The sequence below is a fragment of the Herpailurus yagouaroundi genome, unplaced genomic scaffold (genome assembly GCF_014898765.1).
Source record: "Herpailurus yagouaroundi ecotype Mexico unplaced genomic scaffold, PumYag 192, whole genome shotgun sequence".
NCBI classification, from domain to species: Eukaryota; Metazoa; Chordata; class Mammalia; order Carnivora; family Felidae; genus Herpailurus; species Herpailurus yagouaroundi.
In genome coordinates this window covers 4,226,148-4,298,236 of record NW_024412423.1, presented here as the reverse complement: position 1 = coordinate 4,298,236, position 72,089 = coordinate 4,226,148, and the positions used below count along the sequence as shown (strand labels likewise).

At 43.6% G+C, this 72,089-nt stretch overlaps 1 protein-coding gene across 1 annotated transcript; it reads left to right on the top strand.

Moving 5' to 3' along the window:
* Positions 1-13,910: 13,910 nt before the first annotated feature.
* LOC121010838 (uncharacterized) lies at positions 13,911-57,571 on the top strand. Its single transcript, XM_040444721.1, has 7 exons — positions 13,911-14,409; positions 19,531-19,776; positions 23,685-23,918; positions 34,342-34,412; positions 50,607-50,671; positions 51,642-51,748; positions 56,319-57,571. Exons 1-7 carry the CDS (start codon positions 14,218-14,220, stop codon positions 57,030-57,032), a joined length of 1,629 nt encoding a protein of 542 aa, XP_040300655.1. The 5' UTR covers positions 13,911-14,217; the 3' UTR covers positions 57,033-57,571.
* Positions 57,572-72,089: the final 14,518 nt, after the last annotated feature.

The following is a 72,089-nucleotide window of genomic DNA, read 5'->3' as shown; positions in this document are numbered from 1 at the left end:
TAAATAAATAAACATTAAAAAATAAAATCTCAAAAAAAAAAAACCTCACTATGGCTTAGCATTAGGGAAGCTCAGTAAATTCACCCACTCTCAAGATTAACATCATCACATGTAACCAGTGAGTGAGGAATGAGGATTGAGTTAATTTTCATCACAGATAATATTCAAAATAAAACTTTACCCTATTCTCCACCTGGATTAAGTATATAAAATATGAAACATGAACTCAATATTATGTGTAATATTTGTGAAACTACTGCTGTATATTTTTCTTCTTCTTGCTTAGTCAACTGTCAGGTGAAGAATTTCTGTATTGGACACGTAGCCATTGTTTGCCATCCGGGCATGACCAAAAAACGAATTGTTTTGTTTTGTTTCGTTTTGTTTTATCTCTGTAGAAAGGTCAGCGTGCAATTTGTTTAATCATATTTACTTTCTGAACGTGATTATGTGACATACGTTACATAACCCTTCTGTGCCTTTTCATGATGGGGATCAGACTCTACATCACACAAGTCACAGAAATTGAATAAGCTATCCAGTGTAAAGCTAAAAGTAACCAAAGTATGAGTCATGAGTTATCAGAGTTCTTTTTAACTCATGAGAGTCATACTCTAAGGTGAAATGAATATCCACTTCCCAGTACATGTTATCACATGGCCTAATGAGCAATATTCTCAGAGGGGTGGCCTGTTATCGTTTCTCGTTAAGACCTTTGGAGACAAGTTCAAGAGCTCACATATAATCAGCATGAACATCAAAATGGCCAATAACATGTTATTTTATTCATCTGTGTGTGTATTTTTTTAAGAATGCTTCATACCCAGCCCAACATGGGGCTTGAGCTCACAACCCTGGGCTCAAGAGCTGAGCTGAGATTAAGAGTCGGGTGTTTAACCAGCGGAGCCACCCCGGTGCTCTCTGTTCACTTGTTTTCAATCATAAGCTACAGCCAACCCAAATGATTACTAAAGTATATTTTATACATATTTCCTAAAAAGTCCCACTGAATAAATGACAAAAGTTCAGATTCCAGGGTATGGGGCCAATCGCCCACGGAATGCAGTGGTGACATGACTAATCTTTGGGGCAGATCTTTGGGGTACCAGGAAGTAGAATTAATTGTTCCTGAAAGCACCAGATAACAAAGCTGGGAGTGGCATTCACATCTCGAAATGTTTTCCTCAAAGCACCACATGAAACTCTAAATTACCCTTCCAGTGACTGATGAAACCTGAAATCTCTGAAAACCAAACCCAGAGATTAATTCTTGGGCTGCCTCATTATGATGTTAGTGGAAACTAGAAAACCAATTATCAGGATGCGCTTAGGACCTGGAGAATCCAGAACCCCCAAAATCTTCTGAAATATTCAGCCCTGCTTGCTTTTGCTGGGGAAGCTCATCTTGGTTGCTAGAGAAACCTTCCGACATCCTGCTGGAAGTCTCACTGTGGCCTGGCTGGCGGCCAGAATGCAAACTCAAATGTAGTGAAATATAGAACCAGACTAGGGAAAACGAGAATGACGTTACAAAGAATGGCGGGAATTTGCTAACTCACGTCATCAAAAGTTTGGAGAATATTAGTGGAAATGGCTTTTGAAGGTGATCAGTTGAGGAGGTAATGTTTTCTGATACCATATATATATATATATATATATATATATATATATATATATTTGTTTTAATTTTTTAATGTTTATTTCTTTTTGAGAGAGAGAGTGTGAGTGGGGGAGGGGGAGAGAGAGAGGGAGACACAGAATCCGAAGCAGGCTCCAGGCTCTGAGCTGTCCGCATAGAACCCCATGTGCGGCTTGAACTCACGAACCGTGAGATCATGACCTGAGCTGCAGTCGGATGCTTAACCGACTGAGCCACCCAGGTGCCCCTCCGCTCCTCCCCCATAGTTTATATTTTGATGTAGGTGTTACCCTTCTTTGAACTGGCTCAGGAAATCAAATGTGACTCTGAAAATGTGCTGGCTGGACCAGCAGCTTCCAGCCTGCAACAAATGAATGTGTTAAGCTCCATCAAAGGCAACATATTCTTTTACACGCGGCTGTGGAATGAATTCAGAGATTTCAGAGGACCTCCATGTTGGATTCGATATGAAAGCATCCCTCCAAAGTACCCTGTTACCACTGCAGACTTGAAGATTTTCACCTCTGTGTGATGGATTGGGGAGATCCATCATGATGGTCGGGGAGAAGAGTGTCAGCCCCATTAAAGCATGTTTTAGTGGCTATCCTTAGTCAGCTGGGAAGGCTGGTAGGAAAAGCTGAGTGAAAATGAGCCCCCTAAGCTCAGTGAGGTCAGGAGGGTCCCTAAAGACAGTGCCCTACGGAAAATGGTTCTGCTTATTGTAATAGCCACCACATGGCTCAGTCGGTTGAGCTTATGACTCGATGTCGGTTCAGGTCATGATCTCATGGTTCGTGGGTTTGAGGCTTACATCGGGTTCTGTGCTGCGAGCGCAGAGCCTGCTTCAGATTCTCTCTCTCTCTCTCTCTCTCTCTCTCTCTGTGCTCCTGCTCTGCTTGTGCGCGTGCTCTCTCAAAATAATTAAATTGGAAACAAAATTTACAAAAAAAAAAAGTAAAAGAAAAAAAAATAGCCACCACTTTGTTGATCACACCTAAAATAGTGTGTAATATGCACAGATTTCTGGTGTGGTTAATTCATGGGGTCCACAGGGGACCTGAGTCTCTTCCTACCCCTAGAATGTTTTGAGTAAGATGTTGGATGGCCTTAACAAGGTTCCTTTCCATGATCATATTCCTGGGACCTTGGCCATTAACCTTGGAAAAACATACACTTGGAGAAATCATTTTAATTTTGAGGATTATTAAATGCTAGCGAGCTAACATTAATTCTGGGGACTCCAGACATCACTATGATTCATCACTCAGAGCAGGGGGTTATGGGACCAGGTAATATAGGATTTTGATTCAAGGGTGCCTCGCCCTAAGCCCATTTGGGTCCAAGATACATTCCACAGTCATTTTCTCAGGTCCCGATTATAGGGTTGGTGAAGCAGTAACAGTTGATAACATTTCCAGGCTGGCTCATCCTCAGAGTACGGAGTATTGGTGACATGGCAAGAAGCATCAGATGGAAGTTATCAGAGCTCCTTTTCAATGTCAAAACACTAAATCAAAGCAATACCGTGGAAAACAGGAAACTCATTCCTAGAGTTGTACATAAATAGACATGACAACAATAGGATGAGACTATTGCTCAGGGACAGACCAGCATTTTTTTTTTCTGTTTAATGTATTTTATATGGCAGTATAATCCAGAATAATTTGTAGTTTATAGGCTCATAGAGGGTGACCTTATCAAAAGATATTCTGACAAGGCTTTTCTCATTTAATACTGTGTTGTCTGCCTCATTCAGCAAGGCCTTGGCCAATGCTGCTTTCCAAGTGCCAACGTTAAGCTAAATGACATTGTTTTATTTTTAGTTCTTTATATAGAACTAATTATATAATATGATATAAAGGACATTGCATGTTGTAAGCCTCACCAGTTAAGCACAATGCAAATGAACAAAGATTCTCTCCAATTGCTTCCTACCCTAACCACCCATCTGGAACAGTTCCTTTGCATTTGTCAATGTAACTTTGTTTCCAACCATGATATTCCCCTGAATGAAAAAGATGCTCATATCTGATGAATGATAACCCAGTGAATGTAGTTGTTTGAAAATGTCATGCTCTAGAATCCTAGTACTTTCCAGTAGTTAAAACAAGATTGCCATAAGTAACAATACAAAAGGAAAGAACTGGGCTCTGAATGGTGGGTGCTGTACATCCAAACACTTACCATTCTTATTCTCCATCCATCCATCCATCCATCCTTTACCTAAGATTTATTTAACACCTGTTACATACCTAATAACCGCAGCAAAGACAAGACAGTTCTCTGTATCGTGATGTGCTTTTTTAAAGAAGGAAATTATAATAACAATAAGGATGCTTGACTTCTTGGTTATTTCAAACCAGTATTTCCCTACTCTGTGGGTCAGGAGCCAACCTGGAAATGTTATCAGTTGTTGCTCTAGCAACCCTATAATCAGGCACCTAGCACAGTGTCTAGAAAACAGAGGTTCTCATTCACAGGACACCACCTTGCAGATTTCTCAGAAATGTTTGCTGTCTGCCCTCTACTGCCAGGCTGCTTTTAGCATCATCAGGATGTCTCTGAATACCTGAGTAAGTTGGCTTCAGTGAGGGGAACATTTCCTCAACTTCAGGAAAAGTCAATCAATCAAATCTCTCTCTTTCTCAGTCAATCTCCCTCCCTCTCTCCTTCCCTCTCCTCTCCCCTTCCATTTTTGTCCCACGATATCTTCTTTATATTTTGTTTATTTATTCTGAAAGAGAGAGAGAGCAGGGGAAGGGCAGAGAGAGAGACTCCCAAGCAGGCTCTGCACTATCAGAGCAGAGCCCAATGCAGGGCTCGAACCCACGAACCGGGAGATGGTACCCTGAGCTAAAATCAAGAGTCAGACGCTCAACCGACTGAGCCGCCCAGACACCCTTGTCCCCATAGTATCTTCTATATTCTACTCAGTCATTACTGACCAGTATCTTTTCACCTCCTACCGTATTGGCTCATATCCTCTCCCATCCTAAACCCCTCCCAACGGGTGCTAGTGAGCCATCAGAGGACATACTATTTTATTTCTGGTCGTCACCATCTTTTTTTCCGGGATACTGTAACTGTCTTTCAGTTGGTGATATTTTCATCTCCCTAATCCAGTCTTCATATGGCAACCAGATGTTCTTTTACAATACAACCCTCATGGCATTCTCTCATGCTTAAAACTTTTTCAACCATTCTGTGCTGCCCTCGGAAAAGGTCCAAATCTATTTTTTTTTTAATTTTAATGTTTATTTTTGAGCGAGAGACAGAGACACAGCACGAGTGGGGGAGGGGCGGAGAGAGAGGGAGACCCAGAATCTGAAGCAGGGTCCAGGCTCTGAGCTGTCAGCACAGAGCCCGAGGCGGGCTCGAACCCACCAACCGCCAGATCAGGACCTGAGCTGAAGCCAGCCGCTTAACCGACTGAGCCACCCAGGTGCTGTTGTCCAAACCTATTAACATGACTTTCCAGAAGCGTTGTGATCCATTCACTAAGCACTTTTCATCCTAATCTCCATTTTGTTATCCTGGTCCTTTACCAAAGTTTAGCTTAAATATGTCAGCTGTGCTGCTGCTGCAAATCCCCCATGAAAAAGGAACAATTTTGGTGGTTTGTGCCCGGGCAGAAATATTAGAAAGCCAGCAGCACCCCCTAGTGGCCAGGATGGTGTTGGTGGGGCCGAATAAAAAGAGAGAAAGGGAAGACCCGAAACCGAAAGCCTAGTGTGTTCACAGCGCCACCTGCCCACTTAACAGGTAGGGCCTCTTCCTCTGCTGCTTCCTGCATTTTGGAGAAGGCAAAATTGACGTTCTCAGGGAAGGTGGTGTGTTTGTTACCGTCTCCAACTTCATTTTTTAAAAACACGGTAACATTTTTCATGTGTACGTAAAATAATGGGGCGCCTGGGGGCTCAGTCGCTTCACTGTCCAACTTCGGCTCAGGTCATGATGAGTACATGATCAGTCAGTACATGAATTCGAGCCCGGCTTCGAGCTCTTTGCTGACAGCTCCGAGTCCCGAGCCTGCTTCGGATTCTGTGTCTCCCTCTCTCTCTGCCTCTCTCCAACACACACACGCACTCTCTCTCTCTCTCTCTCAAAAATAAATAAAACACAGAGAGAGACCGAGACAGAGCATGCGCAGGGGAGGGACAGAGAGAGACGGAAACAGAGAACCTGAAGTGGGCTCCAGGCTCTGAGCTGTCAACACAGAGCCTGGCTGGGGGGCTCGAACTCATGAACCATGAGATCATGACCTGAGCCAAAGTCGGATGCTTAACCAACTGAGCCACCCAGGCTCCCCAAAACATAAATAAATAAAATATTGCACCTTAATATTATGCTCAAAACCTCAAATAGTAAGTCCACCATGTGTAGAAATTTATTTGGAGAGGGGAAAACAGTGCCTTCTGAACAGTGACAGTGGGGTGGAGTGGATCCCTGGCTTCCACAGAGTTCGTGTTTCCATTTCCACTGATGAGTGGCTTCTGAATATCTGTCCTTTCCTTGAGACACACATGTGATTGCATGAACTTGCATGATTGATTGGTCAACGTCAGGGTTGTTTCCCTGTGGTTTTGTCCTTTGCTCACTATCAAGGAGGCAGTCACACCCAGCAACTTTCTGAAGAGGTCACATCAATTTTTGAACTTCAAATTTAGCACCACTTTGGACAAAGGATATGCCGCCATGAGTCCTGACAGACTCGGATACTCCCAAGGGTCTGAATATGTGTCCTTTGTGCATACCTGCGGCTATCTCTTCAAATAGATTAGGAACTGTGAAGAATAACGAGTCAGTGTGCCCATTTGACTTTTTCTTAAATAACAGAGATAGCAGATAAGCCTTTACCAGGGAGCCCTCTGTGGGGGCTGGGCAAAAAATGCGGGTATCCCTCACCTCCCGAATTCTCACTATCTGAAGACTGCGAACCATTTTACTCCAAATTCACTCTAAATCAAAACTCACCTAACAGATCTGTAGGTATCTGTCGCCCGAAATATGTATGTTAGCTTACACATCTGGAGGAGAGGATGCACGGTGGTCTGCAGACCTGGCTCAGAACCCTTCCGGATATACGGTGTTTATGTTACATTTATGTGGGCTATACATTATAGACATCATCTTCACATTATTCAGTGCTATAATCTGAATGTTTCTGTCTCCCTCTTTCAAAAAAAATTCTTACCTTGGGGCCCCTGGGTGGCTCAGTCGGTTAAGCGTCAGACTTTGGCTCAGGTCATGATCTTACGGTTTGCGAGTTTGAGCCCCACGTCGGGCTCTGTGCTGACAGCTCAGAGCCTGGAGCATGCTTGAGATTCTCTCTCTCTCTCTCTCTCTCTCTCTGCCCCCCCCCACTCGTGCTCTCTCTTTCTCTCAAAAATAAATAAATGTAAAAAAACATTTTTTAAAACTCTTATGTTGAAATCCTAAGCTCCAAAAGTGATGGTATTAATGGAAATTGAAATCCTAACCTCTAAAAGTGGTGGTATTAGGAAGTCGGGGCTTTGGGAAATGATTAGGTCATGAGGGGTGGAGTCAGCATGAATGACATTAGTACTCTCATAAAACAGACCCCACAGAGCTCCCTCCCTCACCCCTTCCACCTCGTTGAGGACAAAGTGAGAAAGCACGGGCTATAAACAGGAAAAGGGCCTCCACCAGAAGGCAACTGTGCTGTATACTTGATCTTGGACTTCCCACCCTCCAGAACTGTGAGAAATAAATTTCTTGTATTTTGTGGTAGCAACCCAACGACTAAGACATTAAATAAGAAATGTCTTCTAGGAAACTGATCCTGCCATTTAGTTGGGGGAAGGGATCATCTCAAAGCAAAAAGTCACAGATGGGGGCACCTGGGCGGCTCAGTCGGTTAAACGTCTGACTTCAACTCAAGTCATGGTCTTACAGCTACTGGGTTCGAGCCCCATGTCAGGCTCTGTGCTGACAGCTCAGAGCCTGGAGCCTGCTCCAGATTCTGTGTCTCCCTCTCTCTCTGCCTCTCCCCCACTCATGTTCTGTCTCTTTCTCTCTCAAAAATAAATAAACATTAAAAAAAAATTTTTTTTAAGTCACAGATGTTGCTAAGGTTATAGTCCTGTGAATTCAAACATAAATGTAAATATAGACATGGCTATAATTACATAGGGAAAATGCTGAAGAACCTAAAGAGAAACCTGTTCATAGTGACGGTGACTGTTGCTCAGAAGAAGAGGAAGAAGAGTACATCTGAATACTCAATGCCAAGTGTTTAAAAGGTATTTTCGGTCATGCACAGGAAGTGATCGTTGGTATAAACAACAGCGATTATGACATGAACACAAGTATCACATTCAAAACTGCATTTCCAGGTGCCATTTTATTACTGGGCGCTATAGAGCAGCAAGGTAAGGGAATGCTCTTCATTTTGAGGAGCTGTTACTTTATTTTTTATTTTTTTTTTAATTTTTAATGTTTATTTATTATCGAGAGACAGAGACAGAGTGCAAACGTGGGAGGGGCAGAAAGAGAGAGGGAGACACAGAATCCAAGGCAGGCTCCAGGCTCTGAGCCGTCAGCATGGAGCCCAACACTGGGCTGGAACTCATGAACCATGAGATTATAACCTGAGCGGAAGTCGGACACTGAGCCCCCTGGGGAGCTGTTTCATTGGCTGTTTTGGGTTTTGTCCTCTTGTTTCAAGTAGGGCTTCTCAATCACTGACTGAGCCTTGATTGCCAAATTGAGAAGAATGTCTATCCATTCCTTGATTTTAGGCCTGGACAAATCTCCGGCACGTCCTGCATCAACTGACATTTCACTAGTTCATTCTCCCTCAAACCCCACCAGTTGCCAAACATCTACCAAGCCCACGGTCCTCCTCCCCTCCCACCCCACTCATCCTGGGGGCAATTAGAAAGTAACCATTTTTTAACTGCCTCTCTTTACCAAATTTTAGTTTCCTAAGTGTTATTATGTATCCTCAGCAGGGTATGGCCTTTATTTACCCTGCACAGCGTGTTCATTGCAGTGGAAAAAGAAACCATAATTCATATCTCATGGTGTATAGTCAGTCTCCTTGAGGCTGTGCAGAAACATACTGTTGGTGAGCTCGGGAAGCTGTCAAATAACTGAATGATAAGTATTTTAAATGCTTAAATCGTGCACTAAAAAATTGTTACAGGAGTCAAAGAGCAACGTTCATGACATTTGGGAAAATTGGCTGGATTTTTTGTAGGGATATAGAATGCATGATTATTTTTCCCATTTAAAATACTAGCATGTAGACCACCTCTAAAAATACTAAAAAAGGGTCTAACTCTAGCGCCTAAATTGTTACCCGTCGTTTTCGGGAATGGCTTAGACTTAGATAAAGAGGCATTGCAGAAAAGGTGTTGACCATTTCTGGTCCCCACCGCCTTGTGTCAGGGGCTGCCCAAACCATCTTGAGCTCTGCATGGGCAAATGCTTCATTTCAGAGCTTCCCTGATCCGCATGTGATGCTGACACCATGCGGTCACAGCAGTGTCTCCCCACCCCCATTCCTGAGCCCCTCAGTATGAAACTGCTTTGATTCTATATTTACACTAATTTTAATCTGATTACTTAATCTGAATCTCCTACTGTAACATAAGGAAGTGAAGAGGCGACCCCATATCAATAAGGACTCATAAGGGGGTCCTGGGCGGTTCAGTCAACTAAGTTTCTACCTCTTGATCTCAGCTCAGGTCTTGATCTCAGGGTCTTGAGTTCAAGTTCTGCGTTGGGGTCTGTGCTGGGCATGAATCCTGATTTAAAAAAAAAAAAAAGACTCATAAGAAATATAACTTTAAACAAAATAGTGGTCTTTGGGGTTTTTTCAATATTTATTTCTTCATTTTGAGAGAGGGGAGAGAGAGAGAGAGAGAATGAGTGTGTGTGTGTGTGTGTGTGTGTGTGTGTGTGTGTGTGTGTGCTGAAGAGGGGCAGAGAGAGAAGGAGACAGAGAATCCCAAGTAAGCTCTGAGCTGTCAGCACAGAACCTGATGCGGGGCTTGATCCCACAAATTGTGAGATCATGACCTGAGCTGAAACCAAGTCTGAGGCTTAACCAACTGAGCCACCCAGACACCATACCCCCCCAAAATAGTAGTCTTTTGAAGGAGAATTACAGAGTTTCTACTGCATTCTGAGCAGTTTCAAGTGTGCTATTTGGATCTTATGTATTTCAATCCTCTCAGCCACCTTCAAAACAGGTATTATTATTTCCCTCTTAGAGCTGAAGAAACTGGGCTTCAGAAAGGTTAAGTAACTTGTCCCACATTACACCATACTTCCTCCATTAGGAAGGAATTTAAGACTACTGAGGCTCAAAGACGGTTCAGGTCAAAATTTCCATTGCTGTGTTCACTACAAGCTGAGCAGATCACAGTTTATTTTTTCCTTGTTATATTTTGTAGTCTCTAGGAAGAGTGTGTACCTGACAGAGATCATATCAAGTTGTGTATTTTATAAAGATATTTCACATATGCCTTCACTGATTCTTATAATAATTCTGAGAAATGAGGGGAAAACTCAAAATATGGAACAAAATTAAATGGATATTTTCTAGATTATGAACACTCCAAGGGCAAGAATCTGGTTTTATTCATTTTCTGCTTTTATTTAGAGGGGTAGATTGATTGGCAAAAATAAACACAATTATTCCCCATATACCCACTTCCCACTTTTGCTATTAATCTTTTCTTCTTTGATTGTGAAATATAATATACAGAAAAGTATATAAAATATATAAGTTTAACAAGGAATTATAAAATGCAAATACTAAAATAAAATGAAAATACAGGTCAGGGCTGCCTGGGTGACTCAGGTTAAGTGGCTGACTTTTTTTTTTTTAACGTTTATTTATTTTTGAGACAGAGAGAGACAGAGCATGAACGGGGGAGGGTCAGAGAGAGGGAGACACAGAATCTGAAACAGGCTCCAGGCTCTGAGCTGTCAGCACAGCGCCCGACACGGGGCTTGAACTCACGGACCGCGAAATCATGACCTGAGTCAAAGTCAGCCGCTTAACCGACTGAGCCACCCAGGTGCCCCAGCGTCCGACTTTTGATTTCGGCTCAGATCATGATCTCAAGGTTGGTGAGATCAAGCCCGGAGTCGTGCTCTGAGCTGACAGCACAGAGTCTGCTTGGGATTCTCTGTCTCCCTCTCTCTCTGCCTCTCCCTTGCTCACTCTCTTTCTCTCAAAATAAATAAATAAACATTAGAAAAAGCCACCCCCTACATCAAGGAAAAGAGTATTGCCAGCACAGAGGAAGCCCCCCACCTTCCCCATCTAATGTTGCTTCCCACTTACCACCCCCTGACTATCTATCCTGACATTTGAGATAATCATTCCCTTGATACTTTGGATAACTTCACCATATATCAGGGAAAGCCATATCCTTCAGTCTTGACTATTGTCAGCCTTTATATTGCGTATGATTTTCTTTTAGCCTAGCTTATTTTGCATTATGTTTATAAGATCCCCCCCCATATCCCCATATTGTCCTAGGTAACTAGAATCTGTTCACTTTTATTGTTACATAATGTCTCATCTTATGAATATACCCCAGATTAAGGATATTTGGAGTATTTCCAGTTTAGAACTATGACTAGGCTTTGATTTCATTCTTATATAAGTATCCTAGTATACTTGTGCGGGAATTTCTCTAAAGCAACTCTGGATCCAGAAATCTTACAATTTAAAAAGTAAATAAATTACATTTAATTAATTAATTAATTTTTTAAATTTTAAAATTTAAATTAATGAGATCCAAGACACTTACAAATTCATATTGAATAATTCATTTAAAATAACAATGAAAGGGGCACCTGGGTGACTCTGTCGGTTAAGCATCAGGCTTCAGCTCAGGTGGTGATCTCACAGTTTGTGAGTTCGAGCCCCATGTCCAGCTCTGTGCTGACAGCTCAGAGCCTGGGGCCTGCTTCTGATTCTGTGTCTCCCTCTCTCTCTGGCCCTCCCCCCACTCTGAAAAGTAAATAAACATTTTAAAAAGTAAGTAAAATAACAATAACAATAATAAGCCCGTTACGTGTTCTGTTTGTTTCTTGAGACCACCATGACAAGTTGCCACAAATGTGGTGGACTAAAACAATAGAAATTTGTTCTCTCAGAGCTGTGGAGGCCAGAAGTTCCTTCTGGAGGCTCTGAGGGAGAATGTTTCAGGCTTTTCTCCTAGCTGCTGGTGGCTGTGGGCGATCCTTGGCATCCTTAGCTTGTAGACATATCACTCCAATCTCTGCTTTTGACTTCACGTGACATCTTCCCTATCTGTCTGTGTTTGTGTGTTTCTATGTACCTCTCTTTTCTAAGGATACCAGTCACTGGATTTAGGGACCAGCCTAGATCCAGGGTGATCTCAAGTCAAGATCCTTAACTTAATTACTTCTGCAAAAAACCCTATTTCCGAGTAAGGTCTCATTCACTGGGATGTGGAGTGAGGACTTGGACAAGTTTTTTGGGGGGACACAATTCAATCCACTATACATGTCAACATAACATTCTAAATGAAAAAGAGCTTTGTATTTATTTATATTATATATTTTATTTATATATATTAAATATGTAGTTATTTACATATAACTATATTTACATATTAGAAAATTTATATTTTCCAAATAAAAATTTAGTGATGAGTGATGTTGCTATACGTTTTTGTAAATCTCTTTAATATCTCGATTCATACAAGAAGCTGGGTGCTCATCTGCTTTTACATTTAATCAATTATTTGTTGTTTTGGTTGAAAAATATGATGAATAAAAGCCTCTTGCAGGTAATCTCAGACCCCCTGGGAGGGGTTGGGGGGTGGTTCTTTGGAGAAAACTCTGAGAAGCACTGCTCTAAAGTATACATTGTAAAGTAGAAGCAAAGTGGAATTTCTAGGCATATGTATGTATCTTCTGCTTTATTAGATAATGCCACACTGTTTTTTAGTGGTTTGTATCACGTCACATGGTGTGTACTTGTGCGAACTCACCAGTCAGAAAATAGAACCCACCTTTCCTACTTTGAAATTCATTCCTCCTTGCACTCACAGACACAAATAAGCTTTCTGTTTGGCCCAGTTCTCAGGAAAGTGCAGTCTCCCCCAGATCTTATCTCCTTAGAGCTCCTTTCCCGCATGCGGAGGGTTTGGGCCCCCAAAGGCCACGGGAGTTACTGCGTCCTCCCCTCACCCCTTAACAATATCCCTCACCCCTGACCTCCGCACCCACCTCCCTCACTTCCCCGCCTGGCTCCTACCACCGAATCTGTATTTACTTCTCACCAAGCCCTCTACCACCCTCTGCTGATCATCTTAAAGGGCACGAGCCTCACCATGGTCATTTATTAAAAAATGGAATGATACCTAATTTGTGTTTTTATGCACAAGAAAATGTATAATTTAAGAAATCAACACCTGTTAGTTACCTACTATTTTTTTAAGCACTCCAACACAAACCAGTGTGTGATCATAGGTAAGTTACTCAACTTTTTAGATCTTCGATTTCCTTATCGGTAAAACAGCAGTCATAATACCTTCCTTTACGGGAGAAGGATCAAAAGACCTGGGTAATAGGCTTAGCATAGTGCCTACTGATAATGAAGCCTCAGCTGATGTTTATTTTTATTTAACAAAAGCTTACTGAGTGCCTACTATATGATGATCATTCTCCTGGGTACTCTTTGCAAATATTAAGGTCTTGTAATAATCGTCTGGGTTAGGTAGTATTATCCTCATTTTACAGTTGCGAAGACTGAATTAGAGAGGTTAAGCAACTGGCCCAAGGTCACACAGCCAGTAAGTAGCAGAACAGGGATTAAAAGTCCTGTAAGGTAGTGGTCCCAGTATTCAAGCTCCTGGCTAAACTGCTTCCCCCAAATACTTGTTGTTATTTATGAGAAAACTCTCAGCAAATTGCAAAGTGCTCTACTACCAGTTATTAGCCCCGTAGGGTAAAATGAGCTCCTCATAACTCCTTCGGAGACCCCCCCCCCCCCCAGCGATCAGTTCTCACAGGAACAAGAAACACTGTAGTTTATGCTCGCTGAGCTGTACCAGCCGGCCCCAAGCCCTATCTAGACACCGGCTGGACACACCCTTTTTTCTGGGCCCGCCCTGCCACGCTCATTACGCTGGCTCCGCCCTTCGCCTCTGGCGCCGATGGAGACCACGCAGACGTCTCGCGAGCTTCCACGTACACACTCCAAGGCCTCTCCCCACTGCCCGAGCCGAGCACATCCGGGTTGCTGGAGCAGGTGCCTCAAGCCCCGCCCCCTTTTGCCAGGCGCTAGCCCCACTTCCGGCCATCTCAGGCCTTTTCCGCCAGTGCTGTGCCGGCTTTATCTCTGCCCTGTAGGTCGTTCCCGGCCCCAGGCCCCGGTCTCTCGCGCCCTTCCCTCGCTCCCAGCGGCTCGTCGCTCATCGCGAATCTCTCCGTGGCCCGGAGCGACTCCCGTGCGTCTTCGCGGGCGGCCCGGACCGAGGCCTGCCGCTCGTGGTGAGTCCGCGCAGACGTGACCCCGAGTCTCCCCGCAGCTCGGTTGAGGCCGCCTCCGTCGCCTCGGGATGCCGGGGCCGGGGTCCGCGCAGCGCTGGGCGGCCGCCGCGGGCCGTTGGAGCTGCAGGCTGCTCGCGCTGCTGCTGCTGGTGCCGGGGCCCGGCGGCGCCTCCGAGATCACCTTCGAGCTGCCGGACAATGCCAAGCAGTGTTTCTACGAGGACATCACGCAGGGCACCAAGTGCACCCTCGAGTTCCAGGTACGACGAGCTCTGAAAGTCCAAGGGCCCCAGCTCACGGTTCCAGGGTCGGGGCTGCATCCTGCTTGGTGACTCGTTCCTGTCTGGGTTTCTCCACTCTTGGGCTGAGTCAAGAATCACCTCTAGGTAGCTGATGCAGGGCATTTGCCTTTCCTGTTATACATCTTGGGCGAGAGCCATTTTAGACGAAATACGAAGATACAGGAGTTCCAGAAATGGTTCCTGTGACTTTTCCTTCTATGCTCCAAAATGTTCTTCGTTTTAAGGCCTATTGAACTTTTCCCCTTTAAGCACTTCTTTTAAAAAGAACTTCTTCCTGTTGTATAGTGCTCAGTGACCGGTCCCCTGCTCTCTGATTGACACCTCCACTTGAATCAGTTTTGAAGTCCTGCCAATATCTAATTCCGTTGTTTTTCAGTTTTTCCATTGATGTTAGGACTTTTGTTTAATGCTGTCCCTGTCACAGGAAGAGCTCCTTTCGAGGCTAGAAGACCATCTGCCAAAGGCATTGAACGAATAGCTGCGATAAATGAGAGGACCCTTTTCATCTTTGGGATTTTAATAGGAAAGAAACTTTATTTAACAGAATGTACTTTCTTAAGTTTGCTACAACAATCATTCTTTCTTTTTTTTTTTTTTTTTTACTTTATTTTGACAGAGAGAGGGGGAGAAAGCAGATGTGTGGGGGGAGGGGCAGAGAGACTCCCAAGCAGGCTCCATGTGGTCAGCACAGAGCCCGTCGTGGGGCTCAGTCCCACCAGCCATGAAATCATGACCTGAGCAGAAATCAAGGGTCGGACCTTAATCAACTGAGCTACCCAGGCACCCCAACAGTCTTTATTTCTGTTTTGTTGGTAGACTCATTTAGCTTATTTGAGCAGCTATTGAGTGCTAGGTGCTGGTGATAGGAAGTGGTACAAATAGATTGTTTCGCTGCCATCATTCTCGATTCCTTCTGCATCCAACCCTTTTCTTAATTAGTACCTGCTCATTCATCAAAACTACCTTAAGAGCAGAAAATCTGGGTGTCTCAGTCGGTTGAGTGTCTGTCTGACTCTTGATCCCGGCTCCGGTCGTGATCTTACGGTTCGTAGTTCAAGCCCCCTTATCAGGCTCCTCGCTGACAGTGCAGGGCCTGCTGTGGATTCTGTGTCTCACTCTTTCTGCTTCTCTCCTGCTTCCACTCTCAAAATAAAGAAATAATTTTTTTAAAAAGGCAGAAAATAGAGGATAAACGGTCTAATCTTTGGGATCTACGAGAGCTTCCTTTAGGAAGTGATTTTAGGCTGAACTGTAAAGGATTAGTTGTACATACTTTGGTAAGGGGAGTGGCGAGGGAATAGAATAGCCTTTGCAAAAGTGTTAAGAGTGGCTGGGAATTTGAGGTCTATCATGAGATCCAATATACTTGGGAATACGTATATTGCCAGAGGAAGGGAGGTCAGGGGTGAGACCATGTGCCTTGCTGGCCTGGTTAAGGATTTTAGTTTTTCCTCAGAGTATGGGAAAGCCATCAGAGCGTTGTGAGCGGTGCAGTGATATGATTCACGCAGTTTTGGTAACTGTATGTTCACTTGTGCAGGTAGAGAAAGTATTAGGGTGTTGGAGAGATGGCTGTAGGAGACTATTACAGTGGTCCAGGCTTCAAGGGTGGTAGCTGTAGAGGAGGAGACAAGTGAAAGGATTGGAGAGAATCCAGTAGGTGAAATCAACAGGACTTGATGTTTTGGCTACCGCGAGTAAGGGAAGGGAGGCTAAGGATCACCCTTTGGTTTGTTTAACTTCATGGGTTAGAACGAGGGGACTGAAAAGAAGATAGCAGGAATCGTAATATAAAAATGTCTGTGTATTTCAGGTACCAGCGTCAGACACCGTGCTTGGTGCCGAGAATACCACCACTACTGTTATGGGCTGTTACGTCTGTTAGGTAGCAGACAGCACGCCAAGCATTTCAGGCGTGTTACTTAATTCTCAGGACACCTCCATAGGAAATGGGTAGAGTTCTTACTTCTTCCTTACTTAAGAAGCTAAGGCTTTGAAAGCTTTAAGCCCAAGGTTGCAAAACGTAGCACGTGGCAGAATGAGTATGCAGTTCCAGGTTAAGTTCTTAACTCCTATACACTACCTCCCAAAGGTCAGTGAGACTGACCTTGACCTCAGGGAGCTTACATGGATACATGCAGTCATACAGTGTTAAATGCAACAGTGAAGGTACACAGTAGGTACAGTGCTGGGCAGAAGGAGAGGGCTCATCCTGGGAAATGTCACCGAGGGGCTGATGTTTGAATTGTGTCTAGGAGAAAGAGGAGCTACTCTACAAGATGGCATAGGGGAACGGACATCCTAGGCAGGTAGATTGTGTTTGTGAGACTCAGTTCCTGAAATTAGCTTGAGCCCACACTGAAGTACAGTGAGTAATAGTGTTGCTTTGTAACTGTGGGTCCAAGGGCTTCAGGGGTGATTTGTCCCAGTTTGTCAGCATTGTTTGTTGGTAATAGTGAGATTGATGATTTGTACCTGGTCTTGGTGAGATATCCCCCAGCCCCCCAAAAGGCTGTGCTGTTGAGACTGGTAATATAGCAGGGATGTGCCTGTGTGACCAGCGACAGGCCTCTTTTTGGGACTCACTGGTTGCAAGGTGTTCCTTGCACACTTGTGTGGTTCCTAGTCGAGAGTCTTTGTTTGGCTACAGTCCTAACAGAGGGAGGACAAAGGAGCCCATGCCTCACCTCCCCGACCCCCTTCTGGTGGACACTTTGACTGTGATGTTTTATATTATGTTCTTTCCCTGTAATAAGCCGTAGATCTGTAAGTATCGTCGTTCTGGGTCCTGTGATTGTTGAGCAAACAGGACCTGTTTAACTCACCACTGTTTGAGCAGATGTAAAACAAAGATCTGTTCAGAGAACTTCTGGCAGTCTGCTATTTTTGGAACACAGAAAAAGGATTGTTGAGGCCACCTTGAGGAGACACAGAGGAGTGGTATGGCACTGTTAACAGGTTGGGATTTTTCTGAATTTATCACAAGGTTTTAAGCGAACGGGTGATGGGGAGGCCAGGAGACGTGGGAGGGGCGACTCTACTGGCGTCTGGTGAACGGAAACCAGAGATGGTTGTAAACATGCCACGGTGCCCCGGGCAACGCATCCCCCTGCCACAAACAATTATCCATCCATCCCTAAACCAACTGAGACTGAGAACCCCTGGGTTTCGAGGGAAGAGAGATTGGGTTACGGGAAGACCTTTTAGGAAGTTGTGGCTTCAGTCCTGTCTAGACTCTGGATTAGGAGTGGAAGAGGCCGGATGAATTTGAGGGAGGCAGCAACGTCAAGAAATTTGTGTGACTAACCGGACAAGTAGGGAGACTTCGTTTGGGATGATTCCCAGTTTCTACATTATGTGACCGGACAGATTCTAAAGGGGTATTTTTTATCTGAAATAAGATGATTTGTTTGGAAGTTTGCTGGAGGAAGAGTGGCATGGTGATCTGTTCTGGTCCTGTTCAGTTTTGTTGTATTTGACCATTCACAGCACAACGGCCAAGTACGAATAATCAGGTACATAAAAATGAAGTCATGACTTTCACCTGGAGGAAAAGTTGTTGACGTTGGAGAGGCAGTAAATGCCCAGTTGATAAGACACTTTTTAAGTCGAAACATCGTACCTGTATGTTAATATTTACATATTAACAGTTTCCTTAGCAGTTTCCTCAGTACATAGTTATATTTCATTTATTTGTCAAAGTGATCTTGTAACATAGTTCGTTATTCATCGTATTTCCTAAGTGACAAAAGGTCACATTAGCAGCTGATCCTTCTTTGAAGTGCGAGGTTTGATCTCTGTTTTGCAGATCTAGAATGGCAACGTCGTGCTCACCCTCACCAGGAGCGTTCACACTTGAAAGTACAGGCTTGTGCCACCTGCTCTCATGGGGGTTGGGAACCCTCAAACCCGCATCTCTTCTTCCTCACTTCTTTCCCGTTCTTTCAGCCTGCACCCTTTGTTTCTTACATCTCCCCTCCCTCTTTCTTCCTACTTAATTCTTTGTCCTCTAAGGAGGCCTTTCTCCTCTTTAATCCTTTTCTCCTTTTCCTCTCTCATTATGCTTGTCTACTTACCTCAGGAAGAATCTCCCTCCCCTTCATTTGTATGACCCAAATGGGCCTTTAAATTGTAACTGATGAAGCACAAGCCCTTGAAAATAACTCCAAAGTCCTCTTCAGAACTTTTCATTTACCCCCCTGGCTTTCCTTTCAAATATGCTTGCCCTTTAATACAGGCTTCCAGATAAGCAAAAGATTTGTTTGCTTTTGTTTTGTTTTTGCTTTAATCACAAGTTTATAAACAGGATAGTTTAATCATTGATATTTCTCTGGGAAACAAATTTGCAAAATGAAGCTATACTGTTAGAATCGGTAGCCCACGGGTCTGTTCAGTCCATAATGCTGTTCAAAACAAAAGGTGTATCAAATTCCATATAACTGACGTTGAGAAGCACTTAAGAAACAAACCTAAATTTGGCATTAAAGTGAATTTAAGTTCTATAATAGTTACATGCTTGGGGTGTTACGCTAAGGACTGGTCTCCTTTCCTCCTGCACTACACTATCCGTGCGTGTGCTTGGATGGTGCACATAGGAAATGAGGGGACAAAATTTAGGGAAGGAAAATACTACATGGCAGTGAGCTTAAGGGTCAAGAGTGTGACTTTGGGGTTCAGATTCTGTCTCTGCCTTTTACTAGATGAGCAATCTTGGGTAGGTTGCTTATCTTAACTCAGTTTCTCAGTTTGTCAAATGGAGGGCAGAAACCCTCTCTTGTAGGTTTGTTGGGAGAGTCAAGTGATTTAAGAGACCTGCGTTAATTAGAATGGTTATTTGGCTGGTTAGGTAGTTTCTCTCTCCCATCATGGGGAAACTTGTTCAGTGTCTGTAAAGCTTTGGTTGAACTGAAATCTGCCTCCCAAATTCCATCCACTGCTGGGAATTAAAAAATGTGAAATTGCCCTTGATAGTAAAAGTCCACTGCCAGGAGTCTTATCCTTTTAACAGGAAGTCTGGTTGCTTTGTCAGACTTGTGAGTTGCAGTGATATCTTTCTTCCCTTTTTCTCTGTCTTCATAGGTGATTACTGGTGGACACTATGATGTAGACTGTCGATTAGAAGATCCTGATGGTAACGTGTTATACAAAGAGATGAAGAAACAGTATGATAGTTTTACCTTCACCGCCTCCAGAAACGGGACATACAAGTTTTGTTTCAGCAATGAATTTTCCACGTTCACACACAAAACCGTGTATTTTGATTTTCAAGTTGGAGAAGACCCGCCTTTGTTTCCTAGTGAGAACCGAGTCAGTGCTCTTACCCAGGTAAATGAAAAGCAGCAGAATGGTGTGTTGAGACGGAGGGAAAGCATAATTTCACACGCATTCACCCACTGATGAACACGGAGTTTGAGACTTTCACACGGTCTTTCAGATCCATCTTAATTCTTATAGTAGATTAGACATTTCAGGGAACTTCAGACATTTTTGGTGGAGACCACTGTGAAAGGATTTGATGAACTTTGAAGTGTAAGCAGGAGGATCCCTTCAGTGGGAAAGGAAATTTAGGAAGACTGGACAGTGCTCCAGCATTCGGAAGCATTTTTTGTGGTTCATGAGGAATATGGCTTCCATAACCCGGCAGGTTGGTATAACTGGAAACAAAATGATGCCTTCGTTAATCTGTAATCAATATGCCACCTGGTAGTGTTCTCCCAGTGTTTAGTGTTCATTCAGGCTGCTCTTAGAATGTTTGCTAGAACTTAGGGCAAAATATTAAAGATCAGTCGTAAGCCATCTAACAAAAATAGTTAAGGAAGGCAGGTTGGACTTTATGTTGAAGAAGAGCTTAACGAGAGAAAGAGAAGGAAAGAGATTTAAAGTCTGTGAACAGATGCGGCTCAGGTGGTGAGAAGGGCCATTTTCGTTCCAGCTTGAACAGAATGTGAGCTTAGATCTTACCTAAAAGGTACTCAATTAGGTATCCGAAGGAATTATTTGTTACTTCTACTTGTTAAGCCCTTAAAGTGGTATTTCATTGTTCCCAGGTTCTAGTTAGGTTGTTGGCCCAAGTCATGTGGTGACAGAAGCCATTTTTATTTGTTACTTATTATTTTTTAAATTTTTTAAAATGTTTATTTATTTTTAATGTATATTTATCTTTATTTTTTTAGTATAATTTATTGTGAAATTGGCTAACCTACAGTGTGTAAAGAGTGCTCTTGGTTTTTGGGGTAGATTCCCATGATTCCTCACTTACATCCAACACCCAGTGCTCATGCCAACAAGTGCCCTCCTCAATAATAACGTACAGGAGCCTTAACTCATAATCCTACTGTGAGCATTAACAGGATGTATTCATACACTCTTACTTTTAGAAATGTTCTCTTACTTTACCATGCCGTGTGAATGGCGCTTTGCTTTGTAAAAAGGTTTTACTCTGGGGCCCTTGTTTGTAACATAAGCTTCATGAATTCTAATTTGTATAAGGTAGCTTGCTCTACAAGCCAGATAGATAAATATAACACGTGAGTGGTAATAAAGCAGTTAATAGCTGTTAATCTCCTTTATTTGTATCACATTTTTTATCTTAATCTTATTTTTCTACTTTTGAAAAGCTAATGAGTCCCTCATACCTCCTACGGTTGGTGACACTCACAACACAGTTGTTCACATCTTAGAATAGAAAAATGTACCAGCTGGTAAATGCAGAATAAGTTACCGAGTTGTAGTAAATCACCATTTTTCATCTATTAGTAAAATGATGGATCTGGAGTAGACAGTGTTACCAGTCACTGCTAAAGCCACTAGGTGGAAAGCTGTGGGGGAATTGTACCATGGCTAGATCACACTGATAGCACCAAATCTAATGGCCATTTCCAGATAGAGAGGTAACTGGGCATTGTGTGTCTTCTGATAATATGCGTTAATGAAGTGCACAACATGGGAAGTTAGAAGGAAGTTGGAAATGCTGCAGGACAGAGGACCCAGTTTCTTCAAGTGGGAAGGGAAGACAGGAAGAGAACCAAAAGATTCAAGAACCCTTGAAGGACACATCAGCCAGACGATTGGGGTCGAAGCTGTTTGGATTCTGATTTGGAAACAACTTTTGAGATGTTTAGGGAAATTTGAGTACCGAGTTTATATTGAAAACTCTAAGGAACCATTTTTCAATTGTTTTACGTGTGCTAATGCTACCAGCGTTGTAGCTTTTAGTGTAGTGTTGCCTTGCAGAAATGAATATAAAGTATAAAAGTACAGTTAAAATGATAACAGCTAAGGGATTTGCCTCAAATTAATTGGAGTGGGGAAAAAAATAGGTGAGGAATATGTACATATTGGTGAAGTAAGATTAGCCACGTGTTAATGATTGACCTGGGGGCTCACTGTACCACGTTCTTTGGAATATGAACTTTTTGAACATGGACTTAAATCTGAACACTTCTCCTTATTAGAAGAGGTAGGGAAAAAAGGGAAACCTCTCAAAAATTATACGAATCCGTGCAGTTAGTCCCTTTATTTCTGTGATGTTCTTTCATCCAGCGCTTCTTAACCCTTACTCCGTGTCAGACTTCCAGGAATCCTTAAACATTCTGAATTTGTATCAGATCCTCGCTTTTGTGCACGCTTCCCAGGATTAGCCTCCGTCCCGCTTTGAGAATGCCTGAGAAGGAGAGAGAGTCTAGAAGCGCCTCCGGAGCCTCCTACCACAGATCAGAACATGTGATTATTCATTTTAGCACCGTTTTGCTAATCTTTGATTCTTAGGGCCCTCGACAAAACAGGAACAGGAAAAACGTTTGAGTGTCCATCTAACAGGTACATGCAATTTGTGGACCACGTAATTTCTCGTACTTCGTGGACCACGTAATTTCTCGTACTTTGTAGAAGCACCTTTAATGGAATATTTTTATAAGTGATTTCTTTCATCTTACTTTGGCAAAAACTTTATTAAATGTTTGAATTCTTTTCTAGTTCTCTATTCCTTCACAAAAAGTAAGACCAGAAAAAAGAAATCCCAGAATCTTTTGAGAGATTCTGTGGGTTTATTAGTGAAAGGAGGAAAGAAGTTATACAAGTCGTTAACACTGGGGTAGAGAGGAGCCCAAATAACTTTGTGACATGGGGGTATTCTAGTGACTGAGTTAGCTTGACAGTTTTGGGGTCTAAAGGAGAGAGAGGAGCAGAAAGGAAAATGGGAAGGTTGCTAAGATAAACTTCATTTATTGGAGAATTTTCCAGAATACAGGAAAGTAGTAATGTTCGCCATCTTCCTCCCTCTGCTTCCCATACTCCGTGGCCCTCATCGCTGTCCTGTTATCATAAAGATATTTTTCCTTTGTGTGGCTGTGCACAGTATATATCAACAGTTCCTTCCTTAGCGATAAGGGCGAGAAAACCCTCAGATTGTTTGTAACATTCTTAATACATGGTTTGTGATGTAGAATAAGTATAATAATAACGCAGGTATTTCATCACTAGGATTAAGTTTTCAGCAGTAGAAAAATATTACACTCTGCTGTACAAACAAAAAATTTAGACACTTACCCTTTCTCAAAGCAGATAGTGTGATGAATGTATAGAAAGGTAAGGTGTCATCAGATGAAGGCTGGCAAATGGATTACACAGTGAAACTGAAACTTCCTCCCACTGAGAATGTATGTGTTGGTTGACTGGCAGGAGGGAGGACACATGTTTAGCAAATTGATAAATTAAAGAAAGACACTGACGCCCTGACCTATCACTTTCAGACTCAACTGCTTTTAAGATGGTTAACTTTGTCTGGTGCTTGGTTTATTTTTGCATCTATTTGGACTTTGTACTCACTATTGATCACATTTTCTGCCCTGCCATTCTCTTCCTCCTAATTCATCCTCCTGGGGGAGCCTGAACTTGAAATTCTGTAACCACCCACTGTCACTGATAAGTATTTGTGCTTCTGTCAGCTTAGCATTCTGTCTAGCACATGGCAGGTACCACCGCTGTGACTTTCCAATTCGGGGCAAGCTGCTGCCTCACCGAATCTCCGGCCTCACCAGTTGCCCTAGTGGGGATGAAGGGAAGGGCCGGTTGCATTGCCGGAACCAGTGGCGTAAATGAGCGGGTGAATGAGTGAGTGCCAGTTCAGTGGTGTGTTAATCAGATGTGGAATTGAGATCTAACTGGAAGATGAATATATTAGATGGATAGGGCAGAAAGTGTCCCACCTACTAACTGCACCTATCTCTCTTTAGATGGAATCTGCCTGTGTTTCAATTCACGAAGCTCTAAAGTCTGTCATCGACTATCAGACTCATTTCCGCTTGAGAGAAGCCCAAGGCCGAAGCCGAGCAGAAGATCTAAATACGAGAGTGGCCTATTGGTCAGTAGGAGAAGCCCTCATTCTTCTGGTGGTTAGCATAGGGCAGGTATTTCTTCTGAAAAGCTTTTTCTCAGATAAAAGAACCACCACAACTCGTGTTGGATCGTAACTACGTTTTGAGAATTGCTGCACCATTGCCACCATTAATATTGCTGTCCTCTGGTTAATTTTAGGTACCGAAGAACTTACTATTGGCAACATTTTTAAACCTTACTCATACACTTGTTGGGGGGGATTTACAGCACATATCCCCAAACTGTGGAAAGGACACCTTTTTTAATTTGTAAAGGTAGACAAAACTTCGGAACTTATTTTGGGCTATTCATGTTCAATATTCAGCACCAATGATCTTTTCTTGGTTGTTTATATCTTCGCATACTAAACTTTGGTATTTTGATTCCTTTTAGCCATTTAAAAGTACTTTTCTTATAGGTAGTGGATATTTTAAAAACCTTCCATTTAATGTCTGTGTGTTGTGGAGGAAGAGAATTGCCTTTTAATTGTTTATAGTAAAGTTTTGTTTTCCAGAAAACCAAATGTGATTCACTGTACCAGGCCCTAGTCTGCACTGTTTAATTTGAGCATGGGGGAGCCACCCTGGAAATGTTAGTTAATATTGATATAATTTTAAATCGATGGATCATGGTATAATTCATTTCTTACTAGCTTGGAAACTGTCAGTCTTTTGTTTTTTGTCTCCATTCTGTGATTTTTAAGCCGATACGTTCTTTTTTCCATGAAGACGTTCTCACCACAGAGAAAAAAGTAGGTTTCAGCAACGTAACAGCATTTATACAGGCCTTAAAAATCAGTCTGTTAAAACAAGTAGAATAATTACAGAATAACTTAAGATCCTACATCGGGAGACAAATGAAATGAGAAAAGTTTTAGTGAGTTGTCTGCGCATATTACATTTTCAGTGCTTTTACAGAGAAAAAAGTTCATCTGTTTTACTTTAACATTTTGATGGGCTGGTTCTTGCCCTAATGTGGCTTCACTGTCTGAGTCATTCCCGGCTTAAATTGACCGCTGTAATACTCACATTGTAAAAGTGCCATATCCTGAGGGGGGTGCTGCACTGAGAAGTTGGTTTCTTTGGATTTTATCCTTTCTTCTTTGTGTGTGTTTTGGTTTTGGTTTGTTTTTTGTCTTGCACATGTAATTTGTACACATCTGGTCAGTGACCCGAAGATGATCTAAACTTCAGAATGCCCTGTGTTTCTTATTTGATAATCTTCATCAGTTGTACTGCATTTAATGAATATTAAACAGCACATATCCTGTACGCTATAGGGTTTAAACTGTGTTTGTATTTTATAACTTGTATAGATCGAGCTGATTGAAATAAGATTTTGTTCAGGTGTTCCAGAATAGAATACAAGACACATGCAAAACTCTGTAGGTGTTTCAAGCTTTTCTGCTGTTAAAAAAAAAAAAAGAATTGCAGCTGCTTTTTGCCATGCCTCCCACCCCCACCCCAGAGTGAGGAGTGCTGAACAAGACTGTCCCGTAGAATGCTAATGGGATGGCAGTTCTAGTCACTTAACCACTGTGGACTAGAAGTTAACTCAGTGCAAAGCTATCTTTAAGTGTCTTCAAAAAGTAAAACCGGTTCTGCACCTAAGAGCAAAACAAATTCAAAGGTGTTGTGCTTGCTCATTTCAGATGCTACAGTGCAGTGAGGGATGAACACGTTTCCACCCCTTTCATTCTCAAATGCTCGAAGACCAAATAGCTACTCTTTAAGCTATTCAGCAGCAGACTAGGAACTGCAGTTGACCATTTTGCAGGTTTATCTCTGGATTTTTGTATCGGGATTGTCCTGCAGCTTTTATAAGTGTCCCTGTATATTTAGATTTGAAACACTAGCGTTAACGTGATTGATCCGCACGGGTGTACGTTATCTGTCCTTCTCCGCTTGCCTGTCTGCTCTGTTGTGTTCCGATACCTTCCACCATAATTAATCCCCGTCAGGCAGCATCAGTGCACCTGGTTTGGCTTAGGTAATGCGGTCATTCAGTCTGCGCCTCCCAGAACTACACGATACTAGACAATTACTACAAATAACTTCTGATGAAACTATCGAGCTGTCTTGAAATTTTTGAAGTCACCGTTGTTTCCTGTTGTAGAAAATAGTACAGGCTTAGTCGACACTCTCTGTAACTGGTTCAAGTTTGACAGCTGTCTATTCTCAACTGGGTATGTATATTGAAATCAGAAAATACCTATCTATCCAGACCTAAATGTTGAAGAACTTTTTTTCTTCCTCCTGCTGTATAATTTGTAGCTCCTCTTGTTTCTTTAATCCTTTCGTAACTTGTTGGAAGAGTTTGAATTTCCCAAATATTTATGTTTAGACATATGGCTCAGAATATATATTTAACATCCTTAGCTGTATATATTTTTAAAGTAAAATAAATAATGGAAAGGGCCTTGATATACAGGTTTATTACTAAAATATCAACTGTGTGAAGATCCATTTTAAGATACTACTTTGCTAATTAATCTAAACATGGTTTTTTCTATTAAAGACACAAACGGTTTGTGGTTCACAGCTCTCATCCTGGTTTGATGATAATCAACTTTGAAAATACAGTGGACCGAGGAGCGGTTTTGTTCTTTGGAAGGTTTCATTTAAATCTCTGTACATCCATTTTTGCTTCAGTTTGTGTAACATTTATAGTTCTATAGGACAAAGCAGACCCTATGACTATTGTTTTCAGAAGTTAATATATAAATAATTCAAAGGGGGTTTTCATTTACTTTTGAAAAGAAAAATTTCTCTAAACACATGTGGGTCCTGCAGGATTGCACCAATCAATTCTTGTAGAATAAAAAAAAAATCTTTCAACAAACTGACTTCACTTGTTTCTGTCAGGATTTGTCTTTTTACAGCTTCTTAAAAACTTGCAGCTTGGAGTACAGTTTGTAGCGAGAGAGTGGTTTTTATTGGGTGTTTCATCTAGACATCTCAGGGACTAGCCAAGAAAGAATGATAAAGAAGAAGAATACCGCCTCTAAACTACCTCATTTTAAACCTTTTTGCATTTTCTCACTGGAAGTTTTGGGTGAAAGGGAGTAAAGTCCTCAGTTCCCTAAAAAGCTCTTTGTTTTTAAGTAAATTAGCCTTAGGTTGTATAATGCCTAGTTTCCTCAATTGTTTTCTTACCCTTCATGATGTACTCACAGGGGACATTTGGGTTCCAGGGCAAAATTCTACAAAAGTAGCAGAGACCCAGCAGTAAATACAGGTTGATATGTGCAGTCAGGTGCCGCGCAAAGTATTTTACTTGCATGGACACATTTCATCTTGGCGATAATCCTGTGCACTGAGGATATTCTTCCCATTTCACAGACAAGGAGATGAAGAAGGCATTGAGAGGTTAAGAAACCCCCCTGTATCTCAGTATCATTAGCACAGTCTGTGAAGCACGGCGCTCTAGCTCCCGAGGCCTCTCCCGCGACCACGGTGCCGTCAGTACTGCCTTACAGACACCAACCAAGGAGAGATCTCAGAAGGCTTAGCTCTCTTGGTTTCCCTGTAGCTCAGCAGCAGTTCAGGGCTTTAGCTTTGGAGTCACCGCCAAGTGCAAATTATAGTTGTGTGCCCTCACACAAGTGATTGTGTTAACTTTATTTGTGTCTTCGCCTGTCGCTAAGGTAATAGCTGCTATAAAGAGAATAAAATGAGATGTTCACGAAACACTTAGGATCAGTAGCCACCCTATACAAGCCCTTAATAAATGCTGTATTTTCCTCATTGGTCCAGTTCTAGTCTCTTGATCTGTCTGGAGTTTCTGAAGTTTTTACCGCAGCCTGTATTCTTAACGGCTCTTAAGTAAATACATAACACGAATATGAAAGTATTTATCATGTGCATGAATGATCTAGAATTCTGGTTTCAGAAATGAGTACAGTACTCTGACCACCAGGAACGTAACTTAGTTGGGGAGACAGGATAGGTCTCTGAGCAGCTAATGTTACGTAAATAGTGAAGTGGAATGGACTCAGAGAGGCTTAAGACCTTTCAGGGTGCTAGAAGTAAAACAATATGTAGGTCAAAAGATTTACTCCCCGAGGAGTTTTAACTTTGTCTCCCCACAGGGGAAACTCATGGTTGTCTAGGTAGGCCAGTGGTTAAGTGGATTAATCTCTAATTCAGAGATAGGTGGACTATTGGCCATACCCCATTGCTGCATATTGAAAAAAACACATTCTTTTACTTTGTTAACAATAGAAGGGATGTTTGGTCTGACTTCTCTGTCATGGTTGTTTCCAAGTCCAGGAAGAAAATACGAGGATGTTATCCCTAACCACCAAATGTGCTGTCTTTCATTCTACATTTCTCCATTTTATCCATAAGATATTATTAGAAATGATCCTATTACTCGCTGAAATCAAGATCTACTAGAAGTAACGCTGGTCTGGCACAATCTTTTTAATTAAAGAGAAAAGGCAGCACAAGAATTTGAGAAATAATAATTAGAAGAATAAAGTCCACTCATCCCACCGTCCACTTAGATGTATTTCAGGTGTGTGTGTGTGTGTGTGTGTGTGTGTGTGTGTGTGTGTGTGTGTATGTTTAAATATTTATTTTTGAGAGAGGCACAGAGGGGGACAGAGGATCCAAAGGCGGCTTTGCACTGACAGCAAACTGCAAGGTTAGGACCTGAGCCAAAGTTGGACGCTCAACCAACTGAACCACCCAGGTGTCCCTATATTTTAAGAACTGGTATTCTATCGTCTGTAACAAAATTTTAAACTTAAAATGGTAAATAAAAGTGGACATAATAGAAGTTATTAAGGGCGCCTGGGTAGCACAGTAGGTTAAGTGTCTGACTCTTGATTTTGGCTCAGGTCATGATCTTGTAAATCATGGGGTCGAGCCCTGCATTGGGCTCAGTGCTGACAGTTCAGAGCCTGCTGGGAATTCTCTCTGCCTCTCTCTCCCCTCTCAAAATAAACAAACTTAAAAAAAATAAGCCTGAAAAAAAGTTATTAGATGTATATATAAAGAGGAGTAATGTAACACATATTCATATCACCAATGCTCAGGTTAAATGCCACCTTGCCAGCACCCTGGAAGGCTTTTGGGTATCCTTTCCTGATCACATCCCTGAATTTCCCCACTAGAGATCAGCAATGTTCCGGTAATGAAAATAATTTCCGAAGCTCTTGGGTGGCTCAGTTGGTTGAGTGTCCCGACTCGATTGTGGCTCAGGTCATGATCCCAAGGTCATGGGATCAAGCCCCACATTGGGCTCCATGCTGAGCCTGGAGCCTGCTGAAGCTTCTGCCCTTCTCCCCGACTCGTATTCTCTCTCTCTCTCTCTCATAAAAAGAAAAAATTCTTGATGTTAGGTAAAGCATCTTTATAACCTTTTTCTCCAAGATTTGGGCTGTCATCTTTGTCATCTATGCTTTGCATTTAAAAAAAAATTTTTTTAATGTTTATTTTTGAGAGAGAGAAAGAGCACGAGTGGGGAGGGGCAGAGAGAGAGGGAGACAGAATCTGAAGCAGGGCCCAGGCTCCAAACTGTCAGCACAGAGCCCGACGTGGGTCTCAAACCCACAGACCATGAGATCATGACCTGAGCCGAAGTCAGACCCTCAACCACCTGAGCCACACAGGCGCCCCTATCCTTTGCATTTTTGTACGAAGTTTGGAATTTGCCCAAGTTTCAACAAAACAAGTCTTAGGATTCTTGTTGGAATTATAATTAATTAATCCTCTCTGTAATAGTGCATTTTCCATTGAATGAACATCCCTCCATTGATAAGGACTTCCTTAGATCTTTTGATAACAGTTTTGTGATTTTCTTCATAAAGCATTCCATAAATTTTGTTACATTAATAATTGTTTTCTTTATATTTTAGATGTTATTGTAAATGATGTCTTTAAATTTTGTTTGTTGCTGGTGCACAGAAATTGAAAAAATTTCAATATATATTTATTTTGAAAGAGAGAGTGAGCAGGGAAGGGGCAGGAGAGAATCCCAAGCAGGCTCCGCACCGTCAGTGCGGAGCCCGATGTGGGGCTCGAACCAACGAACCTTGAGATCATGACCTGAGCTGAAACCAAGAGTTGGACGCTTAACTGACTGAGCCGCTCAGATGCCCCAGAAATAAAATTTTTAAACAGATTTTTCTGTTTGGTAACCTTGCTGCAATTTGCTTATCAATTCTAGTAATTTCTCTATAGATTCATTTGAACTTTCTAAATATGCAAATACATCACCTACAAGACTTAACAGATTTGCTTTTCTTTCCGTTCCTCATAACTTGTGGTTTTCTTTCTTTTTCTTGTCTAATTACATTGGCAGACCCCCAGTACGCTGTTGAAGAGACGTGGTCATAATAGGCATGCTTGTTTTGGGAATGCACTCCAGGTGTTCTGTAAGCAGTTTATGGTATTTTTATTAAATTGAGAAATATCTATTCTTAGTTTGTGAAGAGCTTTTCATAATCACAGATGTTGCTGAATTATCAAAAGCTCTTTCTGGAGGCACCTGGGTGACTCAGGTCATGATCTCACAGTTCGTGAGTTCTAGCCCCACATCGGGCTCACCGCTGTCAGTGCAGAGACTGCTTCAGGTCCTCTGTCCCTGTCTCTGCTCCTCCCCTGCTTGTGCTCTCTCTGTTTCAAAAATAAATAAGAAAAAAAAATTTTTTTTAAAAAAGCTCTTTCTGTATTGCAAAAAATTGTTGTTTTTCCACCTTTAATCATTAACATGATTCGTTACATGGATTGGTTTCATATTGTTAAACCAACCTTCCTTTCCTGAAGTAAAACCAACCTGGCCATGATTTGATTGGTTTGTTTTTGATTTGGCTTATTTTAAGATTTTTGCTTAATATCACAATGATACAGTCTTGTAAAATGAGTTGGAGAGTGGCTTTCTTTCCCTGTTTCCTGGAGGAGTGTCTCTAAGATGTGCATTACTCCTGTCATAAATGTTTATTAGAAATCTTAGGTGAAGTATGTGTGGGGCCTGGCATCTTTGTGGGATACCAATTCAAATTTCGTTCTGTTTTTTTAAAATAGCTTTTTTTTTTTTTAAGTTTATTTATTTGTCTTGAGAGGAGTGAGAGCACATGAACAGGGGAGGAGCAGAGGGAGAGAGGGAAAGAGAGAAACCCAAGCAGGTTCCACGCTGTCAGCCCAGAGCCCGATGTGGGCCTGCATCCCACAAACCACGAGATCATGACCTGAGCCAGGTCATGGAGATCAGGAGTCAGATGCTTAACCGAGTGAGTCACCCAGGCACTGAAATTTTCTTTCTATTAATAAGAGTATTTCTTCATGTAGAATACTGGCAAATTGAATGTTCCCGAGAATTTGTCCACTTCATCTACATTTTCAAATTTATTAGCACAGTGTTATTCCTGCCCTCTTTTTAACATAGGCCAGATCTGTAATGATGTCCCCCCCTTGTCATTCCTGATACTATTATTTGTGGCATACAAATTTATACTATTTCTTTCATCATCTTTCATTTTTACTTGCCCAGCCTTTTTTCAGAGGGGTGTCATCTGTATTATTTTTTTTCAAAGAACCAATATTTTGGTTTATTGTTGTTGTCATTGTTTCATTGATTCCAGCTTTTTATGATTTCCTTTTTTCTAGGTTGAGTTTGTCACTTTTCTGTAGTACTGTAATGGATATTTAGCTCAAATGTTCACCTTTCTAGTCAACTATATATTTAAAACTGTAGATCTCCTTCTAAATGCTACTTCAGCTGTATGTTCATTTTCTATGCTCTGTGTCAAGTGACCACAAATTTTCCCATCTAAAACAGCATACCTTTGGGGCACCTGCATGGCTCAGTCGATTCAGCCTCTGACTCTTGATTTTGGCTCAGGTCTTGAACTCAAAGTCGTGGGATCAAGCCCCACATCAGGCTCCATGCTGGGCGCAGATCCTGCTTGGGATTCTCTCCCTCTCCCTCCGCCCCTCCCCTGCTCATGCACAAGCACGGATACGCACGCACTCTCAAAAAAATAAAAATAAAACAGCATACTTTTATTATCTCGCAGTATCTATGGGCCAAGAGTCTACGCACAGCTTAGATGGGTCCTCTGTTCAGGGGTTCGCAAGGCTGCATCAGTTACTACCCTGGACTGTGTTCTCAGCTGGAGCTTGCGGTCCTCTTCCAAACTCATCAGATTGTTGACCACATTCAGTTCCTTGCAGCCCTCTGCCACGAGGCTGCCTTTCCAGACCATGTCTCCACTGTATGCTTCGTCAGGGCCAGTAAGAGAGACTCTGTTACTTTGAGTCTCTTTCAGAAAAGGCCAGATGGGATTCACCAGATTAGGTCAAAACTATCCAGAATAAGCTCCCTTTTGACTAACTCTGAGCCAACAGTATAAGAACATTAATTGCATCTCCAAAATCCTTTCACCTGTGCCCTATTCTGTTGGTAAGAAGCAAGTTATATGTTCTGCCCTCACAAGGGTATGGATCTGGGGATGGGGAAGGAATGTAGAGGCTGTTCTGGAGCTCTGCAAACCACAACCTCCATTCTCCAAGCGGAGATATCTAGTTTAGTTACCCAATTTCAAAGAATACTATGCTCTCATTATTACTTATAATTTGACCCACAGATATTATTTGGAGCTATAGTTCTTCATGTTCAAACATAGCTATTTAAGTTATAATTGAACTGTTATTAGAGAATATGTTCTCTGTGTGATTTAAATTATTTGACATTGGATAACAATTGCCTCATGACTCCATTTACCTCCCTCTCAACTTATATGTTGTCATGTATTTTGTATCTCTTTAAAGACAAGTCTTTATTGTCTTGTATAGTCACCATTCATTTAGATTTACCTATATTTGCCATCATTTTTGCTCTCTGTTCCTTGCTGTGTCTTTGAACTACCATCTGGGATAATTTAGTGCAGTTCAGCTGGAGGCAGATTCACTTTTTTTTTTTTTCCGAAATGTCTTTATGGGGCGCCTGGGTGGCTCAGTTGCTTAAGCGTTTGACTTTGGCTCAGGTCACGATCTTGTGTTCATGAGTTTGAGCTTTGTGTCGAGCTCTGTGCTGATAGCTCAGAGCCTGGAGCCTGCTTTGGATTCTGTGTCTCCCTCTGTCTCTCTCTGTCTCAAAAATAGATTACCCTTGAAAAAAAATTGTTTTAGATATGTATTTATTTGGCCTTCATTTTTAAAGGCAATCAATTTTTTCTGTACATAGAATTCTCTTCGGGTGATGATCTTGAAGATAACCTTCCCATTGTCTTCTGGCTTCCCTATCATTGCCATGAAGAAATCAACTGTTAGTTTCTTACTCCATTGAAACTAGTGGAGTCTTTTTCCTCCGGCTGTTTTCAGGGTTTTTTCTTTGTATTTGCTTTTCCGCAGTTTTATTATGCTGTATCTAAGTGAGGATTTCATTTTATTTTTCCACTTGGGTTTTGTTTGGCATCTTAGATATGTGGATTGATACATCAGTTCTGGAAAACTCTCAATTATATTCTTTAGGTATTTCCTCTGCCCAGTATTCTTTGTCCTTGACTTCTGGGATTCTAAGTAAACACATGTTAGACCTTCTTGGTATGTTTCTTCTGTCTTCATTTTTCTGTGTGTATTGTGTTTATTTTTTCTGTGTCATCCTAGATAGTTTCTTCTTATATAGCCTGTAAATCATGAAGTCACTTTTCAGCTATTTTTAGTTTGCCAGGAGACTCATTCACTGAGTTCATAATTTCTGTTTATATATATATATATTTTTTATTTTTTTTAATGTTTATTTTTGAGAGAGAGCAAGCAGGGGAGGAGCAGAGAGAGAGGGAGACACAGAATCCAAAGCAGGCTGCAGGCTCTGAGCTATCAGCAGAGAGCCCGATGTGGGGCTCAAACTCACGAACAGTGAGATCATGACCTGAGCTGAAGTCAGACGCTTAACTGACTGAGCCACCCAGCTACCCCTCTGTTTTTATATTTTTTAATTCTGTTTTTTTGGCAAGGTTCTTTTCCTTAATCTGCACTGGTATGCTATCTGGTTCCTTGCTGCATTTTTTAAATGAGGATTTTATTTCCATGGATTATCCTTTGTGTCTGTTAATTCCACTATCTATAGCCTGCTCCAGTTCTGTTCCTGTCATCTCTAGTTCATGTTGCTTGTAGTTCATGTTGTCTGGCATTATCTTTGATGGTTTGCTTGAAAAACCTGGAAAAGAATACAGAAATAATTTAAGATCTGAGATGATTTCATCTTCCTTAAGAGGTTTTTGTTTCTTGCTGCCAAGTGCCTGAGGTCACTAGCAGTCTGGAACTTAGGGTTTAGATGTTCTGTTCTCCTCCACATGATCCACTGCACCATGTATCCCCACTCCAGGTGACAGCCCTTGGGCTCCAGTGTTTGGGTGGATACCAAACGCAACCTTTGTCTCTCCAACTCTAATTGTTGATGAAAATACAACTCTTCCTCTCCACTGACTCCTCTAGATTGGCAATTCAGCACAAGGGCAAACGCAGCGCTGGCACTATTTCCTGAACTCTAATCCTCCTTCCTTAGTTTGACCTGGTAGATTCCATCTTTTACATCTTCGAGAGGATGCTTATTGTGTTTCCTCAGTTTTATCTTCGGTGAGAACATAGATCCAAGTGACCTCTTTTCTGGGGCACCTGGGTGGCTCAGTCAGTTAAGTGTCTGACTTCGGCTCAGGTCACGATCTCATGGCTCGTGAGTTCAAGCCCCGCATCGGGTTCTCTGCTGTCAGTGCAGAGTCCTCTTCGGATCCTCTGTCTCCCTTTCTCTCTGCCCCTCCCCCATCTCCCTCTCTCAAAAACATACAAAAAGCCCTTTTTTTTTTTAAAAAAAAAAAATGACCTCTTTTCTCATCACCACCTCCAGAAATCCAAGGTTACATCTTGGTCATGAATAAAATGTGCAACACCTGTACTTTGGTTCTCCACCTCACCCCTGGGTCACTCAGGGAGTTTCAGATGACCCTAGATGATATCTTTTTATCCATGAACGACTCATTTATTCATTCAACCAGTATTTATTCAGTGCCAACTATGTTCTATGCTTTTTTTCTTAGAACTAGAGACTCAGTGGTAAACAAGAACTTACTGTTCTGTTCTAGGAGATAGACAAGTCAGTTTTCACATGAGAGGATTTTAACTTGGGGTAACCCCCTTAAAATTATTTGGAAGATTTTACATGTATCTTCAGTCTTCGGGAGGGTTTGTAGTTTTCTTCACATCCTCGAAAGAGTCTGTGACTCAAAGGGTTTTAAAGAATCAGTGCTCTGTATGATATTACAGTAAGTTTAGCTTTCTCATATTAATAAAAAGATTTAAATTCTATGTCCGATTTGTTATTTGTTCTACCTTGTAGGACTTGGAGGGTTGGAGGTTGATTAGCTTTAAATAAAATTCTACCACTCAATAGATGTTTGACTACATGTCTACTGTGTGCTAGGCAATGGAGGTACTGATATAAATATGAGAGTTTCAATCCTCAAGGCATCTTGACACAGACACTATACGGAAAATTATAACCTCTTACCCGAAAGTAGTAGTTCTCAAACATTGGTGGTATGTAAGAATCAACTAATCTATTGTAAAGTATTCCTCTTTCTCAGGTTCCTTCCCCTGACCCTGAGATTTTTATTCCATAGATCTGGAGTGAATCCTGGAAATCTGCCTAAGGATTCTGGCCAAGTGTTATACCCCATTTCAAGAAATAATAATGTAAACTCTTTTGTAATACTATACGCTTGCTCTTCTATGTTCTATATTTATGCTACCGAATCTACTTACTCCTCTTAATACTTTTTTGTCCCATCATATAGATGAAGAAACCAAAGCACAGAGCAGTTAAGTTGACTTGCCCACAGTCACATGGTGCTAGAACCAGGGTTCAAACGCAACATATCTACAGGGGCAGGCTGTGTCTCCCCTGTGTATACATATATGTAGCCTCCTAGTCATGCAGAGATATGTGAAGAGCTTATCTTGAGCCACTGAAGGTCTCCCTGTTAACTTTCTGGCTAGTCCAATGGTCTGCTGCTTACCTCATATGAGAGCACAAACTTCAGGCTCACAGAGCTATGGGCTTTCCCCATTTATTTCCTCCTAGGTTTGCAATTTTTACTGCCAGCACTGTTAGGTATGGCCTTTATGTCATCCACTCCAACTCAAGTTAGCTCCCTCTAGCAGTGGAGCTCCTGGCTTTGAATGTTGACCTCACCCCGGTGGCAACGTTGCACCAACCCATTTGGGGAGTCTGCTTCTGGCAAGAATGCCACAGACTCCCACTACTCTGGCCCGAAATTCGCAGGGTTTGAAAAAATGAATAAATGATTCGCAATTTGTTTGCCTTCGGTCAATTTCCAGAGCCCTCAAATGATTATTTTGACAATTTTTTCCCAATGACTTTTTTGTGGCAGGGATAGAGTGTGGATTTGATATCTTTACCATCACTAGAATCCTACCTAAGTGCCATCTACACATTTTTTTCAGGTCTTGGATTTGATTTTACCCCACTTACAATCTAATCAATTAACCTGTTACTGTTTCATGGATGCTGGCAGAAAACACAAAACTCCTGGAACAGAGACAAAGGACTTTGTTACCCAATGGCACAGCAACAAGCGCTACTGTCAGCATATTTGCAGGGGTTCTTCTTGCTCACAAGTCCCACGGGGGGTGACACGAAGAGGCTTAGGTAGATGGTACACATGCAGTGGGTTTATGTCATGTCTGAGGAACACTGAACTTGACGAATCCACCATTTTTATAGCAAGCAGTAAGCAAGCCTGTTCTTTTTCCTGGAGGGAGGCATCACCTCATATCTCAAGGTTACTCACTTGAGGTAAACAGGTTAAACGCCAGCCTGGGAAATGGCTCAGGGAAAGAGTAGGCACTGTCTTGCATTTTTGGCATACCCATCAAGTACTGGAGGAACACAAGAGACACATGACCAATGTGTCTTTCCAGCTCATTTTACCTAGTTTGCTGGAATGAAGTTACCAATAATAACTTCATCTTTTAGATTTCTTATGACCTGTAGCAATGTTTCCTTTTTACTTCTAGTATTATTTGTGGCTTCTATCCTATTTTTCCAGAGTAGTTTTACCAGTTTATTAATTTTATTAGTCTTTTTGAAGAACCATCGTTTGCTCTTGTTCATCCTCACTTTTTTCTATTTTTCTGGCTTTGTTTTGTGATGTATACTTTTTTTTTTTTTTTTGAAAGACAGACAGACAGAGCCTGAGTGGGGGAGGGGCAGGGAGAGAGGGAAACACAGAATCCAAAGCAGGTTTCAGGCTCTGAGCTGTCAGGACAGAGCCCAACGCAGGGCTTGAACTTGTGAACCATGAGATCATGACCTGAGCCAAAGGTGGACGCTTAACCGACTGAGCCACCCAGGTACCCCTCTAATATGTACTTTTAAGACTAGAAATTCCCCTCTAGTTATGTTTTTAGTTATGTCCCACAAGTTTTGATATGTAGTATTTTTAGTAACAGATCAAAATATTTTATGATTTCTGTTTGTTTTTTGACCCATGGGTTATTTTTTTTTTTATTTTTATTAAAAAAAATTTTTTTTTTCAACGTTTATTTATTTTTGGGACAGAGAGAGACAGAGCATGAACGGGGGAGGGGCAGAGAGAGAGGGAGACACAGAATCGGAAACAGGCTCCAGGCTCTGAGCCATCAGCCCAGAGCCTGACGCGGGGCTCGAACTCACGGACCACGAGATCGTGACCTGGCTGAAGTCGGACGCTTAACCGACTGCGCCACCCAGGCGCCCCGACCCATGGGTTATTTTGAAATGTTTTTTAATTTCCAAATATAGGGGTTTTTCTAGTTATCTTTTTATTTTGTTTTTCACACTAATACCTAGGTTAGAGAACATAGTCTGTATTTCACTCTTGATTTTTTTCAATTTTTCTTTGTTGAAATGTGCTCTATGGCCAAAAATATGGTCAATTTTGCTAATGTTCCATGTGTACTTGATGTCTATGTATGTCGATCAGGTCAGGTTCATTAATCATGTTCATCATTTATATCCTTACTGAGTTATGTGAGTGTGTCTGGGCATATGTTAGTTATCCAGGAAAGTTGTAGAGCAAACTAAAAAGGTCAGAGGCCCAAGACCTTGAACATACCAGTATTTAATGCCAAGCGTTTCAGGGGTGTTAAGCCACAGGAAAATATTTTACATGTTGGAAAAGCCATCTCTTCTCTGACTTAATTAGCACTCCTCCCCACTTTGCTTATTTCATTCATTCATCACCAATGAATATTCTTTAAAAAATTTTTTTTAATGTTTATCTTTGATAGAGAGAGCAAGCAAGTGGGGGAGGGACAGAGAGAAAGGAAGACACAGAACCTGAAGCAGGCTCCAGGCTCTGAGCTGTCAGCACAGAGCCCAACGCAGGGCTGGAACCCAGGAACAGTGAGTGAGCTCATGACCTGAGCAGAAGTCAGAGGCTTAACTCACTGAGCCACCCAGGAGCCCCAACAATGAATATTCCTAGTTGTCTTGCTTGTTTACATATCTATTGTGTGTCTTTTGGACTAGACTACAAAATCTCAATGAGGACAGGGACCATATGTCTTCTTGACAGTATATCCCTCGTGCCTGTACATACATGATACTAAATATTTGTAGCATAAATGGTGCACTTTCTTGAAATGTAACTTTAGATAATTTGGAGAGAAATTTCAAATTATTAAACTCGTGACCAATTAAAAATGTTTTCTTACTACACCACGTGAATATTCGTGAAGAAGAATGCAAAATTTGGAGCAATTTAAAATATAAAATGGGAACAATTCAAGTAAGTTTGCCTTTGACATTGGTGACTCTGGGCTGATTTATGCATGCCACGTGGATGGTGAATGGGGGAAATCAATGTTTATCTCACTTGTCATCGGTGTTTTTTCGATGAAAACATTAAAAAGCAGGGATTGGAAGGGTTGTCAGACGAAGTACAGGCAGGAAACTTTGGGCAGGGAATAGGAATTGACTGAGAATTAAAAGAAATGGAGGTGGAGAGAATTTCTGAACTGGGTTGATAGGGTTATGACTAGGATTGGGAGCTCGAGGAGGACAGAGTGGGATTAGGCATTTGGCTGTATAAGGCTTTTTATGCTTCTTCTTCTTTGCTTTTTTTCTTTTCTCTTCATATTCAGCGTTGTTTCAGTCTGTTTCCGTTGTGGCCAAGGGACCGTAGAGAGGAAACTTTGCGAGGGTGGCTTCTTCGAGGAGGGGGTGATGCGCCGCGCACGGATATAGCTGACCACGGCACTAGTCAGTGAAAGGGCCCTAAAGGCAAAGGAGAAGCCAGGGGGACCGCGGGAACGGCTGGATATCGGCAAGGTCTAGGGTTGGGGTAAGCCCAGGGTTTCCTTCCTTCTGAGTTTAGGGGCTCCTCCTGTCTGGGAGGCGTGGAGGCATAGGCTGCGCCCCTCATCCCAGCACCCAGGTCTGTACGGAGCAAACACAACAGCGTCACCCGCACCTAAGCCTCCAAGCCCGGGCGTCCGGGGACATTACAAAGCAGCGTAGAGAACGTGCCCGTTCGCCTCGGTGACATTCCCCCCGCGCCACTGCCGGTCCTCTGCCCGGCTCTTCCTTCTGCGCAGAGACCCAGGAAGGTTCCCGGGACTTGTTCCCGCGGGGCTGACCTCTAGGGACTAGCATCCCAGCGCCTCTGGGGAGAGAAGCTGGCGCGCCGGACACGGACACCTCCCCTTCCCGGAGGCAAGCGGGAACGGTGGGCGTGGGCTCGCGAGGGGCGGAGCCTGCGCGCCTGGCCGGGCACCCTCCCTCCGCGGCGCGTGGGGCCGGTGGGCGTGGACACGCGGGGGGCGGGGCCTGCGCGCCTGGCCGCACACCCTCCTCCCTGCAGCGCGTGGGGAAGTCGCCGCCGGCGGGGTCTCCCTAGAGGGGGAGGAAGACTAGGGAGTCGCGGGGCCCCGCGCTGGTCGCCGCCCCCCCCCCATCCAGGCGAGTAGCGGGCGTCCTGGCGGGAGCGGCATCGGGGCTCGGGGCGAGCTTGGGGCTGGCCGGCGCGGCGCCGTCCCTTCGGTGGGTGCTTGCCTCCCCTTGCGGGGAGAATCCGCACAGCCTTCTGCCTTGCTTATAGGTTTCCCTTTGACCAGAAAACCTGTTTCTGCGGAAAACCTCAGAATATAACCAAGTGGCCGAGAGGTTCTCCGTGAGCCTCAACTGACACACACGGAACCAATGCTGAAGCTTTCGGTTTTGGTTTTCGTATTTGGCTAAAAGCTAATTTGGATAAAAGCAATTTGGGCTGGCAACTGTGATCTAGTTTTTAGGCAGTAAACTAAAAAATATATATATATTTTTTACATATATTTTTAAAGAGATATATTTATTTATATATGTAAATATATATTTAAAGATCTGATACATTTTAACGCTTGAAGTAGTGTTGATTCTAAAGCTCTCCAACTCCATATATCTCATTTAAATCGGAAAGTAGATGAGCAGGTATAGAAAACCACCTTATCTCCTTTTGAAACACAGTAAATGTCACTCATGTGTCCAGCTATATGGAACTTGAAGTATAAACTGCGTTTAGACTGTTGAATCATTGGCACCTCCTGTCTTGTCATTTGTTCCTCGTGGTGTTATTTACTTATTTAACAAACATCTGCAGATAAACCTCGTCCTTAACACCCCCTAGACAGAACATCCCCATTCTAGGTCCTACCCATTTCTCTGCTCCCTTTTTTTAAAGAACAAAACAAAAACCAGCTTTTTGAATGAAAGACTTGCTTCCCAAGTTTCTAGGTCCACTCCTGTTTTCCTCCAACCCCCTCTCATCTCAGTCAGGCTGTCTCCCCACCCCTTCTCGGGAAATCTAGGGTCTGTGCCAGTTTTCACCTTAAAGGGCACAGTTGATTGCTCCCTTCTCCACGTTTTTCCTTCCATTGACTTCCAGGTCACCACATTTTCCTGCATTTCCTCCCATCTCACTGGCCACTCCTTCTGTGTCTCTAGGTTTCTTTTTCCCAACCACTGAGTGTTCAGAGTGCCACAGCACTCAGTACTGGCCATATTCTCTTTCTAGGCATACTTTCTCCCAAGGCAGTTTCTTTCTTTTTATTTAAAAAAAATTTTTTTTAATCTTTATTTATTTTTTGAGAGAGAGAGACAGAGCACGAACCAGGGAGGGGCAGAGAGAGACGGAGACACAGAATCTGAAGCAGGCTCCAGGCTCTGAGCTGTTATGACAGTACAGAGCCCGATGCAGGGTTCAAACCCACCGACCGTGAGATCATGACCTGAGCTGCAGCCCCAGGCTTAACCCACTGAACCACCCAGGCACCCCTCCCAAGGGGCAGTCCATGGCTATAAATAACATCTCTAAGCTGACAACTTCCAAATGTTTAACTTTTCTGTCCTGAGTTCCAGATGCTTATCTCCAACTGTTTACTCAGCATCTCCACTTGGAAGTCTGATGGGCATTTAAATGTGGTGTGTCCAGGGGTGTCTGAGTGGCTGAATCGGTTAAGGGTCTGACTTCAGCTCAGGTCATGATCTTCCGGTTCATGAGTTTGAGCCCTGTGTCCGGATCTGTGCTGACAATTCAGAGCCTGGAGCCCGCTTCGGTGTTTCCCTCTCTCTCTGCCCGTCTCCTGCTTGTTCTCTCTCTCTCTCTTTAAATAAAACGTTAAAAAAAATAAATGTAGTGTGTCCAAACAGAATTCGTAATACCGCACCCACCCAGCCCTCCCTTTAGTTTTTCCCTCATTTACCTTCCTCGTCACGGTAAATGTTACTGTCTTTCATCTAGGCTAAAACTCTAGGAATCGTCCTGGACTCATCCTTTTAGTTCTGACCCAACATCCAAGCATCCAGCACATTCTGTCAACTCTACCTTGAAAAGATATCTCAAGTCTGACCACGTATCCCGCCCTCTCTAACAAAAACTACAGTGCCTTCTTGCTTAGATGACTCTAAGTCTCTGATTTGGTCTTCCTGGTTCTGCCCTGGCTCCCCTACAGCCTTTCTCCCAACAGCAGTGATTACAGAAAACCAAAAAACATGTAATCAGAACTTTCACTTCCCTTCAAAACCTGGTAGCTTCTCATCAAAAGCGGAAAAACCGAACTCTTATGATGGCTTCAGCGCCCTATGTGATCTAACCTCTCTCTCTCACCGTTTCCCTCTCACCTTTTCCCTTGCTTACTCCGCTAGTGACACTGATCACGCTGCTGTTTTTGCCTGTGGTCGGCCTTGGCTTGACCCTCACAAGCTGTTGCACCTTCACCTTCTCTCGCCTCCCTGTTGAAATACTGTCCCAGGGGTTACTGCCTTTTTTTTGCTTTTTGAACAGCCCTTTGCTCCTGACCTTTTGTGTGGGTTGCTGTTGGATACTGAATGTTATTCTCCACAATTCCACAAAGCCTGTGGTGGCTCTTAAATCATTGCTGGTTTCGAGGCTCTCTAATATTTTTAAATACAATTTTTTTTTTTAATTTATTTTTGGGACAGAGAGAGACAGAGCATGAACAGGGGAGGGGCAGAGAGAGAGGGAGACACAGAATCGGAAACAGGCTCCAGGCTCTGAGCCATCAGCCCAGAGCCTGACGCGGGGCTCGAACTCACGGACCGCGAGATCGTGACCTGGCTGAAGTCGGACGCTTAACCGACTGCGCCACCCAGGCGCCCCTAGGCTCTCTAATATTAAAAACGCACCCCCGTGCTTGCCTTGAGCCTCATTTTGATACGATGTGCAGTCTGCTGTTTTTACATTCAGCAGTTTTAGAAAACGTTCTTCCTGGTTTGGAGAAGATTTGCCCGTTAAGGCCAGTTCTCATTTTTAAATATAGAAAATGAAAGAAAAATAGTCCACGTATCAAAAAGAATGTGCAGTAATTTTTTTTTTTTTTTTTGGAACGTCCCTGGTTATCATTAGGAAACAACAGTCCCTCACTTGGAGAGTTTTTGAATGGTACCAGGAATAGGTAGTTTTAATGGGAAGAAGAAACGTGTGGGAGCAGGTTCAGAGAATATTACACAAGTTTTTAAGTTGTGTGGTGAGTAAACCACTATCAGAATGTCAAGATTTTATAGCAACATTCTGTTCTCTTTTTACAATAGGTGGGGATGGGAGTGAAAAATAATATTTTTATCTTTATGAAAAGCTGTTGGGGGATAAAAGACTGTTTATAATGTTTATTTCTCCTCATTTTTATCCCAAGGAACTAGTTCTGTGATGTTATCAGTAACACGTGTACTTATTACCTTCCCCTCTTTCAAAAGAGAAGGAAAAAAATGTTCCATTTCAGCATTGGGATTTCAGATGCGTGAATAAATACGTACAGTAGACGATGAAATAACATTTTAAAATGAGGGCGTTTGGAATAAGGAGCAGAGAGAAGATGAGAGTAGGTGAGTTAAGGAGAAGCCAAGAGTGAAGAGGTTAAAACCAGAACACCTGGGGCACCTGGGTGGCTCAGTCGGTTAAGCATCCAGGACATGGTCAAGGGGTTCACGAGTTCGAGCCCTGCGTCGGGCTCTGTGCTGACAGCTCGGAGCCTGGAGCCTGCTTTGGATTCTATGTGTCTCTCTCTGCCCCTCCCCCGCTCCCATTCTGTCTCTCTCTCTCTCTCTCTCTCTCTGTCAGTCTGTGTCTCCCATAAATAGACACTAAAAAAAAAGATTCCCAATGTAAAGAAGTCAAAGGAAAGTACACATGTTCCTCACCTGGCTGGCATAGGTCTGTTCTTTTGTATGACGGAGCCTGATGGAGCTTGGCACCCCCGTGGTGTAGTTCAGGGAATTGCTGTAGTTCGGCCAGTTTTTTTCCGGAAAGGGCCAGACAGTAAATATCATAGGCTCTACGGGCCGTACGGTTTCTGTTGGGACTACTCAACTCTGCCTCTCTAGCATGCAGTTAGCCAGAGACATCACATCAGTGAATGTGCATGGCTTTCTTTCAATAAAACTTTATTTACAAAAACAGGCGGCCGGTTGTGTTTTGCTGCTTACCTCTGCAGTAGCGCTTGGTCGTGAATGTGGATGTCGTGTCCCTCACAGTTTAGTTGCCCAGAACACAACTCACTCCGGCTGTTTGAAGCAGAAAGGCGTGCATTGGAGGCCGTTACAGGATTTACAGTATTGTTGGGAAAGTTGAAGAACTAGACTGTAGGTTGAGTTTCTAAGAACCCCTCATAGCACCGCTGAGCAGAGCTGGTCTGGTGGAACTGGGCTCTTGCCAAATCAGCTGGCTGCCAGCTCCCGAATCACAGCCGCTCTGCCGGAGCCTTAAGCAGCAAAACAGCCGCCTTGTGCTCCGCCCCTGCCTAGTTCCCTCCGACGCGTAAGTGCATCTGATCGGCAGAACTTAAGTTACGCCTGGAATCTTACCTTGAAGGGAGTCTAGGAAATACAGCTTTTAGCCCTTGTGGTACAGGAAGTACGGAAGGTCCACTAAAAGGAGGTGGGAGGAAATGTTGGATGCGTGCATCTGCAGAGTCTGCTACGGAACACCCCTCTGGCTGCTTATCATCCACACTCTCTGCTGTGTTTCCACACTTGAGCTTCCAGACAGCACTCGCGAAAGCGGCCCGCTGCCTCCAGTGCAATGCAGCTACCCCCTCATGGAAACAAAAGGGCACTTGCTTTGTCCTCACAGGTTCTGTAAGTCGCGACATCTTCTGCAGTGTTCATCACGGACGTTGTGCTGGGACCTAGCAGACTCAGGCGTTGGGTGGCCTCTCTCCTTTCCTAGAGCAGGAGGGGGTAGGTAGACGAGGTCAAGCTGCCCAGTGACCAAGAGGCTAACAGGAAGCTCACACCCCTGTTTTTCATCTTTTGTCTCTCTACTAGCACATTCCCTCTATTTGTAACCGTTCCAAGTTTTCTTTATTAAGAGATCTCATTAGAAATCCCCTCTGGACCCTGCGTTCCCTTGTAACTCCTGGCCCCTCCTCTCCTTCTTGGCCAGGCTTGCCCTCACGTCCCGTATACTCTTGTCTCCTTTGGTGATGCCACCGTGCGTCTGTAATTGCCCCAGTGGACCTCGAGGTGCTAGATGCTGTGGACACTGACCGGATGGTCCCACTCCTGGTACCATCACGTGTCTGATTTTCCCGTTCCTCCATTGCCATTTTCCCCCCTCCTTTTTTTTTTTTAAGTTTATTTATTTTGAAGGAGCGTGACCGTGCGAATGGGGGAGGGGCAGAGCAAGAATCCCGAGCAGGCTCCGTGCTGTCAGCATAGAGCCCGGTGCGAGGCTCAGTCCCATGAAGCGTGAGATCATGACCTGAGCCAGAATCAGGAGGCTTAACCATTCGAGCCAGCCAGGCGGCCCTCCTCCCGCTCCGTTACGGCCCCTCCTCCTCCGGATGCCCCTCCCGGCACTGGTTGTGTCTTCAGCTCTCTGCTCTCCTCTTTCTAGCTGTTCTCAGACGCTCAAGATTTGATCTCCTGAGCCTCCTACGCGTGTGAGTGCCTGATGGCCAGCTGCTCTTCCAGGTCCCGGGACAAGCTCCCTGTGTCCCAGACTAGATGAATAGGTCATACCCCACCCTCTCCCCCGCCCGGTTCACGACAGCAAATGCAGCATGACCCACCCAGTTCCACAGGGCACCCACTTGGGGGGCGTACCTGGTTCTTCCTCTGTGAGCCCCCGTGACTCCCTGCATATCTTCGCGTCCCCGTCACTTCCTTAGTACAGGGCTCTGCTCCCTCACCTAGGTTACAGCAGCAGTCTCTCAGCTCATCGTTCTCCCAGTCTAGAGCCTTACACATCCCAGCCTGGTCTCCGTACCTGCAGCTGTTTTAACCTGTCCTGCACAAGTCAAATCATGTCTCTCCTACTTACCACCTTCCAAGGGCTCTCTGTCTGCCAACACGATCGCATTCAAAGTCCGGAACGGAATATATTAGGTAGCTCCCTCATTAATCCTGTGTATCTCCATCCCTACCTCTTGCTGGTACGGCTCCCCCCGCCTCCTCCTACTCATACTCGAGGCATATAAACACCTAGTGCGAAATGATCCTAATGTACTTGGCTCTGTGTTTTTGCACATGCTGTTCCCCCTGCCTGGTAAGTGTCCACGTGCCTCAGACTTACTCATGCGAGTGTCGTCCGATGCAGGTGTCCCTCCTGAGCGCTTTCGTAGCACGTGGTGTCCTGGACAAAGCAGCAGTGCAGTGATTGTCTACTTATCGTCTACTCATCCCGGCTTCACATCCCGAAAACCCAGTAGGTCTTGGTACAGAGTAAGTTTTCCACAATACTTATTTGTTAATACCGATGAAACGTAGTAATTGAATGAGGGAAGACACTGTTGATTTTATGCGTATTTGCCACAAGATGGTGCTGTTCAGATAGGGAAAACCTACAACGCTGAAGGAGTCAAGCACTAGGGGCCTTAATCTTAAATGTATTACATTTCAGGGGCAGTAATCTCAGTAACAAGCTTTTTCTGGGGTAAATACATGGACACCCTGAAAACTGTATATGTTCTCGTATTTTATCAAATTATTGCTGATCATTATTTCACTTATTGCTGTTTTGGGACCCTCTTCCCAGGTGGTCAAACATGGGGGGAAAAATAGTTACAAACAGAGAGGGAGGGAGGCAAACCGTAAGAGATTCTTAAGTACAGAGAACAAACTGAGGGGGGTGGGAGGTGGGGGAGAGGGGAACGTGGGTGATGGGCATTGAGGAGGGCACTTGTTGGGATGAGCACTGGGTGTTGTATGTAAATGATGAATCATGGGGATCTACCCCTAAAACCAAGAGCACACTTTACACCCTGTATGTTAGCCAGCTTGACAATAAATTATATTAAAAAAATAAATAAAAATAAAAAAGGAAAAAAATGCAAAGATGAACTCCTAACTCTAGGGCAACACACCTTTAAGGAAGGTTATGGTAGGGTCCTCTAGAGAAGAAGGACCGGTAGGTTGTATAGAGGGCAGAGGGTGGGGGGCAGGGTGCATTTATTTTAAGGAATTGGCTTGCGTGGTTGTGGGGCTCCAGGGCCAGAAGTCTGCAGCGCTGGAAACCCAGGCAAGAGCTGGTGTTGCATCTTGAGTCCAAGGCTGGAAACTCAGGCACAATTTCTGCGTCGCCACCTGGAGGCAGAACTCCTTCTTGGTGGAACCTGAGTCCGTATCTTCCCGGACTGAACGATCTCGCGTTGCATCCTGATGAACCGATCGTCAGTTGAACGTCTCCTAAGTCAAAAGTGCATTTAATACACCCCACGTACCGAACATCACAGCTTAGCACGGCCACCCTCTGCATGCTGAGAACACGTACATCAGCCTACAGTTGTGAAAAATCAACTCACACGAAGCCTGTTTCTTTCTTTTTTTTTCTAATTTTTTTGTTTAATGTTTATCTTTATTTTTGACACAGAGAGAGATAGAGCATGAGCGGGGGAGAGGCAGAGAGAGAGGGAGACACAGAATCAGAAGCAGGCTCCAGGCTCTGAGCTGTCAGCACAGAGTCTGACGCGGGGCTCGAACTCACAAACTGTGAGATCGTGACATGAGCTGAAGTCAGATGCTCACCCGACAGAGCCACTCAGGCACCCCTCTTTTTTTTTTTTTTTTGGTTTTGTTTTTAATTTCTTTTTTAAGTTTATGCATTTATTTTGAGAGAGAGAGCACCTGCAAGCGGGGAAGGGGCAGGGAGAGAGAGAATCCCAAGCAGGCCCTGCCCTGTCAGCACAGAGCCTGATGCGGAGCTCGAACTCAGGAACCGCGAGATCGTGACCTGAGCCAATATCAAGATTCTTAACTGACATTGGATGCCACCCCCGCCTCGCCTACATGGGTCTTCCCTCATTTTTTTCCCTCCTTCCCTCCGGCATCACCAAACTGTACCTCCGCTAGCTCGCTCTCTGGAGCAGTCATCTTTGTAGCAAATCCTCTTATGGCTCCAGGCCCCCTCCCCCGAGCTCTTACTCCCTTTTCTCCTTTATGGCAGAACTCTTCCACGTCACGCTCTATACTCAGCCTCGAACTTCTTTTCTTTTGTTTTCAACCCTGTCCGGTGAGGCTTCCCCTCCCTCATGTTTGACACAAGCCCACCGAAGCCGCTCTTACCGAATCAGTAGGTCCTGCATCCGTGGCTCCTCCGGCAGCCTGTCCCATCTTGCCTTTGGAGGCTCTGGAAGACAGCTGCACACTGTCTTTCCCTGAACCGCTTCCTCCCCTTAGCTTCTGAGTTAACGCCACACTCTCCTAGGACTCCTCTGGCCTTCCTAACTGCTCACTTTCTGTCTTTGCTGGTCCTTTCTGTTCTTGACCTTACACTGTTGGAGTGCCCTAGGGCTCGGCCCTTGGACCGTTTCCTTTTTCTATCTCTACTCCTTCCCTTAACCATCTCCAACAGTCTTTAGGTTTTGTTTTTTTTTTTATTTTTTTTTAACGTTTATTTATTATTGAGAGACAGAGCATGAGCGGGGGAGGGGCAGAGAGAGAGAGGGAAGCACAGAATCTGAAGCAGGCTCCAGGCTCCCAGCTGTCAGCACAGCATCACCCAAGGCTCAAACACATGAACCAAGAGATCATGACCTGAGCCGAAGTCGGATGCTTAACTGACTCAGCCACCCAGGCGCCTCCCTTCCATTCTTTTCAATGTTTAATTATTTTTTAGAGAAAGAGACAGAGCACAAGTGGGGGAGGCAGACAGAGAGGGAGACACAGAATCCGAAGCAGGCCAGGCTCCACGCCGTCAGCACAGAGCCCAACACGGGGCTTGAACTCACAAACCGAGAGATCCTGACCTGAGCCGAAGTCGGATGCTTAACCGACAGAGCCACCCAGGTGCCCCTACAGTCTTTAGGTTTTAAAAACAGTCTGTATACATTGGGGCGCCTGGCTGGCTCCGTCGGTTAAGGGTCGACTTGATTTCATCCCAGGTCATGATCTCATGGTTTGTGAGTTCAAGCCCCACATCGGGCTCTGCACTGACAGCGTGGAGCCTGCTTGGGATTCTCTCTCCCCCTCTCCCTGCCCCTCCCCAGCTTGTGCTCTCTGTGTCTCTCTCAGATAAATAAATGTACAAACTTCAGATACAGTCAGTACACTGATAAAAGCCAAATACGCAACTCCTGGCTGGGCCTGTCCCCCAGACTCCTAACTCTGTATTCTCTGCCCACTCAGCATCGTGAACAACCCCTGCCAGTTCTGCAAAATATACCCCAGATCCAGCGCCTGCCCACCACTTCCACTCTGTGCTGGTCCCAGCCACCACCGTTTTCCTCCTGGGTCCTGCAACAGCTTCCGAACAAGTGGTCTTGCTTCTCTCCGTTCTGTTCTCAGAGCAGCAGAGCCGCCCTACAAACACCAAAGTCCGGCCGTGGCATCCCTCTGCTCAAAACCCTCCTCTGACATCCTCTCCCCATTATCTCCTCCTTCTCTACGCTGTGCTCTCGAGCCCCACCGTACCCCACCTCCCGTTGCTCATCAGTCATTAGGCACCCTCTGGCCTCAGGGCCAGGATGCTCTTCCTCCACATACCTGCATGGCTTACTTCCCTCACCAAGGTCTTTATTTATTTATTATTATTTTTAAAATATTTATTTATTTATTTATTTTGAGAAAGAGAGCACACACGCATGAGGTGGAGGGACAGAGAGAGAGGGAGACACAGAATCGGAAGCAGGCTCCAGGCTCCGAGCTGTCAGCACAGAGCCTGACGCGGGGCTCGAACTCACGGACTGTGAGATCATGACCTGAGCCGAAGTCGGAGGCTCAACCGACTGAGCCACCCAGGCGCCCCTGTTTGTATTGTTTAGATTCTGCCTCAGCATATCCTCAAATTATAAATCCTTACTCCACGGTCGTGAGAGGATGGACCCAAGTCTAGTGAGAGGGCAGCCTGACTTGTAAGTCATAACTATCTAGAACAGAGCTGTATAAGTACTGTGGATTTTTGAAAACAGAGGGCAAAGCATTTCTCAAGAATGCCATGTGGGACAAGGACTAAATACTATAAAGAAGAGAAGTGTCAAAGCTCCCTCTCTCCTAAGCAGGTCCGAAAGGAACGTTCTCTGTCTCTATAGATCAATTTGAATTCTCTCGATTTTGATATAAATGGAATAAAAATCTGTACTTGTGTTTGGTCTGGCTTCCTTCATACGACATAATTAGTCTGGGATTCATCCACATCCGTGCGTTTGTCAGTAGTTCTTCCCTACATGTTGCTGACTGGTATTCTGTGATAATGGGCATGAAACAATTTTTTCTCCATTCCCCTCTTGGTGGACATTTTTCACATCCTCCTTATTTCTGTAAACTGGTAATTATATCCAAAGACTTGGCTAGAGTCGGGCTCAACGTTTTTGGCAAGACTGCTTCATGCATTATGCCGTGTACATCATATGGAATTACATCGGAAGGCACATAATGTCTGATTGGGCTCAGTAAGGCTGAGCGTTTGATTGAGGCTGGTGAATCTGTTACATCTTCGAATTTTGTGTTGACATTCATCGAATTTTCTATTTCAGATGCATTGGTTTTCATTCCATTTGCTTTTTTTTTTTTTTCTTTTTCAAATCTCCATAGCTATATCTTTTTTCCTATTGCTTTACTGTCAATGGTCTTTTTTCCATTCTGCATTCTCGGATTTTTTTTTCTTCACACCTTTCCACCACGTTTAACTGATTTGGTTTTGATCCTGTTTATTCCATGTGCCGCCTTTTTTCTGTTTCTTCGTAATGGTGTCAGACCCTTGATTTGTCTGCAGTCTCTCTTTTCAGGGAATTCTGTTCCGTCAGCTTCGATACTTTTGTTTCGTTGGTTACCCTTCTCTTTAGTGTCTCCTGGGGCAGCACTATTCAGAACGCTGGTCTCGTAATAGAAGCAGCAGCAGGCACTGAAGGTAAACCGTGTGGCTCTCTGCATTGAAAATGTCTTGCTATGAAAAAATGTTAGCTGAACTGAAAAGCATACCTACCTGATGTGGTTGATTTACATCCTGGCACGGTGTCCCCATCTTGGGGTGGACTGGCACCAGACATTTCAGAGACGGCCAGCTTGTCCATGGACTGCTCTTGGAGTAGCCCTGCCCCAGAGCGTAAGCCCTGGTTGTGGAAATGAAATGTTCCTTCAGCTTCTTTGTTATGTATGTCATAACCATAATGGCCACTAACACGTAAGGAGTGCTGTGCTCAGCCATTGTGATCTTCATAGAAACCCTAAAGGTGGGTACTGTGATTATCACCGCTCTGCACATGATGAAATTAAAGCACAGAGTTATCAAGTAACTTGTACTAAAGTCACATGGCTTTTTTTATAGCAGGGTGTTGGGATTTACATTTAGGCAGATTCAAGAGCACATAGTCTTTTTTTTTTTTTTTTTTTTAGTTTATTTATTTTGAGAGAGAGAGAGGAGGGGGGAGGGGCAGAGAGAGAGGGAGGGAGAGAGAGAGAGAATCCCAAGCAGGCTCCACACTGTCAGTGCAGAGCCCAATGCAGGGCTTGAACCCATGAACCATGAGATCATGACTTGAGCCAAAATTGGATGCTTAACCGACTGAGCCACCTAGGCGCCCGTCCAGAGCACCTCGTCTTCATGAAAATGGAATTTTTTGCCTTTTAATGTTTATTTATTTTTGAGAGAGAGACAGAGCGTGAGAGGTGGAAGGGCAGAGAGAGAAGCAGTCACAGAATCCGAAGCAGGCTCCAGGCTCTGAGCTGTCAGCACAGAGCCCAAGGTGGGGCTCGAACTCACGGACTGTGAGGTCATGGCCTGAGCTGAAGTCAGAGGCTTAACCGACTGAGCCACCCAGGCGCCCTGGAATTTTTTGTCTCTTGCCTGCTGTCTTTATATTCTTTTTCACTTTCTGTAGATCTGTATGCCTACTTGCCAAGAACGCATATTCGTCATTTTGTCCTTTTCACTGTACTCCTGTTTAATGTGGAGGATCCTTTTGGGACCTCTTTTGCTGGGTACGAGGTGGGTATACTCTGGACCCTCCTTCCTTCTTATCTAGGACCCCCTGATCTCCCCTTCAGAACCTCAGCTTCCCTTCCATTCTGAAGGGTTGAGTTTTTCCACGTAATTATTGCCCTGAGGGGATGTAATGAGCCCAGCTGGGCTGGTGTCAATGGTAACTGTAGCTTTGATCTTGGATCTTTCATGGGACTAGGGGTGGGGGTAGGGATGTCATTCTATCAGGTTAAAAGCAGACACACAGAAGTTTCCATCTTAGAGTAATTCGGCCAAACCTATCCTTATTACAAATGCATTTGTCCTTTGACAGAGAAATCCCATTTGGGGAAATGATTCTGCAGATGAATTTGCGCACATTATGAAATGGCTTTTATTCAGAGCTGTTCTCTGCAGCATTGTCCATGATAGGAGCCAACTGGAAACAACTCGCGTATCCAAGAACAGAGAACGATTATGGTATATACACGTGGTCGAAAATTTTGTTGTAAACAAGAGTGAGAAATTATGTGCTACGTGTCTCTGCTGCTGTTTTTCAGTGTGTGTGTGTGTGTGTGTGTGTGTTATATACATACATATGCATAAGTGATGACACTTTTTTGTGAAAAGGAAAGAGAAAAAGGATATATATTCATAGAGAAATAATGTGGGAATGCAAACTGGTGCAGCCACTCTGGAAAACAGGATGGAGGTTCCTCAAAAAACTAAAAATAGAACTACTCTACGACCCAGCAATTGCACTAGTAGGTATTTATCCAAGGGATACAGGTATGCTGTTTCGAAGGGACACGTGCACCCCCATGTTTAGAGCAGCACTATCCACAATAGCCAAAGTATGGAAAGAGCCCAAATGTCCATCGATGGATGAATGGATAAAGAAGATGTGGTATATACATGCAATGGAGTATTACTTGGCAATCAAAAAGAAGGAGATCTTGCCATTTGCAACTACGTGACTGGAATTGGAGGGTATGATGCTAACTGAAATTAGTCAGAGAAAGACAAAAATCATATAACTTCACTCAGATGAGGACTTTAAGAGACAAAACAGATGAACATAAGGGAAGGGAAACAAAAATAATCTAAAAAACAGGGAGGGGGACAAAACAGAAGAGACTCATAAATATGAAGAACAAACTGAGGGTTACTGGAAGGGTTGTTGGGGGGGTGGGCTAACTGGGTAAGGGGCACAAAGGAATCTACTCCTGAAATCATTGTTGCAGTATATGCTAACTAACTTGGGTGTAAATTTTAAAAAGTAAAATTAAAAACAACAACAACAACAACAATAACAACAAAGAAACAATGGAAGGGTACCAGAGAAACTAACAAAAGTGGTCACCAGTAGGAGGCCATGGGGGAACAGGATGGATGGGGAAGACAAGGATGAAAGTGAGACTTTTCACTATAAAAACGTCCTCAGAGTCGTCATGTATTTCAGCTACTACCTTTTCTTTAAAAAAGCACAAATGAAAAAATGTACACACGGGCATTTTTATTCCTGTGACCGGTGATTTCGTGTGCTTCTCCCCCACGGCTGCCTTCATTCGCCTTCCGTTTCACTGAGGGGAGGAAAATGTTTTCACCCTGTATCTGTCTGTAGCCGATGGGAAGGGGACCTACAAAGGCTTCCCCGGGTTCTTTATCCCACACCTGCCTTGTGTTGTGGGAAAGCCCTCTTACAGGTGGAGTTTGTTGGCTTGGCAAGAGCACAGTCGTGTTCCTTCCTTCTTCCTTGAGAACCACAGTCCTGGATGGAGACCATTTGCCTGTCTAGGAATCACTGGGTGGTAGGAAAGGCAAATCTCCCATCTCTCCTCCTGGGCTTTCTCCTTACACCCACCCTCCAGATTAGAAGGTCCCAGTGAAGTTTTCCAGACAGTGTCCCTCGCTTTCTTCTCTCTGGGCTGCTTAGGGTGGGGCTGGGTAGGAGGGCTTGGATGTTGAAACAGCGCCATCATAGATTTCTGGAGGCTTTCCTCTTTTCTGCTGACCAATGTTTAAGAAAACTAAGATATAAAGTCACAGTTCTTGTGTTACTTACTTTTCTTTATGCCAAGAGATTTTTTTGACTCTGGCTTGACATACCATTTTATCCTAGTTATTTTAGAAGCATTTTATGAATATCTCTTCTGTTCCTCCAAGTGCACTTCTCTGCAGCCACTAGTGATTAAGATAACAGTGTTAAGTTGGTTTCACAAACTTATCTCAGTGAACATAAGTGAAGCTCATTTTAATGGACACCATAAGTAGATTCTTCTAAATGGTTAACGGTTTTTTGAAATTGTAGTGTAATGGGGCACCTGGGTGGCAGTTAAGCATCTGACTCTTGGTTTCGGTCAGGTCGTGATCTCACAGTTCTTGAGTTCAAGCCCCGTGTCTGGCTCTGTGCTGACAGTGCAGACCCTCCTTGGGATTCTCTCTCTCCCTCTCCCTCTCCCCCTCCCGAGAGCTTGATCTCTCTCTGAATGAAATTGCAGTGTAGTTAACCTACAGTCTTGTGTCAGTTTCAGTCAGTTTCAGACTGTATTGATGATATATATACTCAATATAGCAATTCAACAATTATGTACATCACTCAACAATTATTTTTTTTATACAGGAGAAGCTTTTTGCTGCAACTTTGCAGGGAAACACCTTTTGTTTTTCATTACACAACAACAAAGTCAGCAGTTAATTCTAACCAGCGAAGAGATTCCAAATTCATGTGGTTTTGCTATTTGGGATGGATGCGTGTAGCGTTTTGGAGTTTGCCGTAGAGTACCTCTTGGTAGCTGCCATAACATACTGCCGAGTAGAAGCTAAAGTGTAGACAAAATAAAGGAGAAGCTGTAGCTAGCAATTCCCTCAATTCCCTCACTATTCAGAGACAGTAGCAAACCCTTTCTCTCTTTAAGTACATGAAAAATTTTTCTGTTTTCCCTTATCTTTTCTTCCCATAACAGTTTTCCACCATTTTTGCTGAATGTTTTTTTTCTAAACCTAAATTATCTTGGTATATGTTATTTATGTCATTATAATTATAAACCTAATTGAACTCTGGTCTTTGTTCATGAACAATACATTGAAAAGCTTTGGAATAGAGGGGCACCTGGGTGGCTCACTCGGTTAAGTGGCCGACTCTTGATTTCGTCTCAGGTCACAATCTCATGGTTGCTGAGATCAAGCCCCACATCAGGCTCTGTGCTGACAGTACAGAGCCTGCTTGGGTTGGTCTCTCTCTCTCAAAATAAATACACTTAAAAATATATATATATTTTTTTAACATTTATTTATTTTTGAGACAGAGAGAGACAGAGCATGAACGGGGAGGGGCAGAGAGAGAGGGAGACACAGAATCTGAAACAGGCTCCAGGCTCTGAGCAGCCAGCACAGAGCCCGACGTGGGGCTCGAACTCACAGACTGTGAGATCATGACCTGAGCCGAAGTCAGACTCTTAACCGACTGAGCCACCCAGGCGCCCCTAAAAATATATATTAAAAAAAAACCTCTGTCATAGAGCCTCTGGGCCCCTATTTGAAAATATAGAACCTCTATTTATCTGTTGTAAATTTTCTATCTTTTGATAAAAGAATCCTTGAAACTGCCTGTTTGGGAGTCCTGTTCACCACATTGCCAATGTTATCGGAAGATTTGTTTAAACTAGACTCACGTGAAGTACTTTTCTTTTCACAGCTGATCTAATTCTTCCACTCTGAATTTAGAATTTTTAAAACAACAGAATGAGGATGAGACTGTAATGATTCTTTGTTGATTTCACTGGAGAAAATCACTAGGCTTTGTTTCCATATCCCACGCCAAACTGAGATGTTAATTTTTCCCTAGATGAACACTGAGTTTTCAAAGTATTCCCAGGATTAGCTAGAAAAAGGTATTCCTTACTTTTCACAACCTTACTGCAATTTCCCCGCCAGCCCCAACACCAGTGCCTGACCCCAGACAGAGAAGTTCCCAGCCGGTGAACCTTAGCCGTTACTTCATTTGACGTTTCAGATCTTCTCTTTGTGCTGAGTTAGAGCTGCTGGCTAGTGATCTTTGGGAAATTTGTGTTCTGTTTTGTATTTGTATTTGATGCAAAAATAAGCTTTATATTTAATATTTGAGTATTCTGTTGCTTTCCACTTCTCTGTTTCTAGTTTACACAGTAAGTGGATAATGAAGAAGTTGGATTTAAACTCCATATGGGTAGAGTGGTATGGTACCATCTCAGTAAAACACCAAAGCCATTGACTTTATTCTGGAGGTTTACAGTGCGAACATAAAACCATTTAAGATTTCCACATGTCTCCTGTTACATAAACTGACTATTGAACTTGCCCTTGGCTTAACCTGTGGCGGCCCTCGTGACGCTCATCAAAGGCAGGAGATCTCCTTGCTCCAAGAGCTGATTGGCATTTCTTTCTCAGGGTCCACGTGTTGTGATCTTTTTCAGGTTTTCTGGTAGAATGAAGAACATAGTTTCCATTTTTTGTGTTTTGATCACCTTTACAACCTTTCGTCTGCTTTGTTGTTTCTTCTCTCTTTAGATGAAAAGAGATGTTGAGGAAGAAGTGAAGCCCTCCTCTCCTGACCTAGATGTTGATAATGGGTGTTGGGAAGTCTAAAATAGACCCCTGCCCTCTCTCTCTGCCCTGGGGTAAAAGTCCCAGTGTGGATATGAGCCAGAGACCTCATGAGGCAGATTCCAAGAAATCCGACGACATCTCCCTGCGTGACATTGCCGAGCATAGCCACGGTGCCCTGACGCCCTCTGGAGAGCGGGAGGGCACTGAGGCCACAGAAGAGGTGCCCGAAGAGGATGAAGAGGAGGTGTTCCTCAAGTTTGTGATACTGCACGCAGAAGATGACACAGACGAGGCCCTCAGAGTCCAGAATCTGCTACAAAATGACTTCGGCATCAAACCCGGAATAATCTTCGCCGAGATGCCGTGCGGCAGACAGCACCTGCAGAATTTAGACGACGCCGTAAACGGGTCTGCCTGGACCATCTTACTGTTGACCGAAAACTTTTTAAGAGACACCTGGTGTAAATTCCAGTTCTACACGTCCCTCATGAACTCCGTGAACAGGCAGCACAAGTACAACTCCGTCATACCCCTTCGGCCCCTGAATAATCCCCTGCCCCGAGAAAGGACTCCCTTTGCTCTGCGAACCATCAATGCCCTAGAGGAAGAAAGCCGTGGCTTTCCTACACAAGTGGAAAGGATTTTCCAGGAGTCTGTGTATAAGATACAACAATCTATATGGAAAGAGACCAGAACTACCCTGCAGAGGCAATCGATCGCCTGAGATGGAGCTCCCCACCCACGGCTGGCTCTTGTTTTCTAGAGCAAATGATTTCGCCTTCCCTTGAGAAAGCACATTTCTGGCAAGAATTTAAATAAAAGAGAACCTGGCTCTTCCAGAAACCTAGGAGCACCAAGAAAGCCAAGTTTCTGTGGGACCCTGTGCAGACTTGAGGTCCTTTGCAACGTTGTTTCGATAAACCAGAGATCGTCAGAGTTTTAAGAACATTCCCGTCGCAGTTCTCCTAGTTCATGAACATCACAGAGGATTATCCTTAATTCACATTCCTTGCAGCAACCCTTGAACCCAAACTTACAGGGTAGACACTGTAAAAATACGGTAACGCCTGCATTTTGTTCTCCAAGGACACGCAGAAGAAGACGTCCCCGGGAGATGTGAGCACCCTCACTCTTGAGGGACCTCTCAGAAATGTTGCAGCCCAGCCTTACTGGTATCGCCACCCAGAAGGATAGAGAGCCCCTCGAGAACATTTAGAATGTTGAGTCGTGATAAATAGGAAATTAAAAGCAGATATGAGAACGGTGGGGCTTTTTAAAAAGAATCCAATTGAATGTATTTTTTCTTTCTTCTGGAATTTGTGTATTTGGACACAGTGCCTACCACTGACTAGTGACGCCATTCGATGGCATCCTGGTGGGGGACTCCAGGGAGCCGTGTCTCCATGTCCCCTGGAGTGTCCTCTGCCAGATGTTCTCCTTAATCTCTCTTAAGGCAGCCTTTAAAAATTCCTGTTGGGGAGCCTGGGTGGCTCAGTCGGTTGAACGTCCGACTTCGGCTCAGGTCATAATCTCATGGTTTGTGGGTTGAGCCCCATGTGCTGACAGCACAGAGCCTACTTTGGATACGCTGTCTGTCTGTCTGTCTCTCTCTCTGCCCTTCCCCTGCTCGTGCTGTCTCTCTCTCAAAAATAAGTAAACATTAAAAGTAATAAAGAAATTCCTATCACAATGCTCTACCCAGGAAGTATTTCTCAGCTGGGTGTTCAGAGTAGCCATCTGAACAAGAGCCATCGGGTACAGACTGGGGACAGGGTGGAGTGCGAATCACGTCCTGTCGTAACGGGGAAGGCACCCCACCTGATTCTAGTCCAGTCTCTGCCACTGAGGCCGAATGTGACCTTACCCTCCTTTATCTGTGAAATGAAAGCGTTGAATTGATGGCTCTCTAAAGGCCTTTGTCCTCTCCCAGAATGTGAACAACTAGGAACCAGAAAAGCGAACAAGCAAAAAAACCCAAAAAAACAAAAAACCAATAACACAATTTTGTAATGTGATGTGCAATAGTTTGCAGGAGGCTTTAGATACACTTACAGTGAAAGGCTATTCTGATGTGTTGACAGCATAATTGATTTCTAATGCTATCTGTTAACACTTTTATGGTCGCCAAAGAATGACAATCCACACTTGCTCAGATTCTTTTAAAATACATTTTTTATGGGGACCGTTGAGCAAAGACATTCTGCTCGATTTTTCGTTCTCCTTATCCTCACTTCCCTGTATCTCTTATGAGTACAAGGGGTCTGCCCACATCTTTCTGTTTCCGCCTCTTCGTAGCCATGACTGAATGTTCCATGAGGAGCTTTTCCCATAATCCTGCAAGGAAGTCAAACCTGCTTTGCTAGTACTTACTGAAGAAGAGATTGTCTTCATTGCACGGTGATGTTTTCTTTACTTGAGGCCCCTTTCTTTCATAGTAGCTTGCTTACTCACTTTTTCAGTTTAATAATATATATATATATATATATATATATATATATATATGGATTCTTAACCATGCAGCCTCGTGTATCACCAATTTCATCCACTAAAAAAACCATTAACCACCCACCCTTCATGCTTGTTACCAAAGTTGGAGCTCCTGATGCTGGATGGCGTTTTTTAAATAAATGCTTTTATTTTTTACCCATGACTACACTTGATTATTTCCAACTCCAGGGATGACTGTGGAAGTGTTTTGAAAAGAGCCATCAATCTGTGCTCCTCCTCAGAGCACCAGCTACCATGTCTCATTCAGTTTGGAGTTACATATATTTTTTATGATGAAGGAGAATGTTAAGTACTGAATAACTGTTTGTTGAAATTAACAGCTGTAAAAAGAATTACTGGGCACCTGGCTGGCTCAGTCCGTTAGGCACCCAACTCTTGATTTTGACTCAGGTCATGATCTCGCAGTTGTGGGATCAAGCCCCGTGCACACAGCTTGCTTGGGAGTCTCTCCCTCTATCTCTGCCCCTCCCCCACTGGCATGGGAGCGCACACTCTCAAAATAAACTTAAAAAAAAAAAAAGTCATCGGAATAGCTGAAGGGAGAATGAAAAGAATGAAAGATGTGCCCTTAGTTGTACATTCGTGCGTGTGTGTATGTAAATATAGGTTAGATTTGCACACACGCAGGCGTATGCAAAAATTCCGTAACATTTTGCCACATGCTGGAGGGCTTCCGTTTAAGGACTCTCTGGGCCTCATTGCCCACCCTGGAGCTTCACAGAAGAACCTGAATTGTACCTTATAGTCCAATTAGAATTGTTTCAGCTGTAAGACACAGAAAACCCAATGCCCGTGACCTACACCGTAAGGTAAACTTCTTGAACTTAAGAAAGTCCCTTAAGGTACGGTGTCTCTAAGGTGTCTTTAAAAACCCAAGTTCTTGAGTACAATGGAATATGACTCCACCTTAAAAAATTCTGAGGTGCCTGGGTGGCTCAGTTGGTTAAGTGTCCGGCTCTTGATTTGGGCTCGGGTCATGATCCCAGGGTCATGGGATCTAGCCCTGCATCAGGCTGTGTGCTGAGTGTGAAGCCTGCTTAGGATTCTCTCCTTCCACCCCCCCCCCCCGCCTTGCCCCTCCCCTGCTTGTGCTCTCTCTCAAAATAAGTAAATAAACATTTTTTTAACTTAAAAAAAAAAAGCCATCCGACTTCTAGTTGGTTTTATTATATTTTAAAGTTTCTCCTTACCTACACCCGGGTGGATGCCATCCCCGCTTCCCCTCCCTCAAGCTGTGGAGTCAGACCACTTGGATGTGAACCCCACCCCTGCCCTGTATATATTATGATTTTAAGCAAGACCCCTAACCTTCCTGGATCACCGTGTTCTCATCCAAAAATTAAGATAGTAATATCTCCCTGGTAGGATCATTGTGAGGATTAAATGAAATAAAGCCCTTGAAGCCCACAGGAAGTACCTCCCACATAACTGCACTACGACAGCTTTGTTGTTGCTACACGTGTTTAGTCTGTAACATGAAAGGGGAGAGAGGGCAAATGCCATTAGCCACAACCCGACTTTTGGGAGCCTTGCAACTTGTAGGGAACAGGTTTTATTTTTTTTTTTAATTTTTATTTTTTTAAAAATTTTTTTCAACGTTTTTATTTATTTATGGGACAGACAGAGACAGAGCATGAACGGGGGAGGGGCAGAGAGAGAGGGAGACACAGAATCGGAAACAGGCTCCAGGCTCCGGGCCATCCGCCCAGAGCCCGACGCGGGGCTCGAACTCCCGGACCGCGAGATCGTGACCTGGGCTGAAGTCGGACGCTCAACCGACTGCGCCACCCAGGCGCCCCGGGAACAGGTTTTAAAGAGAAAGAAAGAAAGTGAGTCTTGTCTCCCTGTACAGTACGGTTCCCATCCAGGCACTGGAAACTGAGGACAGCCGCTGATGGGAAAGGCGTGTGAGCTGTTCATGGCCGCGGTGGCCGTGGACCAGCTGGTACGGGTTCTGGCAACTTGGGGGGAATAGGGCCGTCAATGAGGAGAGCAGGAAAGCTGAGTCTGGGAGTGCCAGTCCTGAAGCCAGTTCAGGGGAATGGATGGCCCAGGGGATGCCAGCCTCTAGCAGAAGAGGGGGATCAATTCCTACACTCTGCCTTGCTGCTTCCTGTCCTGACACTATTTCTACCCTGAATTTAAGGCTGCTGGCTGGGCTTACTCCCTTCCAGTGCCAATCAGAGCCGTTTCCCCCTTCAGTCCTGCATTTTCACAGATCCTAAAGCACTGGGTGAGCCTTGGAAGGCACCCCAACCTCTCTTCAAGCACCCCCCCTCCCCCACTTCATGTATAGGGAAGGGATCCGTACAACTAGCTAACAGGAGTTTCGGAAACCTTCCTTGCGTCTTCTCATGAGCTGAAGCCCGCTCCTAACCCCCAAGGCTGGTTGCTGAGGGTCAGTCACTTCATCTTCAAGTAGTAAATGCTAAATTCACATGCAGAGGACATTTTGCCAAGCTATCTCCCCAGCGGAGGACCCCGCAAGAGAGGGGTCAAAGTGCTTTTCACAGACTCGTGGAGAAATGGGAGTTGGGATCCGAGGTGTTGAGGATGTAGGGTGGGTCCGTATAAACATCCAGTTCAGTGGCATCGTCGTGGTGCAGGTGAAGAAACCACCGGTCACAGTTCACTGTTGAGTCTGGCTGTTTCTGACTTTAGGCAAAGTCTGTTGACCCACAACTGGGGTGGGGCTGGCCCACGTCGTGTGAGCAGGGTGTGCACTGAGGGCAAGGTGGGGTTTAGTGCTGTTGTCCCTGGGCGGCCAGTGCTGCGTCTGTGTCCTTCCTCCTCAGCACAGTGTTGCGTAGCCTGGTCTTACGCCACCTGCTGCTGGGCCGTCCCAGGATGTGACCGTCCCTCTGAATTTGCAGGAAGGTCGGAAGGTCATGGAGGAAATTTCAGAAAGCTGCGGCGCACTTGACGAAATGAAACCATAGCATCTGAAAATCGACCTCCTTAAGCCAACGACTAACAGGAATGAACTAACGCAAGAGAATCGTAGACGTTGCCCTTGAACCTGACGTCCCTGAATCTTGAGCCTTGAATCTTCTTGCAAGATTCCAAGCAGAAAAGAGCTTTTGATTTTGAGCTTTCGGCGGCTGGATGAGAACAATTTTCTTCTATAAATTTGTACTCCAAATCGTTGTTAATACATGAAGTTTGAGTTGGACTAAATAGTTCTTGAAAGTGCCATTATTTAAGAACTCGGAGCACAGAAAAGTATTTGATCAAAAGGTCAAGTGAAGCTGTAAGGGGGAAATAAAGGATAGGTGCTCTCTTCTCTGCCAGGACACCGGCTGTCGCAAGTATTTACTCCAAATTCCATACTCGATTCACACCTCCTTCCCTTTCTGGCAGGAGCAAGAATTGTTCTGGTAGGAAGGTGGGAAATAACTCCTTCATTTGATACAGCACTCCTCCCCTTGTCTTCAAATAGAGTTAGTTCTGAGTCACTTTACTCGAGGTGAATAAATAGGAATGCTTTTTTTAGCAAATAACAGGAAAAGCTGCATTCAAAGATTTTTTTTTCCTCCCCATAATCTAATTAGGAATGTTCCTTCCAGCTACCTCCTCAAACAGGTTTAAAACAAGGAAATCTGTACCGACTCGTCCCTCCCAAGGGATTCTTGTGGCTACATTGGCCAGGACACATAACCAGCTTTACAGATTTCTTAACTGTGTTTATAAATAAAAACACTGTCCCATGAATCTAAAATTATATTGTGGTGACGGTCGCACAGTTGTGCAAATATACTAAAGCTGTTGGGTTGTACGCTTTAAATGGGTAGGTTCTACGGTGTGTAAGGTCTAGCTCAATGAAGAAACGAAAAGCAAACCAAGAAACCCCACAAGCTGCAGCAATCAAATGCTGTAGCGATCTGGAACACAACTTGGTGATAGCTAGTGATGATGAAAATGGAGCTATCTCATGAACCTGGCAGTTTTTCCCCTGGGGCTGTGAGTTGTACCCTAGGGAAACTGTCCCACAGGTATGTAAAGAAGCACCTGTAAGGAGGATGTCTATCGCAGCATTCTCTGCAATGGTGAAAGGCTGGAAACAATGTAAATGTCCAACAGCGGGAGAATCCAGAAATCCATTATGGTAGGTTCCTACAATTGAATACTACAGAGCATTTGAAACAACTAACAAAGCCGCGTATATCAGCGTGTGTAAATCCCCAAAACAGTGCTGGGGAGGGTGCAGCAATCTATAGGATAATATAGGCAAGGGGCATCTGGGTGGGTCAGGCCGTTAAGCATCTGACTCTTAACTTGGCTCAGGTCATGATCTCATGGTTGTGAGACAGAACCCCACATCGGGCTCTGTGCTGAGCATGGAGACTCCTTAAGATTCTCTCTCTCTCCCTCTGCTCCTCTCCCCTACTCGCGCGCGCTCTCTCTAAAGTAAATAAATAAACATTAAGAGAGTAATATAGGCAAACTGATACCATTTATGTAAAATTTTAAAACACACAAGATGGCACTCTTTGTTAATAGATACATCGGTGACGGTATGTTATTTCCATGCTTTTCTGTATTTTTAAAACATTTTTATTTATTTATTTTGAGAGAGTGTGTGTGTGAGTGCAGGAGAGGGGCAGAGAGAGAGGGAGACAGAGAATCCCAAGCAGGCTCCACGCTGCCAGTGCGGAGCCCGATGTGGGGCTCAAAATCAGGAACCATGAGATCATGACCTAAGCAGAAACCAAGAGTCTGATGCTTAACCCACTGAGCCACCCAAGCACCCCAAGGCATTTCTGTATGTTTGAGATAATGATCATTTCTTTGAGATAGCACACACCGTAATTGTGTTAAGCGCTGTGGAATTTCCCTAACACATACAATGATTTGAGGAATGAAAAAAGAAGAGGAAGACTCAACAGATAAACTAGAAAAAAACCACGCTGGTAATAATAGGTTTCATTTTTTTATCACCTGTGTCAGGCACTTAACGTACATTATGTGCGCTATGCCCTAGGTTCTATTTGGTTAGCCCGATCATGTCCTATATGAGTCCCAGGAAACTGAAGCTGGAGGCGTAAGTCATAAGCCCCAGAAGCACAGGCTGGAAGATGGTGGCATTAGGATGTCACATGGCCTGGCTCCAAAGCCTTGTGGTTCTTAGGCTCCATCATGCTGTTCTCACAATGGATCTGCCTGCTTTCTAATAGCAGAGAATCTTAGGAGAGGTCAGTAGTGCAAAGAAAAAACCATAGTAATTTCTAGGTTGAAACCCTGTGTCTATGCCCCATGAGGTTGCCCTATTTTTAGCCTTCTTTGCCTACTGTGAATAACTCATGACTGGGAGTCGGGAACTACGTGTCCTGACTCCACGAATCTGTTGTCTCGTGAACTTTTTCAGTCTTCGGTCTTCATCAGACTGAAGTTTTGCCCTACGTTTTGCTCAGGGCTCCTGTTTTATTTTACTTTGTTGTATTTGCTTCCTCGGCACGTGCTAGGTGTTATCAATGGTAAATGAAACAGATTTAGAGAGAGGAAGATAAATGAAAGGAACAGGATAAGTGGAAATCGTGTTCATTTCAGGAAAATTAGTGTTGCAATGCTCCTGGAGCCGTACAACTGCGTGGGTGGTTTCTGTGTATCTTTAGAAGAAAAAGGTGGTTTCACAGTGTTACCAAACATTGACTAAGGGAACGAATACAGACAGTTCACGTGCACTGTCATCTGTGAGTTTCAGGAGGGGCTAGTTCTAACATAAACGCCTGTCTCTCGTGCGTAGATCTTACTATAGATCCAATTACTCTGACGTAGAATGCCATACGTTTTGGTGACAGGACAGATGCTGCCCCGTTACCTAGGTTCACGTGTAGCTCCACCATTTACTCCTTTGGTGACTGAGGGCAAATGAGTTAAACCTTCCGCGCTTCAGACGCCTCATCTGTACGATGGGTATCATTGTCACGAATACCTCTTAGAGTTGCTGTGAAAAGGAAATGAGTTAACACAGGCAAAGTGCTTAAGACAGGGTGGGTAAGGCGGTTTAGGAAGTCCCTTTCATCTTGACCTAGCCCATTATTCATGGCTGACTGCTAAGTGATTAGCTAAGCAGTTAGATCCAGATCTTGGTAGTTGCCCTATTTTTTTTCCCTTCCAGACCATATGGGTTCACTTTGCTCTGCAAAGTTTGCCAAAAGCCAAGGAACAATCCATCTGCCGCTTAAACAAGAACAGATTTATTGCTTTTAACTTAAAAAAAAAAAAAAAAAAAAAGATGTCTGTCAAGATGTGCTCCCCCTTATGGTGGGGGCCTCGTCTATCCTACCATGTCTGGGTGGCTGGTGCAGTTGGACATCCAGTCATTGGAGCAGAGCCAAGGGACTCCAATACTTTCTTTGTTTCCCTGGATTTTGTATTTGCTAAAGCCCCGGAAGGCTCCCGGCCATTCATGCATGGGTCAGGCTAAATGTGTGCCCTAGTGGCTTCTCCAGTGCCAGCAAGCAAAGGAGAGGAATGCCAAGGTGGCCCCACGCCTCATTTCAGCTGCCAGGGACCTCCAGGCATTGGTCAGTGCTGGGCTGTGTGCTTGGCACAGGGAGGAGAGAACTCACACTACCCGACAGTTGGGAACTGAGGGGAACTTTTGGGGCACCTGGCTGGCTCAGTTGGTTGAGAATCCCCTTCTGCCTCTGTTATGGTCTCACAGTTCTCGAGTTCAAGCCCCGCATCAGGCCTGGAGCCCATTTCGGATCCTCTGTCTCCCTCTCTCCGTGTACCTCCCTCACTCGTGCTCTCTCTCTCTCAAAAATAAATAAACATTTTTTAAAAAGGCACATGTACATATCTACATATATTGTGCAGGTATCTATCCATACCTATCAATTAATCTATCTCAGAGGTCATCTCCTGTCAATACATGAAGAGCTTCCTCATTCTTTTCTTTTTTATTGACTGTCTAATATTTCATTGTTTCAATGTATCAGCATTTATTTTAGACGGGCCTTATTTTGGGGACTTAAAAAAGCATTTTTTTTATTGTTTATTTATTTTTGAGAGAGAGAGACAGAGCATGAACAGGGGAGGAGCAGAGAGAGAAGGAGACAAAGAATCAGAAGCAAGCTCCAGGCTCTGAGCTGTCAGCCCAGAGCCCGAAATGGGGCTCGAATTCACAAACTGTGAGATCATGACCTGAGTGGAAGTCGGACACTTAACCGACTGAGCCACCCAGGCGCCCCAGCTTTTATTTTTGTAAGTTTATTTATTTTGAGAGAGGGAGAGAGAGCGTGAGTGGGGGAAGGGCAGAGAGAGAGAGAGAGAGAGAGAGAGAGAGAGGATCCCAGGCACTGTCAGCGCAGAGCCCAACTCTGGGGTCGAACCCATGAACTATGGGCTTTTACATTATTTCCAGTCTTTTGCTATTATGATGCCCCTGTAACAACCTTATACGTATAAATTTTGCACATGTATGAATGACTATATCAGTAAGATAAAGGCCTAATAGTAGACTTGCTGAGTTAATGGGCCTGTGCGTGTGATATTTGTATAGATGATGCCAAAGTGCTCTTCACAAAGACTGCATCAATTTGTACTCCAACCAACATTATGTGAGAAGGTCTGTTTTTCCAGCACCTTCTGAGAATGTCCACAAACTTGGATCTTTGCAATCCAATAGGTAAAAAACAAAACAAAACAAAACAAAAACAAAAGACTCTTGTCAAAGTGTTAATTGGTTTTTTTTTTTTTTTATTTAAAAGTTTTCACTTACTTATTTTGAGAGAGAGAGAGAGAGAGAGCAGGCTTGGGAGGAGCAGAGAGAGAGAATCCCACGCAGGCTCTGCACAGTCATTGCAGAACCCCACGTGGAGCTCAAACTCATGAACCGTGAGATCATGACATGTGCCAAAATCAAGAGTCAGACGTTTAACTGAGTCACCCAGGTGCCCCGTTTTGGTATTGAAAAAAAAATTTGGTTGGGGACACCTGGGTGGCTCAGTCGGTTAAACATCTGGCTCTTGACTTCGGCTCAGGTCATGATCTCACAGTTCGTGGTACTGAGCCCCTCATTGGGGTTCTTTCTCCCTCTCTCTCTGCCCCTCCACCCCCACACTCTCCAAATTAAAAAAATACAAAAAAATAACTTTAAGAAAGTGTGGCTGAACATCTTTTCATGTTTAAGAGTCTTTGGTATTCCCTTTTCTGTGGACTACCTGTGTAGACCCTCTGCCCAAGTTTCTACCGGATTCTTGGTCATTCATACAGATTTGTAGAAGCCCTTCATGTGTTGGCTAAATTAGCACTTGCCTGTGATTTAAGTTGAAAATATTTTTCCCCATGTTGGGGCGCCTGGGTGGCTCAGTCGGTTAAGCATTCGACTTTGACTCAGGTCATGATCTCTCAGTCCATGGGTTTGAGCCCCATATCGGGCTCTGTGCTGACAGCTCAGAGCCTGGACCCTGCTTCGGATTCTGTTTCCCTCTCTCCTTCTGCCCCTCCCCTGCTCACACTGTCTCTCTCTCTCTCTCAAAAATAAATAAACATTAAAAAGAATTAAAAAAAATATTTTCCCCATGTAAACATTTTTTACTTGTTACTAATAGAATTTATCAATATTTTTCTTTTATCTGAGTTTTTTTTCTTCCTAAGTTTTTAATTTTATTTTTTCATTCTTAGGAAGAACTTACCCATGTGAAGATTATTAAAATTATCTTTTTAACCCACTGTCCTTTGTGGGTATCTGCCTGGCTGGCTCCCTCAGTAGAATGTGTGACTCTTAATCTTGGGGTTGTAAGATTGAGCCCCCACAATGGGTGTAGAAATTACTTAAAAATAAAATCTTTAAAAAATAAATAAAATAGAATAATCCTTCCTCTGGTTTCTTGTAGTCCCTTTACGGTTTGATCATTCACATTGAAGTCTTTGACCCTTGTGAAATTTATTTTGGTGTAAAGTGTGAAATGTTGGTGTAATAACATTTATGCTGGTTGCTCTAACCCTAAGATCAAGAGTCCCGTTCTCCACTGACTGAGTCAGCTGGATGCCCCAGTTTCTCCAGTAGCTTTAAATGCCACCTGTTTACCTACTAAGTGCTCACAGGTATGTTGTGGGCCTATTCCTAGTCTCCATAGTATTTCCTGTTAATCTGTCAATTTATTCATTCGTACTTATCACACTCTTTTTATTACCATCACCTTGTAACATGCTTTTTTTTTTTTTTTTCAACGTTTATTTATTTTTGGGACAGAGAGAGACGGAGCATGAACGGGCGAGGGGCAGAGAGAGAGGGAGACACAGAATCGGAAACAGGCTCCAGGCTCTGAGCCATCAGCCCAGAGCCTGACGCGGGGCTCGAACTCATGGACCGTGAGATCGTCACCTGGTTGAAGTCGGACACTTAACCGACTGCGCCACCCAGGCGCCCCCCTTGTAACATGCTTTAACATCTGACCCACCCTTATTGGTTTTCATTTTCAGAATTTTCTCCCACACTTCCTTGTTTACTATTTCATATAAGCATGAAACATCAATTTTAACAGATTACTGTTAACATATGCCTATATTGCTGCAAAATTCCTTTTGTTACTTTTACTGGGACCACCTTACATCTATGGCTTAGCTTAAGGAGATTTGATATCTTAATGATGTGTATCTTCCCATCTAAGAATATCTTATGCCAAGGAGCAACACGGGTGTGCCTTCATGAGAACTTTTAACAAAAATGCCAAGGATTTGTATGTACTTTGTGTGCCAAGGGTTTATTTAAAAATTTTTTTTAAATGTTTTTTTATTTATTTTTGAGACAGAGAGAGACAGAGCATGAACGGGGGAGGGTCAGAGAGAGAGGGAGACACAGAATCCGAAGCAGGCTCCAGGCTCTGAGCTGTCAGCACAGAGCCCAACGTGGAGCTCAAACTCACGGACCGTGAGATCATGACCTGAGCCGAAGTCGGACGCTCAACCGACTGAGCCACCCAGGCGCCCCATGTGCCAAGGGTTTAAAGCAGGTCTGGTCTGGCACTAGTGAAGCAAACATTTTTACCTTAGGACTTGGGCACAGCATTTCAAATCCACATTTTGTAGTTATGTCTCTAAAACTAATAATGATCATTAAAATTTTTTAATGTTTATTCATTTTTGAGAGAGAGAGGGAGAGAGTGGGGGAGGGGCAAAGAGAGAGAGGGATACACAGTATTTGAAGCAGGCTCCAGGCTCTGAGCTGTCAGCACAGAGCCCGATGCGGGGCTCGAACCCACGAACTGCAAGATCATGACCTGAGCCAAAGTCGGACGCTTAACCCACTGAGCCACCCAGGTGCCCCAATAGTAATTATTTTAATTTAAAAATGTGTATTCAGGACCTCAAAATCTCACATTCTAATAATTATGTCCCAAAGCAAGAAAATAGAGATATATAGAAAACATTGTGTATAAGAACACTTATTACAGTATTTTTATAATAACAAAAATTGGAAATTATGTAAATGCACATCGGTAGAGGTTTGATTAAATTATGGTAATTCTTATCTTGAAAATCCATTCAGTGATTCAAAAATTTTTCTTCTCATAAATATTTATTAACATAAAAATCCCAGTTATAATTTTAAGTGAAAAAGCAAGAAACCAAAGTATATTTAGTATGGTTCCAATTTGTTCCAAAAAGTTGACTGTGGGGGAAAAATATGTTGACTGTGTATATATTATGTGTACTTTGAAAAAAGACAAGAATTTAGTAAACCAAATGTTAACATGAGCCATCTACAAGGTTGGATTGTGGGTAATTTTAATTTTTTTCTTTGTGTTTTGTTGTATTTTCTACAAGAGGCAGTGTAATTTTATACATGATGTAATTCTTTTTTTTTTTTTTAATGTTTTTAAATGTTTGCTTATTTGAGAGAGAGACAGAGCGCAAGCGGGGGAGGGGCAGACAGAAAGGGAGAAACAGAATCCGAAGCAGGCTCCGGGCTCCAGCCTGACACGGGGCTCGAACTCATGAGCTGCAAGATCATGACCTGAGCTGAAGTCGGACACTTAACCGACTGAGCCACCCAGGCACCCCGTGATGGTACTTTAATACAAAGGGAAAAAAATGCTGGTTTTTTTCTATTAATCGTTCATGTTGGGGAAACTCTAGAATTCTTGTTGGATGATTTAAGGAGGTTAGATTGGGAATACCCCAAAAAGAGCAGACCCCCCAAAATAGCAGAAAAGTATTTCCTCTGATGGGTACAGTCTCAGACAGGCCATATCCTTCATCTTGGTACAAAAAATAAAAAAGGAATTTCTATTTTGTGCTTTATTCATCCACACTTATTTTTTGGCAGTTGAATCTCAGTTGTCATTCTTAGTAAAAAAAAAAATCCAGTATTAATTTTCTGAAAAAATTTTGACCCTCCTTGGTTTCTCTTCGTATATTTATTCTTATTTATATATTTAACAGAAGATGACAAAAGATCACAGGAATAGCTTGTTAATTAATGTACAGGGAATGGTATTATAAGTTACAGACGAGCTTCAGTTAATGTGAATTCAGTTCTCAGTTCTAGAAATATTCACATGGCCAGTTGCAAATGGATAATAAACCATAAAGACATAGGGGTAATAATAATAAAAGTTGCAATTTGATTCTGGATTGCAAGTTAGGAAATACATTCCGTAGGAAATATTCACCCTTAATAAAAGCATTTTAGTAAATGTCACTTCTGAAAAAAATTTTGAAGATCGTGCTTAGATAATTAAGGGAAATTGCTGAATAAATGTTTACAAAGTAGGCACCAAACAGTCTGTCTTACACACATACAACACTCCTAATATATGTGATTTTAACTTAAACAGGATTTCATTTATGTTGCAAAAACCATTCAGAAGAACCAAGCACTCGTATTATAAATGTTTTTTGTTTTTCGTGCGAGAGATCTCCAGGGTAAGGATTACCTTCGAGCCTTCTCATGGCTTTGCTTTTTTGTTGTGTACCTGGCTATAGTACATTACTAATTGCTCATTTTCTCCCTCTCTCTTCTGGATCGTATTCTACTTAGACTTGTTCCTGCAGTAATAATTTGTAATCCCTTAGAAACCTGTCTTGAATTAATATGCATACATGCAGCTTGGCACCGATCTGCTTTAGGCCATGCCCAAGATGACAAGCAAAATGAATATAGCATTTGACTGCTGCCTTCCCCTTCCACAGGTCCTGGCAGAAGGGCTTTGGTGGGTAAACAGAGGAAGCCAGCGAATGAGGAAAGAGGAAGCTAGGCTAATGGCTTGGCTCTGTGGACCTCAAGTTAATTGTCGCCGGAAGACACTGTCATCGTGTGGTTCTCAAACTTTACTGAGCATCTAAATGCCCCAGGGGGTATGTTAAAATGCCCAATGGGGAGCCCTACACCCAAGAGCTTCTGATTCCTTAGGTCTCAGGTAGCCCTGGAGAATGTGCATTTCCAACCTGTCCCCCAGTGATGCTGAGACCTGCTAAGACAGGAACCACCCTTTAAAAACCTTCACTCTCATGGGGCGTCTAGTTGCCTCAGTAAGTTGAGCGTCCCGCTCTCGATTTCGGCTCAGGTCACGATCTCACGGTTCATGAATTCGAGCCCCTCATCGGGCTCTGTGCTGACAGTGCGGCATCAGCTTGGAGTTCTCTCTCTCTCTCCCTCTCTCTCTGCCTTTTCCCTACTCGCTCTCTTGCGCTCTCTGTCAAAATAAATAAATAAGCATTTTAAAAAAACCCTTCACTCTCTTGGTAAATCTTTATCTCTTGAAACCCCCAGCTGGGTGGGCTAGATGTTCCTCCTTTGACATCTAACCTTCCACCATGATGAGATCATTTCAGGATGGCTCCATCTCAAGTCTCCTCTTGTGGCAAGTCAGCTTCCTGGACCTCCTGTCTAGAGCCTGAGTCTTGGATCCCATTCTTCGTAGGCTCATTCCTGACCAGTTTTGCAGGTCTTTGTTCATGTCCCTGACCCTTTGTTTCTCTAATCTCTTGGATGGGGCTCTGGATCCCCAAAGCATCTTCTCTTGGCCTTACCTCTACCCTGCCTCCCGCACCCACGTGACTTGCACTGCCTGCCACCCCTCTTCTGTTGGTATCAACCATTCATGGCCTGCTGTGTTCTGTTATCACCCAAGTCCTTCTCGAAACTTCTCACCTCTTGGAGTGCCCAGATGGCTCAGTCAGTTAAGCGTCCGACTTCGGCTCAGGTGGCTAGTGAGTTTGAGCCCGGCGTCGGGCTCTGTGCTGACAGCCCAGAGCCTGGAGCCTGCTTCAGATTCTGTGTCTCCCTCTCCCTCTGTCCCTCCCCTGCCCATGCTCTCTC

Excerpts from the sequence above, each read along its gene's own strand:
- LOC121010838 (XM_040444721.1), top strand. The coding sequence starts at position 14,218 with ATGCCGGGGCCGGGGTCCGCGCAGCGCTGGGCGGCCGCCGCGGGCCGT. Across the intron at positions 34,413-50,606 it reads TTTCCTCAGTTTTATCTTCG|TGTCTCCTGGGGCAGCACTA; the intron begins GTGAGAACATAG and ends CCTTCTCTTTAG. Across the intron at positions 50,672-51,641 it reads AGCAGCAGCAGGCACTGAAG|ATCTGTATGCCTACTTGCCA; the intron begins GTAAACCGTGTG and ends CACTTTCTGTAG.